Here is a 72,089-nt window from a genome sequence, read left to right on the forward strand (position 1 = left end):
TTTTTTCATGAGAGCCTGAAGCTCTTGCTGCACCTCGCCGACCTGAGCCCCAAGTTTCTCTCGCTCGGTGCACTCCGCGGCCGTTTTCCTTTCGGCCTCGGATAGCGCCTGCTTGAGGGTCGCCACCTCAGTCGTGGCCCCTACAATAAGCAGTACAATCATGTTATTTTTTGCAATCACGCCTCTCTATAGGCACTTTTTCTATAAGGTACTTCTTACCTTCTTTTTCCTCGAGCTGCCGCTTGGCCAGGCCGAGCTCTTGCTCGGTCCGCTCGAGGTCCTGTTTCAGGACACCCACCTCCGCCGTCAGTGCGGCAGTGGATAGCAGCGAAGCCTGCATACGCATATTGACTCTTTATTGTTAGACTCCTGCGAAATTTCATAGATCCTCTATTCGGCTTTTCTTTCTGAACGCCAAACAGAGCATCAGGGGCTACTGTCTATGCGGTAATATTTTTACATATTTTTACTTACCTCGAAGCCTGTTAGAAGGCTAGCACAAGCTTCAGTTAGTCCGCTCTTGGCGGACTGAACCTTCTGGATCACCGTACTCATAATAGTACGGTGCTCCTCGTCGATGGAGGCGCCTTCAAGCACCTCCAGCAGATTGTCCGGTGCCTCCGGTTGGACGGAGGCTGCCGGCTTAGAAGGCTTGCTCCTCTTGGAAGGAGTTCGCCTGCCGCGGTCCGGAATTGTTGAAGATTCCGGCACGGTATCCGGCTCAAAGACGGACTTGGAGCCCTGGGGGGTCTTGTCCCCTTTACTCCTGGAGTCCGGGGGGTTGCCTTGCGGCTCCTCCAGGACCACCTCCTCCTGCCCCGGAGCTTGTCGCGATGCCACTTCGGCGTCGTCCACAGTGTGGGGGGAGACAGCGAGCGGAACGGAGTTCACGTCCGATGAATCCAGGGATCCGCTCGACGACTCGTTGAGTTCGGCCCGGAGCAGGCTGCATAATTATGATCGACATTAGGGAAAGCTGCGCGACAAAGGAACATCATGAGTTACTCTGATATCCGAACTTACGATTTCGCTGGACGCTTGGCCCTGTCTGGCCACTCCTCTTCGTCCTCTTCGGCGTCGGGGAGTAGTCCAGCGAAGGGGTCTTCCTCTTCCTAGACCCCTCGGCCTCCCCCGTTGGGGCGGCCTTCCTCTTCTTTCCTCCCCCCGCTGGAGGGGGAGAGGTTTCTTCTTCCTCCTCCTCGTTTTCATGGGAAGAGGGCGTCTCGGACTCGTCGGATGACGAGTCCGACACCACCATATTACGGATACTCTTTCGAGTCCCCGTGGCCTTCTTCTTCTTGGCCTTCTTCTCCGGCACCACATAAGGCGCCGGAACCAGCAGCTTCACTAGGAGAGCAGGGGCTGGGTCTTCTGGCAAGGGAGCCGGACAGTGAATCGATCCGGACTGCGCCTGCCAAGCCTGTCAAAGGTGAGGGAGTTTAGATCCTGCATAGAGTCAAACTATGAAAAAACTTAACATCCTGTAAAAGGTGAAAATAGCTTACCTCGCTAGCGTGACGCCGCGAGCTGTATCCGCGGTCCTCGGAAGCGGATGTGGGAGCCTTGGCGCCTTTGGTTAGCACCTTCCAGATGTCTTCATACGTCTTGTCGAAGAGCCTGTTAAGGGTTTGGTGCTACGCCGGGTCGAACTCCCACAGATTAAAGTCCCGTTGTTGACACGGGAGGATCCGGCGGACGAGCATAACCTGGACTACATTGACGAGCTTGATCGGCTTGCTCACCAGGGACTAGACGCATTTCTGCAGTCCGGTCACCTCTTTTTCGTCGCCCCACGACAGGCCCGTCTCTTTCCAGGACATAAGCCGTGTGGGGGGTCCGGATCGGAACTCGGGGGCTGCGATCCATTTCGGATCGCGTGGCTCGGTGATGTAAAACCACCACGATTGCCACCCCTTCAGGGTCTCCACGAAGGAGCCCTCAAGCCATAGGACGTTGGCCATCTTGCCCGCCATGGTGCCTCCGCACTCCGCCTGGCTGCCGCACACCACCTTGGGCTTGACGTTGAAGGTCTTGAGCCAGAGGCCGAAATGGGGGCGGATGCGGAGGAAAGCCTCGCACACGAGATAAACGCCGAGATGTTGAGGACGAAGTTTGGGGCCAGATCGTGGAAATCCAGGCCATAGTAAAACATGAGCCCCCGGACAAATGGGTGGAGTGGAAAACCCAGTCCACGGAGGAAGTGGGGAAGGAATACTACCCTCTCATGGGGCCTTGGGGTGGGGAGAAGCTGCCCCTCCTCGGGAAGCCGGTGCGCGATGTCTTTGGACAAGTATCCGGCCTTCCTTAGCTTTTTGACATGGCCCTCCGTGACGGAGGAGACCATCCACTTGCCTCCCACTCCGGACATTGCTGGAGAAGGTTGAGGTGGGAAGTGCGGGCTTGGGCGCTGGAGCTCGAGTGCGCAGGAGATGAATAGGCAAAGGAGGAAGAAGGCGTAGGTAAAAAGGTGGATCCTTATCCCCTTATATGGGCGGATGCGGTTGTGCGTCCCCACCAGCCTAGTAAAACTCGCTTGCCTCCCAAGCGCCGTGATAAATGGCGCGGTTGGGTTACCCACGTCCGTATTGATGAGAATCCCGTAAAGGGGGTACACGATCTCTGCTTTGACAAGACGTGCCAAGGAAACCGCCTCGCAAAACATGCTGAGGTGGAAAAGTAAAAACGATTCGAGTAAAGGACTTGGCCGTAGTGTGATGACGCGCTGCGGAATACGTCAGCAGATTTGATTTGTGTTAATATTATTCTCTCTATGGCAATATGTGGAAGCTTATTTTGCAGAGCCGGACACTACCCTTGGTGTTTACAATCTTCTATGAAGGACTTGGAGGAGGAACCCGCCTTGCAATGCCGAAGACAATTTGCGCGCCGGACTCGTCGTCATTGAAGCCTGGTTCAGGGGCTACTGAGGGAGTCCTGGATAAGGGGGTGTTTGGGTAGCCGGACTATACCTTCAGCCGAACTCCTGGACTATGAAGATACAAGATTGAAGACTTTGTCCCGTGTCCGGATGGGACTTTCCTTGGCGTGGAAGGCAAGCTTGGCGATGCGGATATTCAAGATCTCCTACCACTGTAACCGACTCTGTGTAACCCTAACCCTATCCGGTGTCTATATAAACTGGAGGGTTGTAGTCCATAGGCAATCAACTCCATATACAACAATCATACCATAGGCTAGCTTCTAGGGTTTAGCCTCCTTGATCTCGTGGTAGATCTACTCTTGTACTACCCATATCATCAATATTAATCAAGAAGGACGTAGGTTTTTACCTCCATCAAGAGGGCCCGAACCTGGGTAAAACATCGTGTTCCCTGCCTCCTGTTACCATCCGGCCTAGACGCACAGTTCGGAACCCCCTGCCCAAGATCCGCCGGTTTTGACACCGACACGGTTCCTTGAGGACTGTCGTCATCTCTGGCAGGACTGCATGGTGCCTGGCCTCCTGAGCCGCTAAGACGCGGTGCATATTGCGTTGGTAGGCGGATGTCATGCTCGGTAGGCCGAATGGAATGCGAACGTAGTTGTGTGGTGGGCCCTCGCAGCATCCCACGCGCGAAGGCCAGAAGAGCTCCCGAGACGCGGCCTTGTTGAGCCCTGGGACGTCGATGTAGAGGCGCAGCCCGGCATCCTCGCCTGGATGGGGAGCTGCTCCAGGTGAGCGGCGATCGCCGCGCATGGCCCTCGCATCCTGCAGTTCCTGAGTGGTCTTGGTAATGAACTCCTGAGCACTGGGCGCTCCTCGCCCTGTGTCCTCCCGAGGGAAATGCGCCACGAAGCATGCCTCCAAATGGTGCCCGAGCGCCTCCCTCATAATGTTAGCAAGGTCTGGGGCCCTCCAGAAGAGAGCCCCCGAGCCTTGCCCGAGGAGCGTGTCGGGCGCGCTTTCCTATGCAACAGAGGGAGGCGCCCCATGTGCGGGCGCTGATCCTGACGTGGCGCCACTTGCGGCGCCGTTCTCCTGAGGCCCAGCACGGAGTAACTGCTTCTTCTTCTTAGGGATGGCCTCAGGAGGGTACTTGCCCTTGCTCTCAGGGTCTTCGATTGCTGCAGCTGGGAAGGCACGCTCGAGGGAGCACACTGCGTCTCTTTCTTCATAGGGGATTGTGATGATCCCGCCGCTTCCTGGCATCTTGAGGACATTGTAGCCGTGGTGGGTCACCGCCATGAACTTAGCCAGGGCTAGATACCCGAGGATGGCATTGTACGACAGACGGATGTGGGCGACGTCGAAATTGATGAGCTCGGTGTGGTAGTTGTCACGCTGTCCGAAGTTGACTGGGAGGCGGACCTGTCCTATCGGGGTGGTGGAGCCATCGGTCACTCCTGATAAAGGCTTGGTAGGCTGAAGTTGATCATAGGGCACTTAAAGGTTGTCGAACATCTCGACGGACAGGACGTTAAGCCCTGCGCCCCCATCGATGTGAGTCTTGGTGACTTGCACGTTGCTGATGATGGGTGAATAGAGCATCGGGAGAGCGCCAGCGGTGGCCACGCACTTGAGTTGGTCTGCTGAGCTGAAGGTAATAGCGCACTTGGACCACCTGAGCGGGCGTGTAGCCTCGAGCTTGGGGAGGACCGCGTTCACCTCGCGAGCAAACTGCTTGAAGATACGATGTGAGAATGGGGCTTGAGCTCCGCCCAAGATGCAGGCGATAGCACGCGGCTCCTGGAAGCCCCCAGCCCCCTCATCTTGGTGGTGGTCGTCGTTCCTTCTTGGTGGTGGCGGCAGTGGAGGAAGCCCAGCATTTCCCTGAGGACGGTCCTCATGAGGCTGATCCCTCCAGGCACCTTCGCGAGGCTGATCCTGCCATCGGTCCTCACGAGGCTGGTCACGCCACTCCTAGCATGGGCCGCGGTCATCCCAGCGTCCTGCGCCACGTCCTCCTCCTCAGCCATAGCCTCGGTCGTTGCGCTCGGGGCGTCGACCGAAGCGTCCGTCGCGAATGGCCCTAAACTCTTGACAATCGTTGGTGTTGTGGATGTGCACGTTGTGGAAGGCACAGAACGGTCGACTGCTCTTGGATGACTCAGGCTGGTCCCTGCCGCGCTTCGTGTCTGGCTCTGCCGCGAGTACGGCCGCTCCCTTGTGCTTCACGTCCTTGGCCTTGGCTTTCTTCTCCTCCGGGTCGGTAGCTGGGAGCTCAAGAAGGGAAAGGCGCCCTTCCTCAGCCCTTGCGCATTTGGTCGCCAGGTTGAACAGCTCCAGGGATGTGCACAGCTCCTCGTGGATGGCGAGCTCCTCCTTCATCTTGACGTCGCGGACGCCATCGTAGAACGTAGAGATGATGGCCTCGTCCGTCACCTTGGGGATCTTGAGATGAACGTTGTTGAAGCGCTAGATGTACTTCTGGAGGGTCTCCCCTGGTTATTGTTTGACGCGGCACAGGTCACCCGCGGCCAGACGGCGGTCGCGAGTGCCCTGTAAGTTGGCGACGAAACGGTCGCGCATCTCATTCCAGGAAGAGATGGAGCCTGGAGGCAGGTTCAGGAGCCACGAGTGTGCGCCATCCTCGAGAGCCATGAGGAACCAGTTCGCCATGACTTTCTCGTCGCCGTTGGCCGCCTCGATGCTCAGCTCGTAGAGCTGCAGGAACTCCACGGGGTTGGGGTGCCGTCGTAGCACGGAGGCAGGTCTGGCTTGAACTTGCCTGCCAGGCGACACTATGCAGTTCAGGGGTGAAAGCGCGGCAGCCCGCGGTGGCCACCGGGACCCTTTGCTGATGCGGAGCCTGGCCTTGCGCCCTCGCACTGCCATCACAGGCGGCACACGTCTTGTCTCCATAGTTCTCGAACCCGTAGTGTCCGCACGCTTAACGTTCGATGATGATATGTATTATGAGTTATGTGATTTGATGTACCGAAGATAGTTCGGAGTCCCACATGTGATCACGGACATGACGAGGAGTCTCGAAATGGTCGAGACATAAAGATTGATATATTGGAAGGCTATGTTTGGACACCGGAAAGGTTTCGGATAAGTTCGGGCATTTTCCGGAGTACCAGGGGGTTACCGGAACCCCCCGGGGAGTTAATGGGCCTTAATGGGCCATGGTGGGAGAGACGAGGAGGCGGCCAAGTGAGAGGCGCGCGCGGCCCAGGCCCAATCCGAATTGGGAGGGGGGCCGGCCCCCCTTTCCTTCTCTCCCTCTCCCTCTTCCTTCTTCTCCTACTCCAACTAGGGAAGGGGGGAAACCTACTCCTACTAGGAGTAGGAATCCCCCCCTTAGGGTGCGCCATAGGAGGTCGGCCCTTGCTATGTCTTCAGCTTGCGTTGGTTTTCCCCGAAGAGGAAGGGATGATGCAGCAGAGTAGCGTAAGTATTTCCCTCAGTTTTTGAGAACCAAGGTATCAATCCAGTAGGAGGCCACGCTCAAGTCCGTTGTACCTGCACAAAGCGATAGCTACTCGCAACCAACGCGATTAGGGGTTGTCAATCCCTTCACGGTCACTTACGAGAGTGAGATCTGATAGATATAATATTTTTGGTATTTTTGGTATAAAGATGCAAAGTAAAAAGTAAAAGCAAAGTAAAAAAGCAAAGCAAGATTAAAGTGATGGAGATTGATATGATGAGAATAGACCCGGGGGCCATAGGTTTCACTAGTGGCTTCTCTCAAGAGCATAAGTATTCTACGGTGGGTGAACAAATTATTGTTGAGCAATTGACAGAATTGAGCATAGTTATGAGAATATCTAGGCATGATCATGTATATAGGCATCACGTCCGTGACAAGTAGATCGAAACGGTTCTGCATCTACGACTATTACTCCACTCATCGACCGCTATCCAGCATGCATCTAGAGTATTAAGTTAAAAACAGAGTAACGCTTTAAGCAAGATGACATGATGTAGAGAGATAAATTCATGCAATATGAAATAAACCCCATCTTGTTATCCTCTATGGCAACGATACAATACGTGCCTTGCTGCCCCTTCTGTCACTGGGTAAGGACACCGCAAGATCGAACCCAAAGCTAAGCACTTCTCCCATGGCAAGAACTACCAATCTAGTTGGCCAAACCAAACGGATAATTCGAAGAGACTTGCAAAGATAACCAAGCATACATAAAAGAATTCAGAGAAGATTCAAATATTATTCATAGATAGACTTGATCATAAACCCACAATTCATCGGTCTCAACAAACACACCTCAAAAAGATGATTACATCGAATAGATCTCCACAAGAGAGGGGGAGAACTTTATATTGAGATTCAAAGAGAGAGAAGAAGCCATCTAGCTACTAACTATGGACCCGAAGGTCTGAGGTAAACTACTCACACTTCATCGGAGAGGCTAGGATGATGTAGAAGCCCTCCGTGATTACGGCCCTCTTCCGGTGGAGCTCCGGAACAGGCCCCAAGATGGGATATCATGGATACAGAAAGTTGTGGCGGTGGAATTAGGTTTTTGGCTCCTGTTCTGATCGTTTGGGGGTACATGTGTATATATAGGAGGAAGAAGTACGTCGGTGGAGCACCGAGGGGCCCACGAGGCAGGGGGCGCGCCCTAGGGGGGCGCCCCCCACCCTCGTAACCTCCTCTTTGATCCCCTGGAGTAGGATCCAAGTCTCCTGGATCACGTTCGGTGAGAAAATCACATTCCCGAAGATTTTATTCCGTTTGGACTCTGTTTGATATTCTATTTATCTGAAACACTGAAATAGGCAAAAACAGCAATTCTGGGCTGGGCCTCCGGTTAATAGGTTAGTCCCAAAAATAATATATAAGTGGAAAATAAAGCCCAATATAGTCCAAAACAGTAGAAAATATAGCATGGAGCAATCAAAAATTATAGATACGTTGGAGACGTATCAGGCATCCCCAAGCTTAATTCCTGCTCGTCCTCGAGTAGGTAAATGATAAAAAGAGAATTTTTGATGCAGAGTGCTACTTGGCATAATTTCAATGCAAATCTTCTTAGTTGTGGTATGAATATTCAGATTAGAAAGATTCAAGACAAAAGTTTATATTGACACAAAAATAATAATACTTCAAGCATACTAACAAAGCAATTATGTCTTCCCAAAATAACATGGCCAAAGGAAGTTATCCCTACAAAATCATATAGTCTGGCTATGCTCCATCTTCACCACACAAAGTATTTAAATCATGCACAACCCCGATGACAAGCCAAGCAAATGTTTCATACTCTAACTTTTTCAAAACTTTTTCAATCTTCATGCAATACATGAGCGTGAGCCATGGATATAGCACTATAGGTGGAATAGAAGGGTGGTTGTGGAGAAGGCAAAAAGGAGGAGAAGATAGTCTCACATCAACTAGGCGTATCAACGGGCTATGGAGATGCCCATCAATAGATATCAATGTGAGTGAGTAGGGATTTCCATGCAACGGATGCACTAGAGCTATAAATGTATGAAAGCTCAACAAAAGAAACTAAGTGGGTGTGCATCCAACTTGCTTGCTCACGAAGACCTAGGGCAATTTTGAGGAAGCCCATCATTGGAATATACAAGCCAAGGTCTATAATGAAAAATTCCCACTAGTATATGAAAGTGACAACATATGAGACTCTCTATATGAAGAACATGGTGCTACTTTGAAGCACAATATATGAGACTCGCTATATCATGGTGCTACTTTGAAGCACAAGTGTGGAAAAAAGGATAGTAGCATTGCCCCTTTTTATTTATTTTCTTTTTTTGGGCCTTCTTTTTTTCTTTGGCCTTTCTCTTTTTTATTTGGTACAATGCTCTATTGAATGATGATCATCACAGTTTTATTTATTTACAACTCGATTCTAAAACAAAGTATGACTCTATATGGATGCCTCTGGCGGTGTACCGGGATATGCAATGAATCAAGAGTGACAAGTATGAAAAAATTATGAACGGTGGCTTTGCCACAAATACTATGTCAACTACATCATCATGCTAAGCAATATGACAATGATGAATATGTCATGATGAACTAGATGGTGGAAAGTTGCATGGCAATATATCTCGGAATGGCTATTGAAATTCCATAATAGGTAGGTATGGTGGCTGTTTTGAGGAAGGTATATGGTAGGTGTATGATACCGGCGAAAGGTGCGCGGTATTAGAGAGGCTAGCAAAGGTGGAAGGGTGAGAGTGCGTACAATCCATGGACTCAAACATTAGTCATAAAGAACTCATATACTTATTGCAAAAATCTAGAAGTTATCAAAGCAAAGTATTACGTGCATGCTCCTAGGGGGATAGATTGGTAGGAAAAGACCATCGCTCGTCCCCGACCGCCACTCATAAGGAAGACAATCAATAAATAAATCATGCTCCGACTTCATCACATAATGGTTCATCATACGTGCATGCTACGGGAATCACAAACTTTAACACAAGTATTCTTTAAATTCACAACTACTCAACTAGCATGACTTTAATATTATCACCTCCATATCTCAAAACAATTATCATGCTTCAATCTTTTCTTAGTATTCAACACACTCAAAAGAAAGTTTCACAAATCTTGAATACCAAGCATATTATTATTAAGCAAATTACCATGCTATTAAGATATTCTCAAAATAATTTAAGTGAAGCATGAGATATCAATAGTTTCTTTAAAACAAATCCACCACCGTGCTCTAAAAGATCTAAGTGAAGCACATAGAGCAAAATTATAACACTCAAAAGATATAAGTGAAGCACATAGAGCAAAATTAACTAGCTGAAAAGATATAAGTGAAGCACATAGAGCAAAACTACTTAGCTCAGAATATATAAGTGAAGCACATAGAGCAAAATTATAACGCTCAAAAGATATAAGTGAAGCACATAGAGCAAAACTACTTAGCTCAAAAGATATAAGTGAAGCACATAGAGTATTCTATCAAATTTTAATTCATGTATGGCTCTCTAAAAAGGTGTGTACAGCAAGGATGATTGTGGCTACTAAGACACAAAGACACAAATAATACAAGACGCTCCAAGCAAAACACATATCATGTTGGTGAATAAAAATAGAGCTCCAAGTAAATTACCGATGGAAGTGGACGAAAGAAGGGGATGCCTTCCGGGCCATCCCCAAGCTTTGAATTTTTGGTGTACTTGGATTATCTTGGGGGTGCCATGGGCATCCCCAATCTTAGGCTCTTTCCACTCCTTGTTCCATCATCCATCAAAAGAATTCACCCAAAACTTGAAAACTTCACAACACAAAACTCAAAATAGAAAACTCGTGAGCTCCGTTAGCGAAAGAAAACAAAAGACCACTTCAAGGTACTGTAATGAACTCATTATTTATTTATATTGGTGTTAAACCTACTTTATTACAACTTCTCTATGGATTATAAACTATTTTACTAGCCATAGATTCATAAAAATAAGCAAACAACACACGAAAAACAGAATCTGTCAAAAACAGAACACTCTGTAGTAATCTGTAGCTAGCGCAAGATCTGGAACCCCAAAAATTCTAAAATAAATTGCTGGACGTGAGGAATTTATCTATTAATCATCTGAAAAAATAATTAACTAAATATCACTCTTCAAATCAAAATGACAGCAGTTCTCGTGAGCGCTAAAGTTTCTGTTTTTTACAGGAAGTTCAACAAGACTTTCCCCAAGTCTTCCCAATGGTTCTACTTGGCACAAACACTAATTAAACACAAAAAACACAACCAAAACAGAGGCTAAATAATTTATTTATTACTAAGCAGGAGTAAAAAGCAAGGAATAAAAATAAAATTGGGTTGCCTCCCAACAAGCGCTATCGTTTAACGCCCCTAGCTAGGCATAAAAGCGAGGATAGATCTGTTGGGGAACGTAGCAGAATTTTAAAATTTTCTACGCATCACCAAGATCAATCTATGAAGTCATCTAGAAACGAGGGTGAGGTGAGTGCATCTACATACCATTGTAGATCGCGAGCGGAAGCGTTCAAGAGAACAGTGTTGATGGAGTCGTACTCGTCGTGATCCAAATCACCGATGACCGAGCGCCGAACGGACGGCACCTCCGCGTTCAACACACGTACGGTTGGGAGAGACGTCTCCTCTTTCTTGATCCAGCAAGGGGAGAGGATAGGTTGATGGAGATCCAGCAGCACGACGGCGTGGTGGTGGAAGCAGCGGGATCTCGGCAGGGCTTCGCCAAACACCAACGAGAGGGAGAGGTGTCACGGGGGGAGAGGGAGGCGCCAGGGACTTGGGTGCGGCTGCCCTCCTTCCCCTCCACTATATATAGGGGCCAAGGGGGCGCCGGCCCCTCTAGATCCCATCTAGATGGGGGCAGCGGCTAAGGGGGGGACTTGCCCCCCAAGTTTGGTAGGGCGCCCCCCACCCCCAGGGTTTCCAACCCTAGGCGCAGGAGGAGGCCCATGGGGGGCGCACCAGCCCACCAAGGGCTGGTTCCCTTCCCATTTCAGCCCATGGGTCCCTCCGGGATAGGTGGCCCCACCCGGTGGACCCCCCGGGACCCTTCCGATGGTCCCGGTACAATATCGGTGACCCTGGAACTTTCCCGATGGCCGAAATAGCACTTCCTATATATAATTCTTTACCTCCGGACCATTCCGGAACTCCTCGTGACGTCCGGGATCTCATCCGGGACTCCGAACAACTTTCGGGTTACCGCATACTAATATCTCTACAACCCTAGAATCACCAAACCTTAAGTGTGTAGACCCTATGGGTTCGGGAACCATGCAGACATGACCGAGACAACTCTCCGGCCAATAGCCAACAGTGGGATCTGGATACCCATGTTGGCTCCCACATATTCCATGATGATCTCATTGGATGAACCACGATGTCGAGGATTCAATCAATCTTGTATTCAATTCCCTTTGTCAATCGGTGCGTTACTTGCCCGAGATTCGATCGTCGGTATTCCAATACCTCGTTCAATCTCGTTACCGGCAAGTCACTTTACTCGTTCCGTAACACATCATCCCGTGACCAACCCTTAGTCACATTGAGCTCATTACGATGATGTTTTACCGAGTCGGCCCAGAGATACCTCTCCGTCATGCGGAGTGACAAATCCCAGTCTCGATTCGTGCCAACCCAACAGACACTTTCGGAGATACCCGTAGTGCACCTTTATAGTTACTCAGTTACGTTGTGACGTTTGGCACACCCAAAGTATTCCTACAGTATCCGGGAGTTGCACAATCTCATGGTCTAAGGAAAAGATACTTGACATTAGAAAAGCTCTAGCAGACGAACTACACGATCTTGTTCTATGCTTAAGATTGGGTCTTGTCCATCACATCATTCTTCTAATGATGTGATCCCGTTATCAATGACATCTAATGTCCATAGTCAGGAAACCATGACTATATGTTGATCAACAAGCTAGTCAACTAGAGGCTTACTAGGGACATGTTGTGGTCTATATATTCACACATGTATTACGATTTCCGGATAACACAATTATAGCATGAACAATAGACAATTATCATGAACAAGGAAATATAATAATAACCATTTTATTATTGCCTCTAGGGCATATTTCCAATAGTCTCCCACTTGCACTAGAGTCAATAATCTAGTTACATTGTGATGAATCGAACACCCATAGAGTTCTGGTGTTGATCATGTTTTGCTCGAGGAAGAGGTTTAGTCAACGGATCTGCGACATTCAGGTCCGTATGCACTTTGCAAATATCTATGTCTCCATTTTGAACATTTTCACGAATGGAGTTGAAGTGACGCTTGATATGCCTGGTCTTCCTGTGAAACCTGGGCTCCTTGGCAAGGGCAATAGCTCCAGTGTTGTCATAGAAGAGAGTCATCGGGCCCGACGCATTGGGAATAACTCCTAGGTCGGTAATGAACCCCTTCACCCAGATTGCTTCTTGTGCTGCCTCTGAGGCTGCCATGTACTCCGCTTCACATGTAGATCCCGCCACGATGCTTTGCTTGCAACTGCACCAGCTGACTGCCCCACCATTCAAAATATACACGTATCCGGTTTGTGACTTAGAGTCATCCAGATCTGTGTCGAAGCTAGCATCGACGTAACCCTTTACAATGAGCTCTTCATCACCTCCATAGACGAGAAACATATCCTTAGTCCTTTTCAGGTACTTCAGGATATTCTTGACCACTGTCCAGTGTTCCATGCCAGGATTACTTTGGTACCTTCCTACCAAACTTACGGCAAGGTTTACATCAGGCCTGGTACACAGCATGGCATACATGATAGACCCTATGGCCGAGGCATAGGGGACGACACTCATCTTTTCTCTATCTTCTGCCATGGTCGGGCATTGAGCCGTGCTCAATCTCATACCTTGCAATACAGGCAAGAACCCCTTCTTGGACTGATCCATATTGAACTTCTTCAATATATTGTCAAGGTACGTACTTTCTGAAAGACCAATGAGGCGTCTCGATCTATCTCTATAGATCTTGATGCCTAATATATAAGCAGCTTCTCCAAGGTCCTTCATTGAAAAACACTTGTTCAAGTAGGCCTTTATGCTTTCCAAGAATTCTATATCATTTCCCATCAATAGTATGTCATCCACATACAATATGAGAAATGCTACAGAGCTCCCACTCACTTTCTTGTAAACGCAGGCTTCTCCATAAGTCTGCGTAAACCCAAACGCTTTGATCATCTCATCAAAAAGAATGTTCCAACTCCGAGATGCTTGCACCATCCCATAGATTGAGCGTTGGAGCTTGCACACCTTGTCAGCATTCTTAGGATCGACAAAACCTTCCGGCTGCATCATATACAATTCTTCCTTAAGGAAACCATTAAGGAATGCCGTTTTGACGTCCATTTTCCATATCTCATAATCATAGAATGCAGCAATTGCTAACATGATTCGAACAGACTTCAGCTTCGCTACGGGTGAGAAAGTCTCATCGTAGTCAACCCCTTGAACTTGTCGATAACCCTTAGCGACAAGCCGAGCCTTATAGATGGTCACATTACCATCCGCGTCTGTCTTCTTCTTAAAGATCCATTTATTTTCTATGGCTCGCCGATCATCGGGCAAGTCAGTCAAAGTCCATACTTCGTTTTCATACATGGATCCTATCTCAAATTTCATGGCTTCCAGCCATTTGTCGGAATCTAGGCCCGCCATCGCTTCTTCATAGTTCAAAGGTTCACCATTGTCTAACAACATGATTTCCAGGACAGGGTTGCCGTACCACTCTGGTGCGGAACGCGTCCTTGTGGACCTTCGAAGTTCAGTAGCAACTTGATCTGAAGTTTCATGATCATCATCATTAACTTCCTCCCTAGTCGGTGCAGACACCTCAGGAACAATTTCTTGAGCTGCGCCACTCTCCGGTTCAAGAGGCAATACTTCATCAAGTTCTACTTTCCTCCCACTTACTTCTTTCGAGAGAAACTCTTTCTCTAGAAAGGATCCATTCTTGGCAACAAAGGTCTTGCCTTCGGATCTAAGATAGAAGGTATACCCAATAGTTTCTTTAGGGTATCCTATGAAGACGCATTTTTCCGATTTGGGTTCGAGCTTTTCAGGTTGAAGTTTCTTGACATAAGCATCACATCCCCAAACTTTCAGAAACGACAGCTTAGGTTTCTTGCCAAACCACAATTCATACGGTGTCGTCTCAACGGATTTCGACGGAGCCCTATTTAAAGTGAATGCGGCAGTCTCTATAGCATAACCCCAAAATGATAGCGGTAGATCGGTAAGAGACATCATAGATCGTACCATATCCAATAGGGTGCGATTACGACGTTCGGACACACCATTAAGCTATGGTTTTCTAGGCGGAGTGAGTTGTGAAACTATTCCACATTTCCTTAAGTGTGTGCCAAATTCGTGACTCAAATATTCTCCCCCACGATCTGATCGTAAGAACTTGATTTTCCTGTCACGTTGATTCTCAACCTCACTCTAAAATTCCTTGAACTTTTCAAAGGTCTTAGACTTGTGTTTCATTAAGTAGACATACCCATATCTACTTAAGTCATCAGTGAGGGTGAGGACATAACGATAGCCACCGCGAGCCTCAACGCTCATTGGACTGCACACATCAGTATGTATGATTTCCAATAAGTTGGTTGCTCGCTCCATTGTTCCGGAGAATGGAGTCTTGGTCATTTTACCCATGAGGCATGGTTCGCATGTGTCAAATGATTCATAATCAAGAGAGTCCAAAAGTCCATCCGCATGGAGTTTCTTCATGCATTTGACACCAATGTGACCAAGGCGGCAGTGCCACAAGTATGTGGGACTATCATTATCAACCTTACATCTTTTGTCATTCACACTATGAATGTGTGTAAAATCACGTTCAAGATTAAATAAGAATAAACCATTGACCAGCGGGGCATGACCATAAAACATGTCTCTCATATAAATAGAACAACCATTATTCTCAGATTTAAATGAGTAGCCATCTCGCATTAAACGAGATCTAGATACAATGTTCATGCTCAAAGCTGGTACTAAATAACAATTATTGAGGTTTAAAACTAATCCCGTAGGTAAATGCAGAGGTAGCGTGCCGACGGCGATCACATCGACCTTGGAACCATTCCCGACGCGCATCGTCACCTCGTCCTTTGCCAGTCTCCGTTTATTCCGCAGTTCCTGTTTTGAGTTACAAATATGAGCAACTGCACCGGTATCAAATACCCAGGAGCTACTACAAGCGCTGGTAAGGTACACATCAATAACATGTATATCACATATACCTTTGGTATTGCCGGCCTTCTTTTCCGCTAAGTACTTGGGGCAGTTCCGCTTCCAATGACCGTTTCCCTTGCAATAAAAGCACTCAATCTCGGGCTTGGGTCCATTCTTCGACTTCTTCCCGGCAGCTTGCTTACCGGGCGCGGCAACTCCCTTGTCGTCCTTCTTGAAGTTCTTTTTACCCTTGCCTTTCTTGAACTTAGTGGTTTTATTCACCATCAACACTTGATGTTCCTTTTTGATTTCCACCTCCGCTGATTTCAGCTGATTTCAGCATTGAATATACCTCGGGAATGGTCTTTTCCATCCCCTGCATATTGAAGTTCATCACAAAGCTCTTGTAGCTAGGTGGGAGCGACTGAAGGATTCTGTCAACGACCGCATCATCCGGGAGATTAACTCCTAGCTGAGACAAGCGGTTATGCAGCCCAGACATTTTGAGTATGTGCTCGCTGACAGAACTGTTCTCCTCCATCTTACAACTGTAGAACTTGTCGGAGACTTCATATCTCTCGACCCGGGCGTGAGCTTGGAAAACCATTTTCAGCTCTTGGAACATCTCATATGCTCCGTGTTGCTCAAAACGCTTTTGGAGCCCCGGTTCTAAGCTGTAAAGCATGCCGCACTGAACCAGGGAGTAATCATCACTGCCCAAGCGTTCATAACGTCTTGTTGCAGGGAAAACAGGTGCTTCACCTAGCGGTGCATCAAGGACATATGCTTTCTTGGCAGCTATGAGGATAATCCTCAGGTTACGGACCCAGTCCGTGTAGTTGCTACCATCGTCTTTCAGCTTGTTTTCTCTAGGAACGCGTTGAAGTTGAGGGAAGTTGAGGGCAACATTAGCGTGGGCCATTTGATCTACAAGACATATTGCAAATATTTTAGACTATGTTCATGATAATTAAGTTCATCTAATCAAATTATTAATGAACTCCCACTCAGATAGACATCCCTCTAGTCATCTAAGTGATACATGATCCGAGTCAACTAGGCCGTGTCCGATCATCACGTGAGACGGACTAGTCATCATCGGTGAACATTTTCATGTTGATCGTATCTTCTATACGACTCATGTTCGACCTTTCGGTCTTCCGTGTTCCGAGGCCATGTCTGTACATGTTAGGCTCGTCAAGTCAACCTAAGTGTATTGCGTGTGTAAATCTGGCTTACACCCGTTGTATGCGAATGTTAGAACCTATCACACCCGATCATCACGTGGTGCTTCGGAACAACGGACCTTAGCAACGGTGCACAGTTAGGGGGAACACTTTCTTGAAATTATTGCGAGGAATCATCTTATTTATGCTGCCGTCGTTCTAAGCAAATAAGATGTAAAACATGATAAACATCACATGCAATCAAGTAGTGACATGATATGGCCAATATTATTTTGCTCCTTTTGATCTCCATCTTCGGGGCGCCATGATCATCGTCGTCACCGGCATGACACCATGATCTCCATCATCGTGTCTTCATGAAGTTGTCTCATCAACTATTACTTCTACTACTATGGCTAACGATAAAGTAAAGTAATTACATGACGTTTATGTTGACACGCGGGTCATAAATAAATTAAGACAACTCCTATGGCTCCTGCCGGTTGTCATACTCATCGACATGCAAGTCGTGACTCCTATTACAAGAACATGATCAATCTCATACATCACATATATCATTCATCACATCCTTTTGGCCATATCACATCACATGGCACATGCTGCAAAAACAAGTTAGACGTCCTCTAATTGTTGTTGCAAGTTTTTACGTGGCTGCTAAAGGTTTCTAGCAAGAACGTTTCTTACCTACACCAAAACCACAACGTGATATTCCAATTTCTATTTACCCTTCATAAGGACCCTTTTCATCGAATCCGATCCGACTAAAGTGGGAGAGACAGACACCCACTAGCCACCTTATGCAACTAGTGCATGTCAGTCGGTGGAACCAGTCTCACATAAGCGTACGTGTAAGGTCGGTCCGGGCCGCTTCATCCCACGATGCCGCCGAATCAAGATAAGACTAGTAACGGCAAGTAAATTGACAAAATCAACGCCCACAACAACTTGTGTTCTACTCGTGCATAGAAACTACGCATAGACCTAGCTCATGATGCCACTGTTGGGGAACGTAGCAGAATTTTAAAATTTTCTATGCATCACCAAGATCAATCTATGAAGTCATCTAGAAACGAGGGAGAGGGGGTGCATCTACATACCCTTGTAGATCGCGAGCGGAAGCGTTCAAGAGAACGGGGTTGATGGAGTAGTACTCGTCGTGATCCAAAACACCGATGACCGAGCGCCGAACGGACGACACCTCCGCGTTCAACACACGTATGGTTGGGAGAGATGTCTCCTCCTTCTTGATCCAGCAAGGGGAGAGGAGAGGTTGATGGAGATCCAGGAGCACGACGGCGTGGTGGTGGAAGCAGCGGGATCTCGGCAGGGCTTCGCCAAGCACCAACGAGAGGGAGAGGTGTCACGGGGGGAGAGGGAGGCACCAGGGACTTGGGTGCGGCTGCCCTCCCTCCCCTCCACTATATATAGGGGCCAGGGGGCGCCGGCCCCTCTAGATCCCATCTAGATGGGGGGCGGCGGCCAAGGGGGGGGGACTTGCCCCCCAAGTTTGGTGGGGCGCCCCCCACCCCCAGGGTTTCCAACCCTAGGCACAGGAGGAGGCCCATGGGGGCACACCATCCCACCAGGGGCTGGTTCCCTTCCCACTTCAGCCCATGGGGCCCTTCGGGATAGGTGGCCCCACCCGGTGGACCCCCCGGGACCCTTCCGGTGGTCCCGGTACAATACTGATGACCCCATAACTTTCTCGGTGGCCGAAACTGGACTTCCTATATACAAATCTTTACCTCCGGACCATTCCGGAACTCCTCGTGACGTCCAGGATCTCATCCGGGACTCTGAACAACTTTCGGGTTACCGCATACTAATATCTCTACAACCCTAGCGTCACCGAACCTTAAGTGTGTAGACCCTACGGGTTCGGGAACCATGTAGACATGACCGAGACAACTCTCCGGCCAATAGCCAACAGCGAGATCTGGATACCCATGTTGGCTCCCACATATTCCACGATGATCTCATCGGATGAACCACGATGTCGAGGATTCAATCAATCTCGTATTCAATTCCCTTTGTCAATCGGTACATTACTTGCCCGAGATTCGATCGTCGGTATTCCAATACCTCGTTCAATCTCGTTACCGGCAAGTCACTTTACTCGTTCCGTAACACATCATCCCGTGACCAACCCTTAGTCACATTGATCTCATTACGATGATGTTTTACCGAGTGGGCCCAGAGATACCTCTCCGTCATGCGCAGTGACAAATCCCAGTCTCGATTCATGCCAATCCAACAGACACTTTCGGAGATACCCGTAGTGCACCTTTATAGTCACCCAGTTACGTTGTGACGTTTGGCACACCCAAAGTATTCCTACATTATCCGGGAGTTGCACAATCTCATGGTCTAAGGAAAAGATACTTGACATTAGAAAAGCTCTAGCAGACGAACTACACGATCTTGCGCTATGCTTAAGATTGGGTCTTGTCCATCACATCATTCTTCTAATGATGTGATCCCGTTATCAATGACATCTAATGTCCATAGTCAGGAAACCATGACTATCTGTTGATCAACGAGCTAGTCAACTAGAGGCTTACTAGGGACATGTTGTGGTATATATATTCACACATGTATTACGATTTCTGGATAACACAATTATAGCATGAACAATAGACAATTATCATGAACAAGGAAATATAATAATAACCATTTTATTATTGCCTCTAGGGAATATTTCCAACAAGATCTAGGTATTGCCATCTTTGGTAGGCAATTCTTCGATGAGGCATCTATTTCCCTTAGGAATCTCTTTCTTTCTAGTGATTATCAAACTTTTAGGCACAAGATCGAAAAATTCATTTGTAGCAATCGGTTCCTTAATGATAGCAAAAAGATTAGGATGAATACTTATAGATTTAAGATCCGCAGTTTCCTTACTAGACGATTCACCCTTATTTTTAGGAACATACATAAGCTTGGCAATTTTAGTAGGAGGACTTGGAGTATTCTTTATGGAAGAAAAAGTGGTTCCCAAGTTTGTAATGATACCCTCAAGTTTATCAATTCTAGTAGAATCTAAGTTTATCTTCTCATTAACTATGGGTCCCTTTTCCTTAATATTTTTCAGAGTCATTCCTACCTTAGATCCATATTGAGTAATTTGATTGTGGATCTTTTTATCTAGATTTTCAATTGATTCAATAGTAGCAACTTTATTTTCAATAATATCAAGTCTTTGCATAACATGCTCCAAAGTTAACGTGGTTCCATTAACCAAAAGAGGTGGTGAGCCAAATAAATTTAGCATAGCATTATAAGAATCAAAAGTATGGCTACCCAAGAAGTTCCCTCCGGTAATGGTATCGAGGATATATCTATACCAAGGATTAACACCTACATAAAAATTGCGGAGAAGAACTAAGGTAGACTGCTTCCTGGTAGATCTATTTTGAGCATTGCAAATTCTATACCAAGCATCTTTTAGATTTTCTCCCTCCCTTTGTTTAAAATTTAGAACTTCACTCTCGGGAAACAATGGGGAAGATATGAGACTAGCCATGATGACAAGCAAACAAACTAGCACGCGAGCAAACAAGAGGCAAATAGAGAGGGAGGATAGAGAGGGAGAGGGAGAATAAAACGGCAAGGGTGAATTGGGGGAGAGGAAAACGAGAGGCAAATGGCAAATAATGTAATGCGAGAGATAGGGATTGTGATGGGTACTTGGTATGTTGACTTTTTGCGTAGACTCCCCGCCAACGGCGCCAGAAATCCTTCTTGCTATGTCTTGAGCTTGCGTTCGTTTTCCCCGAAGAGGAAGGGATGATGCAGCAGAGTAGCGTAAGTATTTCCCTCAGTTTTTGAGAACCAAGGTATCAATCCAGTAGGAGGCCACGCTCAAGTCCCTTGTACCTGCACAAAGCGATAGCTACTCGCAACCAACGCGATTAGGGGTTGTCAATCCCTTCACGGTCACTTACAAGAGTGAGATCTGATAGATATAATATTTTTGGTATTTTTGGTATAAAGATGCAAAGTAAAAAGTAAAAGCAAAGTAAAAAAGCAAAGCAAGATTAAAGTGATGGAGATTGATATGATGAGAATAGACCCGGGGGCCATAGGTTTCACTAGTGGCTTCTCTCAAGAGCATAAGTATTCTACGGTGGGTGAACAAATTACTGTTGAGCAATTGACAGAATTGAGCATAGTTATGAGAATATCTAGGCATGATCATGTATATAGGCATCACGTCCGTGACAAGTAGATCGAAACGATTCTGCATCTACTACTATTACTCCACTCATCGACCGCTATCCAGCATGCATCTAGAGTATTAAGTTAAAAACAGAGTAACGCCTTAAGCAAGATGACATGATGTAGAGAGATAAATTCATGCAATATGAAATAAACACCATCTTGTTATCATCGATGGCAACGATACAATACGTGCCTTGCTGCCCCTTCTGTCACTGGGTAAGGACACCGCAAGATCGAACCCAAAGCTAAGCACTTCTCCCATGGCAAGAACTACCAATCTAGTTGGCCAAACCAAACGGATAATTCGAAGAGACTTGCAAAGATAACCAATCATACATAAAAGAATTCAGAGAAGATTCAAATATTATTCATAGATAGACTTGATCATAAACCCACAATTCATCGGTCTCAACAAACACACCGCAAAAAGAAGATTACATCGAATAGATCTCCACAAGAGAGGGGGAGAACTTTGTATTGAGATTCAAAGAGAGAGAAGAAGCCATCTAGCTACTAACTATGGACCCGAAGGTCTGAGGTAAACTACTCACACTTCATCGGAGAGGCTAGGATGATGTAGAAGCCCTCCGTGATGACGGCCCTCTTCCGGCGGAGCTTCGGAACAGGCCCCAAGATGGGATCTCGTGGATACAGAAAGTTGCAGCGGTGGAATTAGGTTTTTGGCTCCTGTTCTGATCGTTTGGGGGTACGTGTGTATATATAGGAGGAAGAAGTACATCGGTGGAGCACCGAGGGGCCCACGAGGCAGGGGGGCGCGCCCTAGGGGGGCGCCCCCCACCCTCGTGACCTCCTCTTTGATCCCCTGGAGTAGGGTCCAAGTCTCCTGGATCACGTTCGGTGAGAAAATCATGTTCCCGAAGATTTTATTCCGTTTGGACTCCGTTCGATATTCTGTTTATCCGAAACACTAAAATAGGCAAAAAAACAGCAATTCTGGGCTGGGCCTCCAGTTAATAGGTTAGTCCCAAAAATAATATAAAAGTGAAAAATAAAGCCCAATATAGTCCAAAACTGTAGATAATATAGCATGGAGCAATCAAAAAATTATAGATACGTTGGAGACGTATCAGCCCTCCCCTCCTCCACTCCTTTATATACGAGGGAGGGGGCACCCCATAGACACACAAGTTGATCTCTTAGCTGTGTGCGGTGCCCCCTCCACAGATTTCCACCTCGGTCATATTGTCGTAGTGCTTAGGCGAAGCCCTGCGGCGGTAACTTCATCATCACCGTCAACATGCCGTCGTGCTGACGAAACTCTCCCTCGGCCTCAGCTGGATCTAGAGTTCGAGGGACATCACCGAGTTGAATGTGTGCAGTTCGCGGAGGTGTCGTGCTTTCGGTACTTGATCCGTTGGATCGCGAAGACGCTTGACTACATCAACCGCGTTACTTAACGCTTCCGCTTTCGGTCTACGAGGGTACGTAGACACACTCTTCTCTCTCGTTGATATGCATCTCCTAGATAGATCTTGCGTGATCGTAGGATTTTTTTTTAAATATTGCGTTCCCCAATAGTGGCATCCGAGCCAGGTCTATGCGTAGATGTTATATGCACGAGTAGAACACAAAGGAGTTGTGGGCGTGGGTATATACATATTGCTTGCCGTCACTAGTTGTTTCTTGATTCGGCGGTATTGTTGGATGAAGCGGCCCGGACCGACATTACATGACCGCGTTCATGGGACTAGTTCTACCGACGTGCTTTGCACACAGGTGGCTGGTGGGTGTCAGTTTCTCCAACTTTATTTGAATCGGATACAATGAACAGGGTTCTTTCTGAAGATCAAAAAGCAATCACTATACCGCGTTGTGGTTTTTGATGCGTAGGTAAGAACGGTTCTTGTTAAGCCCGTAGCAGCCACGTAAAACTTGCAACAACAAAGTATAGGATGTCTAACTTGTTTTTCCAGGGCATGTTGTGATGTGATATGGTCAAGACGTGATTATATAAATTATTGTATGAGATGATCATTTTTTGTAACACAGTTATCGGCAACTGGCAGGAGCCATATGGTTGTCGCTTTATTGTATGAAATGCAATCGCCATGTAATTGCTTTACTTTATCACTAAGCGGTAGCGATAGTCGTAGAAGCAATAGTTGGCAAGACGACAACAATGCTACGATGGAGATCAAGGTGTCAAGCCGGTGACAATGGTGATCCTGACAGTGCTTTGGAGATGGAGATCAAAGGCACAAGATGATGATGGTCATATCATATCACTTATATTGATTGCATGTGATGTTTATCCTTTATGCATCTTATTTTTCTTAGTACGGTGGTAGCATTATAAGATGATCTTTCACTAAATTTCAAGGTATAAGTGTTCTCCCTGAGTATGCACCGTTGCTACAGTTCATCGTGCCGAGACACCACGTAATGATCGGGTGTGATAAGCTCTACGTTCACATACAACAGGTGTAAGCCAGTTTTGCACAAGTAGAATACTCGGGTTAAACTTGACGAGCCTAGCATACGTAGATATGGCCTCGGAACACTGAGACCGAAAGGTCGAGCGTGAATCATATAGTAGATATGATCAACATGGTGATGTTCACCATTGAAAACTACTCCATCTCACGTGATGATCGGACATGGTTTAGTTGATATGGATCACGTGATCACTTAGATGATTAGAGGGATGTCTATCTAAGTGGTAGTTCTTAAGTAATATGATTAATTGAACATTAATTTATCATGAACTTATTACCTGATAGTATTTTGCATGTCTATGTTGTTGTAGATAAATGGCCCGTGTTGTTGTTCCGTTGAATTTTAATGCGTTCCTAGAGAAAGCTAAGTTGAAAGATGATGGTAGCAACTACACGGACTGGGTCCGTAACTTGAGGATTATCCTCATTGGTACACAGAAGAATTACGTCCTAGAAGCACTGCTAGGTGCTAGGCCTGTTGCAGATGCCACTGATGACGTTAAGAACATCTGGTAGAGCAAACATGATGACTACTTGATAGTTCAGTGTGCCATGCTTTATGGCTTAGAACCGGGACTTCAATGATGTTTTGAACGTCATGGAGCATATGAGATGTTCCAGGAGTTGAATTTAATATTTCAAGAAAATGCCCGGAATGAGAGATATGAAGTGTCCAGTAAGTTCTACACCTGCAAAATGGAGGAGAATAGTTCTGTCAGTGAACACATACTCAGAATGTCTGGGTACCATAATCACTTGACTCAGCTGGGAGTTAATCTTCCGGTTGATAGTGTCATTGACAGAGTTCTTCAATCACTGCCACCAAGCTACAAAAGCTTCATGATGAACTATAATATGCAAGGGATGGATAAGACAATTCCTGAGCTCTTCGCGATGCTAAAAGTTGCGGAGGTAGAAATCAAGAAGGAGCATCAAGTGTTGATGGTCAATAAGACCACCAGTTTCAAGAAGAAGGGCAAAGGGAAGAAGGGGAACTTCAAGAAGAATGGCAAGCAAGTTGTTGCTCAAGTGAAGAAGCCCAAGTCCGGACCTAAGCCTCGGACTAAGTGCTTCTACTGCAAATGGACTGGTCACTGGAAGCGGAACTGCGCCAAGTATTTGGCGGATAAGAAGGATGGCAAAGTGAAAGGTATATTTGATATACATGTTATTGATGTGTACCTTACGAATGCTCATAGTAGCGCCTGGGTATTTGATACTAGTTGTGTTGCTAATATTTGCAACTCGAAATAGGGGCTACGGATTAAGCAAAGATTGGCTAAGGACGAGGTGATGATGCGTGTGGGAAATGGTTCCAAAGTCGATGTCATTGCCGTCGGCACGCTACATCTACATCTACCTTCAGGGTTAGTTTTAGACCTGAATAATTGTTATTTGGTGCCAGCGTTAAGCATGAACATTATATCTGGATCTTGTTTGATGCGAGATGGTTATTCATTTAAATCGGAGAATAATGGTTGTTCTATTTATATGAGTAATATCTTTTATGGTCATGCACCCTTGATGAGTGGTCTGTTTTTACTAAATGTTGATAGTAGTGATACACATATTCATAGTATTGAAGCCAAAAGATATATGTTTAATAATGATAGTGCAACTTATTTGTGGCACTGCCGTTTAGGTCATATTGGTGTAAAGTGCATGAAGAAACTCCATGCTGATGGGCTTTTGGAATCACTTGATTATGAATCACTTTATGCTTGCGAACCATGCCTCATGGGCAAGATGACTAAAACTCCGTTCTCAGGAACAATAGAACGAGCAACAGACTTATTGGAATAATACATACTGATGTATGCGGTCCGATGGGTATTGATGCTCGTGGTGGGTATCGTTATTTTCTGACCTTCACATATGATTTGAGCAGATATGGGTATGTCTACTTGATGAAACATAAGTCTGAAACATTTGAATAGTTCAAAGAATTTCAGAGTGAAGTGGAAAATCATCATAACAAGAAAATAAAGTTTCTATGATCTGATCGTGGAGGAGAATATTTGAGTTACGAGTTTGTATTCATTTGAAACAATGCAGAATAGTTTCGCAACTCAGGCCACCTGGAACACCACAGCGTAATGGTGTGTCCGAACATCGTAACCGCACTTTATTAGATATGGTGCAATCTATGATGTCTCTTACTGATTTACCGCTATTGTTTTGGGGTTGTGCTTTAGAGACGGCTACATTCACATTAAATAGGGCACCATCGAAATCCATTGAGATGACACCATATGAAATGTGGTTTGGCAAGAAACCCAAGTTGTCGTTTCTTAAAGTTTGGGGCTGCGTTGCTTATGTGAAAAGACTTCTACCTGATAAGCTCGAACCCAAATCGGAGAAATGTGCCTTCATAGGATACCCAAAGGAGACTGTTGGGTACACCTTCTATCACAGATCCGAAGGCAAGATATTCGTTGCTAAGAATGGATCCTTTCTAGAGAAGGAGTTTCTCTCGAAAGAAGTGAGTGGGAGGAAAGTAGAACTTGATGAGGTAACTGTACCTGCTCCCATATTGGAAAGTAGTTCATCACAGAAATCAGTTCCAGTGATTCATACACCAATTAGTGAGGAAGCTAATGATGATGATCATGAAACTTCTGATCAAGTTACTACCGAACCTCGTAGGTCAACCAGAGTAAGATCCGCACCAGAGTGGTACAGTAATCCTGTTCTGGAGGTCATGTTACTTGACCATGACGAACCTACGATCTATGAGGAAGCGATGATGAGCCCAGATTCCGAGAAATGGCTTGAGGCCATGAAATCTGAGATGGGATCCATGTATGAGAACAAAGTGTGGACTTTGGTTGAGTTGCCCAATGATCGGCAAGCCATAGAGAATGGATCTTCAAGAAGAAGACTGACACTAACGGTAATGTTACTGTCTACAAAGCTTGACTTGTTGCAAAAGGTTTTCGTCAAGTTCAAGGAGTTGACTATGATGAGACCTTCTCACCTGTAGCGGTGCTTAAGTCCGTCTGAATCATGTTAGCAATTGCCGCATTTTATGATTATGAAATTTGGCAAATGGATGTCAAAACTGCATTCCTTGATGGATATCTTAAAGAATAGTTGTATATGATGCAACCAGAAGGTTTTTTCGATCCAAAAGGTGCTAACAAAGTGTGTAAGCTCCAGCTATCGATTTATGGACTGGTGGAAGCATCTCGGAGTTGGAATATACGCTTTGATAGTGTGATCAAAGCATATGGTTTTATACAGACTTTTGGAGAAGCATGTATTTACAAGAAAGTTTGTGGGAGCTCTGTAGCATTTCTGATATTATATGTGGATGACATATTGTTGATTGGAAATGATACTGAATTTCTGAATAGCATAAAAGGATACTTGAATAAGAATTTTTCAATGAAAGACCTCGGTGAAGATGCTTATATATTGGGCATCAAGATCTATAGAGATAGATCAAGACACTTAATTGGACTTTCACAAAACACATACCTTGATAAAGTTTTGAAGAAGTTCAAAATGGATCAAGCAAAGAAAGGGTTCTTGCATGTGTTACAAGGTGTGAAGTTGAGTCAGACTCACTGCCCGACCACTGCAGAAGATAGAGAGAAAATGAAAGTCATTCCCGATGCCTCAGCCATAGGTTCTATCATGTATGCAATGATGTGTACCAGACCTGATGTGTGCCTTGCTATTAGTTTAGCAGGGAGGTACCAAAGTAATCCAGGAGTGGATCACTAGACAACGGTCAAGAACATCCTGAAATACCTGAAAAGGACTAAGGATATGTTTCTCGTTTATGGAGGTGACAAAGAGCTCGTCGTAAACGGTTACGTTGATGCGAGCTTTGACACTGATCTAGATGAATCTAAGTCACAAACCGGATACATATTTTTATTGAATGCTGGAGCTGTCAGTTGGTGCAGTTCTAAGCAAAGCGTCGTGGCGAGATCTACGTGTGAAGCAGAATACATAGCTGCTTCAGAAGCAGCAAATGAAGGAGTCTGGATGAAGGAGTTCATATCCGATCTAGGTGTCATACCTAGTGCATCGGGTCTAATGAAAATCTTTTGTGACAATACTGGTGCAATTGCCTTGGCAAAGGAATCCAGATTTCACAAGAGAACCAAGCACATCAAGAGACGCTTCAATTCCATCCGCGATCAAGTCAAGGAGGGAGACATAGAGATTTGCAAGATACATACGGATTTGAATGTTGCAGACCCGTTGACTAAGCCTCTCTCACGACAAAACATGATCAGCACCAAGACTCCATGGGTGTTAGAATCATTACAATGTAATCTAGATTATTAACTCTAGTGCAAGTGGGAGATGAAGGAAATATGCCCTAGAGGCAATAATAAAGTTGTTATTTATATTTCCTTATATCATGATAAATGTTTATTATTCATGCTAGAATTGTATTAACCGGAAACTTAGTACATGTGTGAATACATAGACAAACAGAGTGTCACTAGTATGCCTCTACTTGACTAGCTCATTAATCAAAGATGGTTAAGTTTCCTAGCCATAGACATGAGTTGTCATTTGATGAACGGGATCACATCATTAGAGAATTATATGATTGACTTGACCCATCCGCTAGCTTAACACTATGATCGTTTAGTTTATTGCTATTGCTTTCTCCATGACTTATATATGTTCCTATGACTATGAGATTATGCAACTCCCGAATACCGGAGGAACACTTAGTGTGCTATCAAACGTCACAACGTAACAGGGTGACTATAAAGATGCTCTACAGGTGTCTCCGATGGTGTTTGTTGAGTTGGCATAGATCGAGATTAGGATTTGTCACTCCGACTATCGGAGAGTTATCTCTGGTCCCTCTCGGTAATGCACATCACTATAGGCCTTGCAAGCGATGTGACTAATGAGTTAGTTGTGGGACGTTGCATTACGGAACGAGTAAAGGGACTTCTCGGTAACGAGATTGAACTAGGTATAATCATACCGACAATCGAATCTCGGGCAAGTAACCGAAGGAAATATGCCCTAGAGGCAATAATAAAGCTGTTATTTATATTTCCTTATATCATGATAAATGTTTATTATTCATGCTAGAATTGTATTAACCGGAAACTTAGTACATGTGTGAATACATAGACAAACAGAGTGTCACTAGTATGCCTCTAGTTGACTAGGTCATTAATCAAAGATGGTTAAGTTTCCTAACCATAGACATGAGTGGTCATTTGATGAACGGGATCACATCATTAGAGAATGATGTGATTGACTTGACCCATCTGTTAGCTTAGCACTATGATCGTTTAGTTTATTGTTATTGCTTTCTCCATGACTTATACATGTTCCTATGACTATGAGATTATGCAACTCCCGAATATCGAAGGAACACTTAGTGTGCTATTAAACATCACAATGTAACTGGGTGACTATAAAGATGCTCTACAGGTGTCTCCGATGGTGTTTGTTGAGTTGGCATAGATCGAGATTAGGATTTGTCACTCCGATTGTCGGAGAGGTGTCTCTAGGCCCTCTCAGTAATGCACATCACTATAAGCCTTGAAAGCAATGTGACTAATGAGTTATTTGCGGGGTGTTGCATTACGGAACGATTAAAGAGACTTGCCAGTAACGAGATTGAACTAGGTATTGAGATACCGATGATCGAATCTCGGGCAAGTAACATACCGATGACAAAGGGAACAACGTATGTTGTTATGCGGTTTGATCGATAAAGATCTTCGTAGAATATGTAGGAACCAATATGAGCATCCAGGTTCCGCTATTGGTTATTGACCGGAAGTGAGTCTCGGTCATGTCTACATAGTTCTCGAACCCGTAGGGTCCGCACGGTTAACGTTCGATGACTATTGGTATCATGTGTTTATGTGTTTTGATGTACGAAGGTAGTTCGGAGTCCCGGATGTGATCAAGGACATGACGAGGAGTCTCAAAATGGTCGAGACATAAAGATCGATATATTGGAAGGCTATATTTGGACATCGGAATGGTTCCGGATGAGTTCGGGCATTTACCGGAGTTCCGAGGGGTTACCGGAACCCCCGGGGAGTCAATGGGCCTTATTGGGCCTTAGTGGGAGAGAGGAGGAGGCGGCCAGGTGGAGGACGCCCCCCCCCAAGCCCAATCCGAATTGGGTGGGGGCCGCCCCCCCCCCTTTCCTTCCCTCTCTCTCCCTCTTCCTTCTTCTCCTACTCCTACTAGCTAGGAACGGGGTAAACCTACTCCTACTGGGAGTAGGACTCCCCCCTTGGGCGCGCCCAATGAGGGCCGGCCCTCCCCTCCTCCGCTCATTTGTATACTAGGGAGGGGGCACCCCATAGATACACAAGTTGATTGTTTTGCCGTGTGCGGTGCCCCCCTCCATAGAATTCCACCTAGGTCATATCGTTGTAGTGCTTAGGCGAACCCCTGCGTCGGTAACTTCATCATCACCGTCATCACGCCATCGTGCTAACGAAACTCTCCCTCATTCTCAACTAGATCAATAGTATGAGGGACGTCACTCAGCTGAACGTGTGCAGATCGCGGAGATGTCATGTGTTCGGTACTTGATCGGTTGGATCGCGAAGACATTCGACTACATCAACTGCGTTTCATAACGCTTCCACTTTTGTTCTACGAGGGTACGTAGACATACTCTCCCCCTATCGTTGTTATACATCTCCTAGATAGATCTTGCATGATCGTAGGAATTTTTTTTAAATATTGTGTTCCCCAATAGTGGCATCCGAGCCAGGTCTATGCGTAGATGTTATATGCACGAGTAGAACACAAAGGAGTTGTGGGCGTGGGTATATACATATTGCTTGTCATCACTAGTTGATTCTTGATTCAGCAGTATTGTTGGATGAAGCGGCTCAGACCGACATTACGCGTCGCTTACGCGAGACTGGTTCTACCGACGTGCTTCGCACACAGGTGGCTAGTGGGTGTCTGTTTCTTCAACTTTAGTTGAATCGGATTCAATGAATAGGGTTCTTTCTAAAGATCAAAAAGCAATCACTATACCACGTTGTGGTTTTTGATGCGTAGGTAAGAACGGTTCTTGCTAAGCCCGTAGCAGCCACGTAAAACTTGCAACAACAAAGTAGAGGACGTCTAACTTGTTTTTGCAGGGCATGTTGTGATGTGATATGGTCAACGCGTGATTATATAAATTATTGTATGAGATGATCATGTTTTGGAACACAGTTATCGGCAACTGGCAGGAGCCATATGGTTGTCGCTTTTATTGTATGAAATGCAATCGCCATGTAATTGCTTTACTTTATCACTAAGCGGTAGCGATAGTCGTAGAAGCAATAGTTGGTGAGACGACAACGATGCTACGATGGAGATCAAGGTGTCAAGCCGGTGACGATGGTGATCCTGGCAGTGCTTTGGAGATGGAGATCAAAGGCACAAGATGATGATGGCCATATCATATCACTTATATTGATTGCATGTGATGTTTATCCTTTATGCATCTTATTTTGCTTAGTACGGCGGTAGCATTATAAGATGATCTCTCACTGAAATTTCAAGGTATAAGTGTTCTCCCTGAGTATGCACCGTTGCTACAGTTCATCGTGCCGAGACACCATGTAATGATCGGGTGTGATAAGCTCTACGTTCACATACAACAGGTGTAAGCCAGTTTTGCACAAGTAGAATACTCGGGTTAAACTTGACGAGCCTAGCATACGTAGATATGGCCTCGGAACACTGAGACCGAAAGGTCGAGCGTGAATCATATAGTAGATATGATCAACATAGTGATGTTCACTATTGAAAACTACTCCAGCTCACGTGATGATCGGACATGGTTTAGTTGATATGGATCACGTGATCACTTAGATGATTAGAGGGATGTCTATCTAAGTGGGAGTTCTTAAGTAATATGATTAAATTGAATTTTAATTTATCATGAACTTAGTACCTGATAGTATTTTTACATGTCTATGTTGTTGTAGATACTAGTTGACCCATTGCGCCAAATGGCGCAGAGACCTGCTAAAGACATGTTGTCGATGAAAATAGTTTCATGCTGCAAGAACCTTCAACTAAATCATGCTATTTTTAAACATGTTTATTACGTTGTTAAATAATAGTCTGGGAAAAGGGAAACTTTGCATAATATGAATATGTTCAGTTTGAAAATATGACCACTATGATGAGAGAGTAAAGTTGGCATGGTTGTATTTTTTTAGCAAGTTTGAAAACATGGTTATCATGATGAGAAACCTGACCGTGCATCTTTTTCCTGCAAAAAAAGAAGGAAAAAGATAAGAAACCTAAGAAAAAAACATGTCTTTGTTGTGCATATACGGAGATATAGGGATCAGGAGGTATTATGATAGTCCATACCTGAAAAAAAGAAGGAAAAAGATAAGAAACCTAAGGGAAAAAACATGTCTTTGTTGTGCACATACAGAGATATAGGGATCAGGAGGTATTAGGATAGCTCATATGTTATTTAGCCCAACCCACATAGAGCGATGCATGTGGACCGAGTTGAATATGAAGCGGCAGGGGACGGATCCAGCGGAGAATGTCTATCCCCTTCCTTTCTTTCTCAGTTCCTCAGCTGGGTGACAAAGGCGTTTCCTCAACCACGGACCAGTGCAATTTCTTATCCGTTGCGCCAAATGGTGCAGAGACCCGCTAAAGCCATGTTGTGGATGAAAATAGTTTCTTTTGCAAGGACATATTCAGTACTCGTTGTAGAAAGCCCATATATTAAACCATACTCTTTTGAAAATGTTTATCACATTGTGAAATCCAAGTTTGAAAAAAAGTGTATAACTGTTGCACCAAAAAAATATTTCTATAACACTGCCCATCGCGCTAAATGGCACCGAGTCCCATTTAAAACCATGTACTTGCTAAAAATATTTGAAATTTTTCAGTAATTGTGTTTGAGCAAATACATACGGTAAGAACTTAGTAAAAGTTTAATTGATTGTTTGCTTAAGCTCACATAAAATGCAAGATGGCAACAACAGAGCACAATTGTATCATGTGCACCAGCAGCCAAAATTAGTTAGCTAATAAATTGTCTGAAGGGAACCAACCATTTTAGAGTAGTTTATTCCACATCTCATTCTCCTCGAAAATGAGCCCAAGTGGCCATCAACAAAAATACAATTGTTTTGATACAACAACGGTAAGAGAAGTGAGTAACCACCAAAGAAACAAAACATTTAAATTAGTTTTTTCTAACCATGGAGGAGAGTTGCATGTGAACTTTATAAAAGAAGGCCAACATCAAGGAACATCATGTTGACATACTCATCTTGCTCTCCGTTCTTGTCATCAGTCCCGACAATCAGCTCCTGACCAACACCTTAAGCAACAACCACGACAATGCCCCTTCTTCTTTATCCTTGCATATACAGGAACTCAATCAGGTCAAGAAAAAAAAGATATGAATCAACTCTCAAGATCAAGTGAGATGGGTGCCTTCCCTGTCTACTACCGCCAGGCTCAACACCAACTCCACGTATCAAGCACATGTTGCCTTTCCACAACATGACAACACTCTTCAAAGCAACAAACAAAAAGATTGGGCCTACACTGACGCCTCATTACCTGAGAAGAATAAAAAAGGGAGCTCACCTTGATGAGTTGGAATCAGACACACTCGTTGTAGCTCGACCAATTGTAATAAAAACTAAAGATACGAGCACAACAATTTCTATCGCAATTGCAAACTATTAAAGATGCCTTCAAGGGCCAAAAGAAAAAATGCATACAAACATGAATTGCCCAAAACAATTCTAAAATGCCAGACCACCATCATATAGGGCATATTTTCAGTATATCTTAACATTTCATATGATATGATAATTTATCATATTTATGGAGAAAAAACCAACCAACAGTTCATCCAGAAAAATGTGCTTGCCATAAGAGTGCTCCATAAAGAAGTAAAATATTATCTTATCAGACAAACAATTGAATATCTCTGGACCAAATATATGCTGGTGTAAAACAAAAACACATCAGGAGAAGCAATTACGATACAATGACAATATAAAGATGCATTTTGAAATATTTAACATCTGGTTGGGTAAGTAGCAGAACTCAATGTTTTTGGATAAGTAAGGGACAGTCACCAACATGCTACAGTATCGATAAATACATAGAAGGACATAAAATATCTTACACTTTGAGCCGCATCCCCAAATCTTGTAGATAAGTGCAATATGATTTCCGAAGGTAAGTCTCTTTCTTTAAATCAATGGCATCCCTCTTAGATAGAGAATTCTCTTCTATTTCCTTTCTACTGAAATAACATGAAGCACTAAGTTTGCCAGCTTCCTTATTCTCGCTCTTTGTAATTCCGTAGGGGCTATTTTCTACAATTCTGTAAATTAATAGCTAGAGCTACATTTCACTACAACAACCAGTGGACAATGTATTTGACTAAAGTAGTACTAATATTGTAACATCCCAAAATCCTAAATTTTGGAATGTTATATAAATAGATAGATTTGATTAATTGTTTGAGTTGATTCTTTTTGCAAATCGAAGCTCCTGACCTAAACTTTCTGATAAGGCCAAATTCACTTAATTTTGGTACTGTTAGAAATTGTTTTATGTTGCAAGAGTGATTTGCTTGGTTTTGATGTTTTCCGAATTGTCTTCTTCGTTCTTTATGATCTTTTGAGTGATTGCTTATGTGTGGTTACTATTGCTTGCTTACGATAGATTGACCGGAGTGTGACAAGTAGAACCATCAGGAGTTTTGAGTGCGAATCATCTTCATCAACATTGCAGGCAAGTTCACACTTTGATCATATTCCTTTCATACCTAGTTTTTATGCATTAGTTTCAACCTCAAACATTGCATGAGTAGGATTGATAACATGTGGGTAGTGGGAAGTAGTTGATGAGGTAGGAACCTATTGCCCTGCATTCAAACCTTGGGAGTTACTATTACGTTATGCTTATACTGCTATGCTATGCTCATAAACGTGGATTGGGTTTGAGAGTATTCATGACAGATGTGAGATTGTTAATTAATGGTTTACTTAAGGTGACAACTTTAACACACATCTGGGTGGATTGAGGCACCTGGGTATTCCAGCGATTGCCTGTTTAGGCACCTGGGTATTCCAGCGATTGCCTGTTTTTTTATGAACCGCCACCCAGTCTCAAAGGGATCATGAGATTATTCATACTAGAAACTTCCGTGTGCATCCACAAGCTATTATGGGCTCTAGCATAGTTCATTAAGTCGTGTGAACTCTTACAGTGGTAGACTAGCAGATGTAGGGGTAGTAGGTGGTACGGTCTACCCATCGTAAGGTGCAAACGCTTCTGAAAGACTATGTCTTGGTCATCCGTTTCTCAAACACCATGTAGTGCGAGAAATCCAACGGAGGAGATCGAGTCTTGTGGGGAAAAGTGAGCAAACCTCTGCAGAGTGTATAAACTAATCATGATTAGTCGTGCCCCCGGTTATGGACGTCTTGAGTATCTAGTACTTGGATTATCATGTGAATCTCATCATGTGACTTTAATTAATCTTGTTGGGTTTTAATGATGATGCTTAATTGGGATTGAGAGGGTGTCTACACTCTCAATGTTAACAACAACCATGATATTTAAATAAAATTTATTCCTCTGCAGTAGGGAAAAATTGGCTTTTCGCAAAAACCTTATATCCATAGAGCTTTTCCACCAGCCATATATGCATGTAGTGATAGCCATTGTTCATCATTTCTCTATGGTGTGAATTTGCCAGTACATTCAATGTACTGACCCTTTGTGGCTGCAACGTCTCATGTTGCAGGACTTCTTACGACGAGTAAGTGATACGTTAGGGTTACTATTTCTACACTCAACTTTGCCGTTGGTGTTGATGGAAATCCACAACCTTGTTACTTCCGCTATTTGGATTGAGGTAATAGTATTTTATGTTACTTTATACATGTGATTTACCTCTATTATAAATCCTTGAGTACTCTGTGTGTCAGCATACCGATCCAGGGATGACACTTAAGCACAGAGACTTGACCGTCTAAGGTCGGGTCGCTACAAGATGGTATCAGAGCACATGTTGACTGTAGGACATGACCCTAGAAATTGGCAAGCCCATAGGAAAGATTTTCTCTACAACTTTCTTTTCAAAAGGATCTTTTACCTCTCTTCTCTTCTGAGCTTATTCAAATATTCCCTTTTAGTGAGACCATACCCTTTTCCCCTTTTTGACCACACCAAGAATCGGCTGATGAGACCACTCCAAGAAGTACAAGATATTGGACAACTAAGACCACTTTGGAATGAAGAGGACTTTTACCGTGTATTATAATAATGGAGACTACAACGGTTGAAGACTCCGAAGACTAGGAGAATTTGAAGGCCCTGTAGAATTTTCCAGATTTGTATGACCTAGGAAGGCACCCCTTATGGAACTTGGCAGACTAAGGAAGCTGTCAATACCCAAGATCAAGGTGTATCGGAGAAAGACTGGAACATTGAGAGTTAAAAACTCAAAGTTTTGTCAAGAAAACCCTAAGGCAGGAGATATCAATTATAGAAGATAGCTCATGGCAATGACAAGGGCAGAAACACGGCTATCCCTGATGATACCGCCCGTTGACGCTATTGTCACCGTGCTGAGTTAAGGATGCATGTCTTCAGAATGGATTGGATGGAAGAAGGCTGATGGAGCACCTATCAGCAAAAGATGAAGTTTTAACCTAGGCCGGTGTATCACCAGGATCTGGAGTAATACATCAAGAAGTTTAAGATGGACTTGCAGGAAGTCATATTTGACAAGGAAGCATTTCGTGAAGAACTCAGGACCCTAGAAGCTGAAAGTAGCCAAGCTGGAGGAGCTACAACCTCGAGATACCAGAGATTTGTCAGGAACTGAAGGACAGTAGGACCATGGTTCATGTCAGGGATGTGAAACCCAGAAGTTTGGAAATGCAACTCCAGAATATTAAAGGACGTCACAAGAGACTTCACGTCAACAGAGATGATCTGGCAAAAGAACTTAAGAAAAACAAGCATGATCGGAAAAAACCATTAGAGGCATGAACAAGACTTGAAGGGTTAGACAACCTTGAAGATTTATTGACCTTTAGAAGACCCAACCCCTGTTATATGCCTACGTTAGATGCGACGTTTGTGAGCTGTCATTTGTTTGATGTTTTTCGACAGCCACAATAAAATCTGTCTTTTCAAAACCATTGTTTGTATTGTGTGCGTCCCTCCCCCTCTCCCTTATCTTACCCCAAACCCACATGGACCCAATAGAGGATGAATGGAGATGAGCTTGTATTTTCTGGACCGATGAGTCAGTTGTTGACGGACCAATGGATTCAGAACATGGAGGATAACATGAAGAATAACCCTATAGTCGGAAAGGATATGACCCAGCATGCTCTTAAGTGCTTTGAAAGAGGTGCTGCTACTTGGTGGAGGATGTACCAAACCATCAATGGATGGCAAGGAGTAACCACTTGGAAAGAATTTAAGTTGACTCTGCCAAAGTCTCGGCTGGTGTCCCAGAAGTTGAAGCCTTATGGAAAGGATATGAAGAAACCTTGTGCATGCAAGATTTGTGGAGAAATAGGACACACCCATAAAGAACACAAGGATGAATGCCCTAATTGTGAAGAAAGTCACCCAGTTGAAAAATGCCCAACTAGGTAGATTACTTGTTTCTTGTGTGAAGGAACTACCCACTATCCTGCTCAGTGCCACATTTACCCCATGGTACAACGAACCATCCAGCAGAGGAAAGAAGTAATGAAAGGAGCCCTCATGGAAATTTTAGAAGAAACTGTGATGAAGGAAGAGATGGAGGACACATCTAAAGAAGATCCGAGTAAACCCTGCACTAAGTCTTGCTATTCATGTGGAGAAGAAGGACACATCTCCCAAAATTGTTTGAATGGGGATCTAGTAGAACTCCTGACAGAGGAAGTAGAATACGACCCATAGGAAATAGAAGCCCTGATTGGAATGGAAAAGTCCAGGAAGAGAAACCGATTGGAGCCCAAGAGGAACCTGAGTCATATCACCTGTTACAGGTGCAAGGAGTCAGGGCACTACCTCAGCAATTGCCCAAAAAGGAAACCTCGAGACTTTTCAGAGGTAATATGTTTTCGTTGTAATGGAGCAGGGCACTTTGCCAGAGAATGCCCCAAGGAGAAGGAAACTAGTGCTAGATAGTTGAGTTTGCAACAAAAGAAATGGAGTAGTAGAAGTGAGAACATTTTCTTTTATATTGAGGTGTTGAGTTGAGACATGTAATGGAAAAGCGAGAGATTGTAATCATTTGAGAATAAATAAAGTTAGCATCGTTGGTACTGATATGGATTTTATGAGTTTTTACTTTATGAAGAAGGATTTTGGCCATTTTAAGGATATGAGAAATATGGTCTATGGAAAATTTGTGCATTTTAAGGGTGGTAGTACCCTGTAAGAACCGTTGACCCCAGGAAAAGATAGGGATACTCCACTGAGTGGATTTCAGACAAAATGAATACGAATTTTGTCTCGATATGTGTGATACCCCCAAGAGTAGGTGGGGTGAAGTTGGAGACCGTCAGTTGTTTGGACCAAATGTGATCAAGGAGTCAGAAGAGAATGTTAAGTTGATTCGAGATAGACTGAAGGTAGCTCAGTCCAGGCAGAAGAGTTATGCAGACTCAAAAACGCAAGGAGGTAGTCTATGAGATTGGAGACAGAGCATGTCTTCGTGCGTCCCCTCTGCGAGGAGTTAAACGATTTGGACTTAAGGGAAAGTTATCCCCGAGATTTGTAGGACCATACCAAGTTTTGGAGCTTATGAGAGAAGTGGCCAGCAAGTTGGAGTCACCGGAAGGACTGTCAGGAGTTCATGATGTGTTTCACATTTCCCAGTTGAAGAAGTGCCATACAGAGATGGCCAATATTCCCCTATAAGGACGCTTGACCCTGGAAAGGATAATGATGTTCCACGAAGTGGAGTATGGACTTCATAAGTATAAGTTTTTTTATCTCGGTATGTGGGATAATCCACGAATATGAAGAGACGAATTACTATTGGATATAAAGGAGGTACGATGTTGGTATTATGGAACGATTTTAACTCCATGATAAGTCTGAGTGATCATGTCCTAGTTTGATGCCAATAGAAGGAAGGAAGACAGTACAATTGGATGAATTTAAGTATGCTAGGAAGTTGGAAGTTGGATGTTGGAATAATGATAAGTTGCCCAGAAGATAAGTTCAAGGTTTACAAATGATGAGATGGGCCATAACTCACAGGCCCCAGGACCTGCCAAGAAGCAAGCACATTCTTGCTGAAGGAAAACTCTGGAAGAAGTTACGATTTTATCGACAGACTATCTTATAGGAGTTACGCAAAACCTGAGAGTTGTGAAGAAACAATAGTTGTTTGTTTGGCTTGCAGAATCTATGGATCCATCCGAACTTTGGTTCGTCGACAACAGAAATTCTGCAATGCTTGTGAGGATGACCGAGTGTTAGAATGCGAGATTCACTAAACCGTATACAGGGTAATGATTTGGGTGCGAGATGGATTAATCACCATACCGACTTACTCTTATTATTCGCCTTGCTATATGTGATGGTAAATCTGAGAGACTTACCTATAGTAGAGAAACGACGATCAAACCTTGTTTAAACCCTAGAATGGTATAAGAATTTTCCCTTGTACACGGCAGCTTTTGTGAAAGTGCAACTATCTCTAGGTGGTTTTGGTAATTCATAACAACATATAGCTCATTGAGCTAATGCTATTTCAAGATGACTATTTCAGAAAAGCTCAATGATTGGCATGGCATGGATGTGAAAGTGAAACCCTCAAAATGCTAAGGACAAAGGATTGGCTCAAGCTCAAAAGCTCAAGACTCTTCATTTTATATTTTAGTGATCCAAGATTACATTGAGTCTTTAGGAAAAGCCAATACTATCAAGAAGGGATGAGATGTTGCTTAATGAGTCTTTTGCTTCATGTGCTTAGTGATATGCTCCAAAATCCTCGGCTACTTTCCCACTTCCACAAATGACCTAAACCCTAAGCCAAACTCGGTCATACCGATTCTTTATATCCGGCGCCACCGAGTTTCACTTGTCATAAGCCACTGCCAAACCCTAGCAATTCGATTCTACCGATAGGGATCTCGGTCTCACCGAGATGGGATTGCAAACTCTCTGTTTCCCTTTCGTAACTTTTCGTCTCACCGAAAGAGCAAATCGATCCCACCGAGATTGCAATGTAAACTCTTTGTTTCCCTTTTGTAACTTTTCGGTCTCACCGAAAGAGCAAATCGGTCCCACCGAGTTTGCCTGACCAACTCTCTGGTTAGCTTATTACCAAACTCGGTGTAATCGGTCTCACCGAGATTACGTTATGCCTAAACCCTAACCATATCGGTCCTACCGAGTTGCATGTCAGTCCCACCGAAAATCTCTAACGGTCACTAGGTTTACCTTTTCGGTCCGACCGAGTTTGTTGATTCGGTCCCACCGAGATTGGAAAACTATGTGTAACGATTGGATTTTGTGTGGAGGCTATATATACCCCTCCACCTCCTCTTCATTCGGGGAGAGAGCCATCAGAACACATACATAATTCCAACTCATATGTTCTGAGAGAGAACCACCTACTCATGTGTTGAGACCAAGATATTCTATTCCTACCATATGAATCTTGATCTCTAGCCTTCCCCAAGTTGCTTTCCACTCAAATCTTCTTTCCACAAAATCCAAATCCTATGAGAGAGAGTTGAGTGTTGGGGAGACTATCATTTGAAGCACAAGAGCAAGGAGTTCATCATCAACACACCATTTGTTACTTGGAGAGTGGTGTCTCCTAGATTGGCTAGGTGTCACTTGGGAGCCTCCGACAAGATTGTGGAGTTGAACCAAGGAGTTTGTAAGGGCAAGGAGATCGCCTACTTCGTGAAGATCTACCGCTAGTGAGGCAAGTCCTTCGTGGGCGATGGCCATGGTGGGATAGACAAGGTTGCTACTTCGTGGACCCTTCGTGGGTGGAGCCCTTCGTGGACTCGCGCGACTGTTACCCTTCGTGGGTTGAAGTCTCCATCAACGTGGATGTAGGATAGCACCACCTATCCGAACCACGGGAAAAACATCTGTGTCTCCAATTGCGTTTGAATTCTCCAAACCCTTCCCTTTACATTCTTGCAAGTTGCATGATTTACTTTCCGCTGCCAATATACTCTTTGCATGCTTGCTTGAATTGTGTGATGATTGCTTGACTTGTCCTACAATAGCTAAAATCTGCCAAGAACTAAAATTGAGAAAAGGTTAAGTTTTTATTTGGTCAAATAGTCTAATCACCCCTCCCCCCCTCTAGACATACTTTCGATCCTACAAGTGGTATCAGAGCTTTGGTCTCCATTTGCTTGATCTCCATAGCTTTTGGTGGTCATAGCCTTGGTTTCACAACCTAGGAGAGTATGGCGTCTAGCGAGGGAAATTATCACCGTAGAGGTCCTTACTTTGATGGTACTAATTTTGCTAGTTGGAAGCATAAAATGAAAATGCATATTCTTGGACATAACCCCGCTGTTTGGGCTATTGTGTGTGTTGGTTTGCAAGGTGACTTCTTTGATGGGAAAGAACCAAACCGTGAAGCTACCGCGGATGAGTTGAAGATGTTGCAATACAATGCTCAAGCTTGTGATATTCTCTTCAACGGATTATGCCCCGAAGAATTCAACAAAATCAGCCGTCTTGAGAATGCAAAGGAAATTTGGGACACTTTGATTGGTATGCACGAAGGTACCGACTCCATCAAGGAATCCAAGTTGGATGTGCTTCAAAGTCAACTTGACAAGTTCAAAATGAAGGATGGTGAAGGTGTCGCTGAAATGTACTCTAGGCTTGCTCTCATCACAAATGAGATTGCCGACTTAGGAAGTGAAGAGATGACCGATAGATTCATCATCAAGAAGATTCTAAGAGCCTTGGATGGAAAATATGATACCGTGTGTACATTGATCCAAATGATACCCAATTACAAAGATCTCAAGCTAACGGAGGTGATTGGAAGAATTGTTGCTCATGAGATGTCACTTAAGGATAAAGAGGAACTTCACAACAAATCAAGTGGTGCCTACAAAGCCTCATGTGAAGCCCCTACATCATCAAGTGAGAAACAAAACTTCAATGAAGAATTGAGCTTAATGATGAAGAACTTCAACAAGTTCTGCAAGAGTAAAAGCAAAGATAGAAGTTTCAAGTCAAGGTCCTACAATGACAAAAGATCTTCTAGTCGAGAGCGAAACTGCTATAGTTGTGAAAGACCCGAACACTATTCCAATGAGTGTACGGCTCCCTACAAGAGAAGAGAAGATTCTCCAAAAAGAAGAAGCAAAGAATCACCACCAAGAGAGAGAAGGAGTAGAGATGATCGTTATGAACGAAGATACTCACGGAGAAGTAAGGATTCGGAAAGGAAGGAAGAATCATCAAGGAGCTACACAAAACGAAGACATCAAGCTCATGTTGGTGAATGGGTATCCGGCTCCGACTCCGACAGCCACTCCGAGAGAAGTTATCACTCTGACTCCGAAGATACTCAAGATGAAGGTGTTGCCGGTCTAGCACTTGTGTCAACTAACTCCTACGACATATTTGACTCACCAAATGAAGGAATTGGAAGATGCTTCATGGCCAAAAGTCCTAAGGTAACACACCCCAAGTATGTTGATTTCAATAATGATGAAGATGACTTGTTAGGTGATGATTTGCTTGTTGACAACTCTAGTGATGAATACTATGCTGAAACGTCAATTAATCATGCTAATCAAGATAAAACGAATGACAATGATAAGGAGAAGATTGAGGTTCTAACTAAAGAACTAAACACTCTTAAGTTAGCTCATGAAACTATCTTCGAAAATCATCAAGAACTTTTAAGAGCTCATGAGAAATTACGCTTTGAAAAGCTCAATCTTGAGCAAGAGCATGAGTTCTTAAAAGCAATCAATAATAATCTCCGCAAAAAAAGTTCTTCTTACATTGCCAAGCGTTTACTCTTATCCACTTACATGCCTCAAGTCAAGTCTAGTAATAAGAACAAGAAAGATTCTTCCTCTAGTAGTAACAATGATCATGCTAAATCCAATATTGTTGCTTCCAGTAGTTCTCTTGATTCCACTAATGATTTTCTTAGCCAAGTTACACTTGAGCAAGAAAATAACTTATTGAAGGAAATTATAAAGAAAGGTGTTTACAAGAGCGTTGCCGGGAGAAAGCAATTCGAGGAAATTGTACACAAGCAAGGAAGGCACCGGAAGAATCAAGGTGTTGGTTTTGAACGAAAGTTCAATGCCAATGGAGTTGAGTGGGAAGAAGATCAATACCCCAAGACGAAGTTTGTTCCTCAACAAGAGAAGTATGATACTTCTTTCAAGGGGACACAAGCTCAAGATGATCTTCCACCATAATACTACAAGCAAAAAAGCAAGGACAAGCTTCAAGAGGAAATTGATGCATTTGAAGAACCTCCTAAGACCTTAGTCAAGTGAATTCCCAAGACTACTTCAAGTTCCACTTCATCAAGTACGACTACAACTCCAAAAATTCCCATCAAGATGGTGTGAATTCAAAAAAAGAAGAACTAGAGAGTTCTTGAAGGTGACTCCGCCAACATACTTCACTCTTATCATTTTGGCAAGAACAAATGCAATCAACTTCCACATCTTGCACTAGTTCAAGGAGTCACAAACCCTCTTGTTGGTAAGACAAGGGACAAGGTAACCTAAAAGTTTTCATGGACATCATCTTATGTGTGCATCACTCTATGTCTATGGATATCCTTGTTTGTTTCTTGTGGGACTAACCCATGTAGGTATTGAAAGTGCAATTCACTCAAATGGATAGCTCCAAGTGATCTGCATCAACATTGAGCATCCACATCTTCAACATCTACATGAAGTCATCATCGACAAAACCCGAGGTTAGTTCATCCCTCTAAGGGGGGATATCACATCTAGAGGGAGCTTTACTCTAAGACTTGAGCTAAAGCAACTCTAAAGATGTGAACACAACAATGCTTTATGTAAAAGTGGTAACCCCACTTGAGCTTAAACGATGAGTATGACCTATGATCAAGTGTTCTCACTTGACTCCTAAGTCAATATACTCATATATAGATGACCTTGTCATTGCAAATTGCTTGATAGATGCTAGAATTGGTTGTGCATGCCTTGTCACATATTTCATTTGCCATCTTATTGTGTGAGCATGCTGGTTGCATATTTTACTCATTCGAGGACATCCACTTGTTGTTTTGATTGTTTGGTTTTATTTCCTTTTGCCAAGTGGATGGACAAGAATGCCTAAGAACCTCCTCTAGCTATCTATGCTTTTCTCGTCTCAAACTCTATTCATGCTACATCACAAAATTTGATCAAGTCAGATTCGAACCACTCTGTGTGAGGAGCGCTCGGAATCCCCGATTCGTCATAGACTTAAACTTCCAAAACCTCTTTATGATTCTCGGTCTGACCGATACCCTACTTTCGGTCCTACCGAGATCATTAAGTTGATCTAGGTTTTCGATCTCGGTGCAACCGATTTGAACCATTCGGTCACACCGAGTTGCAACAACTATATACAGTTTTGCATCTCGGTGCCACCGAGTTATTCCACTCGGTCACACCGACAGGGTCGGGCTATATATAGTCACGGGCAAAAATTTGAAAATTTCTCCGAACCCCTTCGCCCGCGCGATAGCCTGCTCTGCCAACTTGGTCTCCGGATCGTCTCCTCGCCGCCAGCCGCCTCCAGTCGCTGGTCTCCGTCGCCGTCAACGGAAATTGAACCCCGCCATTGCCGCCGTAGCGAGTCTCCGCCGAACTAGGGTATGGACTCGATCTTTGTGCTATTCACCAATCCGATTCTTAGCACATTGTGATCATCATGATTTTTGCCACGTTTGTTAAACTTCTATCCAGTCAATGAACTCGTAGATTAGGTTTAATTCAAAAAATTTAGGTTTCCACCGAAACCATTTCGGACCCACCGAGTTGAAAAACTCGGTCCCACCGATTTGGCTTATGCCATTGCACAAGTGAGACTCGGTCTGACCGAGAATTACTTATCGGTGTGACCGATTTTGGAACTCTGTGAAACCCTAGCAGTCTCGGTGCCACCGAACTGTGACTCGGTCTGACCGAGTTCACTAGTTTAGGTGCCAAACTGCTTCGGTATCACCGAGTTTAGAAATCGGTAGATCCGAGATGCTTTCAGTGGGAAACTAAAACTAAGTTTTTGAATTATTTTTTTGCAAAAATCTCTGCATTTTGTGATGCTTATCCATTCTATCTCATCTATAACCTATTCACAGGGTCAGCAGTCAGAGTTTGCATCATGTCAGACCAAAGTGATAGCCAGAACTTGTCAGAGCAGCAAGTGCAGATGAGTGAGGGCACTAGTCCCTCAAGTTCCTCAGATGATGGCAGTAGGAGCACCCCTAGCAATCTGCCTAAAGCTGCCACAAGACAGAGAAAGAAGAGAACCTCAGACATGACAGATGTGAGATTGTTAATTAATGGTTTACTTAAGGTGACAACTTTAACACACATCTGGGTGGATTGAGGCATCTGGGTATTCCAGCGATTGCCTGTTTAGGCACCTGGGTATTCCAGCGATTGCCTGTTTTTTTATGAACCGCCACCCAGTCTCAAAGGGATCATGAGATTATTCATACTAGAAACTTCCGTGTGCATCCACAAGCTATTATGGGCTCTAGCATAGTTGATTAAGTCGTGTGAACTCTTATAGTGGTACACTAGCAGATGTAGGGGTAGTAGGTGATACGGTCTACCCATCATAAGATGCAAACGCTTCTGAAAGACTATGTCTCGGTCATCCATTTCTCAAACACCATGTAGTGCGAGAAATCCAACAAAGAAGATCGAGTCTTGTGGGGAAAAGTGCGCAAACCTCTGCAGAGTGTATAAACTAATCATGATTAGCCGTGTCCCCGGTTATGGACGTCTTGAGTATCTAGTACTTGAATTATCATGTGAATCTCATCATGTGACTTCAATTAATCTTGTTGCGTTTTAATGGTGATGCTTAATTGGGATTGATAGGGTGTCTACACTCTCAATGTTAACAACCACCATGATAGTTAAATAAAATTTATTCATTTGCAGTAGGAAAAAATTGGCTTTTCACAAAAACCTTATAACCATAGAGCTTTTCCACCAGCCATATATGCATATAGTAATAGCCATTGTTCATCATTTCTCTATGATGTGAATTTGCCAGTACATTCAATGTACTGATCCTTTGTGGCTGCAACGTCTCATGTTACAGGACTTCTTATGACGAGTAAGTGATACATTAGGGTTACAATTTCTACACTCAACTTTGCCGTTGGTGTTGATGGGAATCCACAACCATGTTACTTCCGCTATTTGGATTGAGGTAATAGTATTTTACGTTACTTTATACATGTGATTTACCTCTATTATAAATCCTCGAGTACCGTGTGTGTCAGCATACCGATCCAGGGATGACACTTAAGCACAGAGACTTGACCGTCTGAGGTCAGATCGCTACAAATATAGTGTCTCTATTGTATCTCAAGAATTAACTTGATGTTTGTACAACAAATACTACTCATGAGCGTGACTTTAGCTCTAATTCTTAACCAACTTATCAATGATTATTCTAAAAACTGAAGCGATAAATCTTGTTATTGTACATATGAGATAGCTTAAGTCCAAAGACTACCTTAGGCAGTGGTGTCTTTGGCATGTCATTGTCTAATGAAAGCGACATTTATATAAGTTCTACCAACTCGTCACCAACTTCCTGAAGATTATTCCAAAACCCCAAAGCGAATAGTTTCTTTTACTGGAAATATGAGATAACTGAATGAAATACAAATATAGACTATCCTAGGTGGCAAAGTGTTTGGCATGTCGTCATGTAATGCTAGATGGCGCAACCCATTTATTTTAACTAGGTTATTTGCATATCAAGGCGTTTTATGTATAGCTATAGGTTTTATATAGCATTAAGTAGCACCGGGCACAACATACCTTAAACACAGCAACGGCCGATCAACAGCAGAAACAAACCACACAGATACATGTTATTTCCTTGATCACGGTAGCTAACCTTGACATCACCTGCAAGAGAACCATTAAAATATGGGTCCAGAAATCAAACGGGTGGACGGCCTAAAGAAAGAAAAATACGCATGTAACTTTGCACAAGATATTGAATGAAAGATATGATAACATCAACCTACAAATACGGCTATGTATGGATTAACAACACTAACCACTATATGTTTGAGTGAAAAAACAAAACTGCAGTAATAAGATAAAAAAATGTTCTCAAGGTCACAGCAACACATATTTTAACCAACAAAGATCAACAAGAACCTGTATAGGAGAGCTACCTAGGCATGTCTCTGAAGCTGGTTGTATCTATAGCATACCTTTGGCAAGAAATTACTTGAGGACACATGTCGCTGCTAACTCTGTCTTCCCGACCATTTTCACATCCTTGGAGCCCCATTCCCATACCATTACCCATCTCGACGGTAATTGGTGTATGACACGACCACAAAAACCTAAATCAACATCACCCAGAAGAATCATTTTTAGAACAAGTAGGAAAAGAAGCACAAAGTGATCATCACCACCTTGGCCCTTGGGGAACCAATTTTAACATTATTACCTTTCATTGACATGTTTGAAACAACAACTAACATGCATGTGCCTAGTAAATCTTAAAATAGAGGAAGGATACAACACATGATAGAAGTGAACCCAAATGGTCAAATACTTCAGACTCTGACACACAAGGGAGAATTCCGAACCTGCATCTTACTCAATTGCAAGCTAAAATCAACAGGGAAAGTAACAGAATATGGGACAAGTGTGACCTGAAAAACTAAATCCCATATATGTTCCTCTAAATCCTGTATCATAGAACCATATACTATCCTAAATCAAGTAGCGGAATTATAATCTACCAACAAATTTATAGGGAAAGTATCACCACTATAAGCATTCAAACTAATCATTACATGGTAAATAAAGACTACACAGAACTAAAAGAAAGACAAAAATATAAGTAAAAATATATTCTGATCTCTGTTAGCTTTTGTTACCTCTATCGAGCACCTAATACAGAATCTGCATGATAAATAGGACACAGCCTAGCATACTGAATATAACAATCGTTTGTCGATACATGTCACTATAAAGCCAAATAAGCTGCAACACTTGTAACTTCTTTTGTGCCTCTCAAACTCAAACCCTTTGTAGGAAACATACATCTTCCCTAGAACTTGTGGTTACTGGAATCGAAATGCCTGAAGGAATCACTGCTGCTACCAAGCACCAGTCCCACGCCTGGTCTCTGCACGAGACAAAACCCATGAGCAACCGTTCAAACTATAACATCATGAAAGGAAAGTGGTGCATCAGCTAACACCAACATTTCCTTATTTTCACATATGGTAGGGACCTTAGTATGTTTACAGCAACCAAACCAGAAGCTTGCACTGGCTAGCTCTATGTATCCCTGTGTTATTGAGATCAACACGGTTGTTTTAAATAGCACAACAAAAGTCATTCTAGCATGAAAGTGAAAAAAATAAATGTCCTATAAATGAGAACGCTACGCTTGTTATTTCACATACAGGTGCTAAAAGGTTGTTCTAAGACACATGAGCAAACCAAATGTTTATAAGTTGATAAGTAGCGGCTGCAGTGGCCAGGAACATTTAAATATAGTACCATATGAAGGGAAGACACATGAATACATCAGCTGTGGCTGTGTTCTTCATAAGCAATGCACACATCAATAATGTATGAACCTAGGTCTAAAAAAATCACAGCGAAGAACCAATTTTATTTCAAAAAATGCATTACAAATAAGCATCACAAACAATTAACTTCAGAGCATCTTCTAAAAAAGCATAGAAATATCCATCTCCATCGCTCATCTATTTAGATTGACCATGCTGAATACAAACTTTTTTCCAGCAGTTGGTAACGATGCATTTACCTATATATTGGCCAAAAGACCAATAATATATATCCATGACGACATAAATCCGGTGCTGGAGAAATTATTTATTTCAGAGCATAAAAATTCAATCGGAACCATTTAAATAGTAGGGCTATATACTAATATGAAAATGGATCCCACCTATGGATGTCATCTGATGCCAAGAATGAGAGGAAACTAACTAAGCCTGAATGCCACCCATATTGAAAATATCCATACTATGATTGGGAGGCCAATTGAACATTATACATCACATAATGTACTATGTATGTACATTAAATTCTTTGCCAACTGTATACATTTTGTTTAGACAGTACCCTCAAGTCTCGACTAATACAATATTACATTACCTCTGCTCATTTTGCATAAAATGCCATGCCCGTTGGCTTGTTCTTGTCGCTTGAAAATGCCATGCCCATTGGCTTGTTCTTGTCGCTTGCTTATAATCATCCTTTCTATGGTGCTCACTTTCGTTTTGCTCCTGCTTCTTTTTTGCTTTTCGAAAAAGAGGGGAGAAGTCAAAGAAGGAAAGGTGTCTGCACGCGCCGATGAATCAGGGCCGAAGGGAGGAGGCGGCATGGGGAGAGAAAGAACGGGTGAATCTCACCTTGGTGTGTTGGCGTCGGATGTGCTCACCGTCGCTCGACCTGTGTGCAGAATAAGAACAAAGGTGAATCTATTTTGAACTCAAGGACACCAAAGTGTGACAAAATAAAGGGGAAGCACCAATCCTCCACAAGAAATGGTGCCGATAGGTAGAACATATTCCTTTTCATGTACTGTGGTGGAAGAATTGCAGAAGAAATCAGGCTCACCTATCTTGGAAGGGTCTGACTGCTCCAGGGACATCAAGCCACAATATCTCCAACCACTCATAACCAAAACAATATGCCCTGTCATCAGTTTCAGACTTCCAGTCACCGGAAACTGTATGGGCCAAAATTAATCTTCAGAGAACATAGGAAATACTAAATAAGCAAAAGGATAATCCCTGGAAATGCAATACATGTTGCAAAACAGCAAGATCATCTGTAAAAATATGAAAAAATACACATCTTACCCTTCTGCTTGCACTCCTCGACGACCTGCTCCTTCTCCCTGTCATTGGCCGCCTCCCCTCTCCTGCAGCCACACCCCAGATCCAGAACATTAAAATGATCAGCAGACGAAGTACCATGATAGCACCCCCATAAACGATAATACACGTGTACCTAGGAAATAGAGCAGCTAACCTTAACGAGAAGAAAAGATATGCAACAGATCGTAGAACCTGCAAAACAAATGGGAACGATCTGGTCAGAGCACAACCATGGTACGGTACATAGAAGCAAAAGAACACTACACAAATAAGAAGTTAGATTCTGGCACAAGAGAGGGATTTCATCGCCTCCAGCTTGAGCTTGCCTGCGGGCTCTCTTACATTGCGTCGGACTCAAAGGCAAGGTGAGGAGGCAGGGGAGGGGGAGCAAAAGGGATGGGAGGAGGACCTGCGAGGGCGACGACGTCGTCCTTGCCTGCCTTGTAGGAGAGGACGCTTCTGGAAACGCATGCTTGCACTCACCGGCGCTTGCTGTCGCCCAGCCGACGAGTCTTCCCCAACCTCTGACCCTTCCCACATCCGCCGCTCCTTCAACCCATGCTGCTTCCGCCCGCAGCCGCCATGCCCTTCATGGCCTGCGGCCCTGCCCCCTCTTCCTCGGCCAGCTCTCATGGCTTCCATGGCGTCGTCGATCTGGGATGTCTAATGCATCATGGTCGTCATCGCGCCGTCCTCCTCGATCTATGGCGGCAACGAAGTGGAGACGAGCGGCACAAGAGGGGTCGCGTGGGGCGAGGAGGAAGATAGGGAGAAGAGGAGGCGGTTGCGACAGGAGGAAGAGTGAGAAGAGAAGGGATGGTGGTGGAGGAGGAGGAGGCGGAGCCCGGGCACGCTCGGGGTGGAGCACGGGAGGATGGAGGCGGTCGTGGGATTGGGGAAAGGGGTCTAGGGTTCCACGACCCACTGGAAGCACGCTGCGCGCGAGGAGAGGATTGTCCAAAATCCTTTCGCACCTGCGCGACGTTTCACCCAGTCGATAGATGTCAGAAATGAACCCACCAGTCATACTCTAAAGAAACTTACCAACGGGTGAATATTAAATTTACAAGGTAAAGATCTGACGGCCCAGGCTCAGAACGAGGATGATCCGACGGTCGCGAATGCATGACATCGTGGGATCACCGTGGGAGCGAGTTGGCTAGCTCCTGATTTGTTTTAAATATGGCCCGTGCTGTTGTTCCGTTGAATTTTAATGCGTTCCTAGAGAAATCTAAGTTGAAAAATGATGGTAACAATTACACGGACTGGGTCCATAACTTAAGGATTATCCTCATTGCTATACAGAAGAATTACGTTCTGGAAGCACCGCTGGGTGACAAGCCTGCTGCAGATGCTGCTGACAACGTTAAGAACGTCTGACAGAGCAAAGCTGACGACTACTCGATAGTTCAGTGTGCCATGCTTTACGGTTTAGAACCGGGACTTCAATGATGTTTTGAACGTCATGGAGCATATGAGATGTTCTAGGAGTTGAAGCTAATATTTCAAGAAAATGCTCGGATTGAGAGATATGAAGTCTCCAATAAGTTCTACAACTGCAAAATGGAGGAGAGTAGTTCTGTCAGTTAACATATACTCAGAATGTCTGGGTACCACAACCACTTGACTCAGCTGGGAGTTAATCTTCCTGATGATAGTGCCATGGACAAAGTTTTTCAATCATTGCCACCAAGCTACAAGAGCTTCATGATAAACTATAATATGCAAGACATGGATAAGACAATTCCCGAGATCTTCGCAATGCTAAAGGCTGCGGAGGTAGAAATCAAGAAGGAGCATCAAGTGTTGATGGTCAACAAGACCACCAGTTTCAAGAAGAAGGGCAAAGGGAAGAAGGGTAACTTCAAAAAGAACAGCAAGCAAGTTGCTGCTCAAGTGAAGAAGCCCAAGTCTGGACCTAAGCCTGAGACTGAGTGCTTCTACTGTAAAGGGACTGGTCATTGGAAGCGGAACTGCCCCAAGTATTTGACGGATAAGAAGGATGGCAAAGTGAAAGGTATATTTGATATACATGTTATTGATGTGTACATTACTAATTCTCGCAGTAGCGCCTGGGTATTTGATACCAGTTCTGTTGCTAATATTTGCAACTCGAAACAGGGGTTGCGGATTAAGCGAAGATTGGCTAAGGACGAGGTGACAATGCGCGTGGGAAATAGTTCCAAAGTCGATGTGATCGCCGTCGGCATGCTACCTCTACATCTACCTTCGGGGTTAGTTTCAGACCTGAATAATTGTTATTTGGTGCCAGCATTGAGTATGAACATTATATCTGGATCTTGTTTGATGCGAGATGGCTATTCATTTAAATCGGAGAATAATGGTTGTTTTTATTTATATGAGTAATATCTTTTATGGTGATGCACCCTTGATGAGTGGTCTATTTTACCAAATCTTGATAGTAGTCATACACATATTCATAGTATTGAAACCAAAAGATATAAGTTTAATAATGATAGTGCAACTTATTTGTGACACTGCCGTTTAGGTTATATTGGTGTAAAGCGCATGAAGAAACTCCATGTTGATGGGCTTTTGGAATCACTTTATTATGAATCACTTTATGCTTGCGAACCATGCCTCATGGGCAAGATGACTAGGACTCTGTTCTCCGGAACAATGGAACGAGCAACAGACTTATTGGAAATTATACATACTGATGTATGCGGTCAGATGAGTGTTAATGCTCGTGGCGGGTATCGTTATTTTCTGACCTTCATAGATGATTTGAGCAGATATGGGTATATCTACTTGATGAAACATAAGTTTGAAATATTTGAAAAGTTCAAAGAATTTCAGAGTGAAGTGGAAAATCAACGTAATAAGAAAATTAAGTTTCTACGTTCTGATCATGGAGGAGAATATTTGAGATACAAGTTTGGTCTTCATTTGAAACAATGCGGAATAGTTTCGCAACTCACGCCACCTGGAATACCACAGCGTAATGGTGTGTCCAAACATCGTAACCGCACTTTATTAGATATGGTGCGATCTATGATGTCTCTTACTGATTTACCGCTATCGTTTTGGGGTTATGCTTTAGAGACGGCTGCATTCACGTTAAATAGGGCACCATCGAAATCCGTTGAGACGACACCTTGTGAACTGTGGTTTGGCAAGAAACCCAAGTTGTCGTTTCTTAAAGTTTGGGGCTGCGATACTTATGTGAAAAAGTTTCAACCTGATAAGCTCGAACTCAAATCGAAGAAATGTGTCTTCATAGGATACCCAAAAGAGACTGTTCGGTACACCTTCTATCACAAATCCGAAGGCAAGATATTTGTTGCTAAGAATGGATCCTTTCTAGAGAAGGAGTTTTTCTCGAAAGAAGTAAGTGGGAGGAAAGTATAACTTGATGAGGTAACTGTACCTGCTCCCTTATTGGAAAGTAGTTTATCACAAAAATCAGTTCCGGTGATCCCTACACAAGTAAGTGAGGAAGCTAATGATGATGATCATGAAAGTTTTGATCAAGTTACTACCGAACCTCGTAGGTCAACCAGAGTAAGATCCACACCAGAGTGGTACGTAATCATGTTCTGGAAGTCATGTTACTTGACCATGATGAACCTATGAACTATGAGGAAGCGATAATGAGCCCATATTCCGCAAAATGGCTTGAGGCCATGAAATCTGAGATGGGATCCATGTATGAGAACAAAGTGTCGGCTTTGGTTGACTTGCCCGATGATTGGCAAGCCATAGAGAATAAATGGACTTCGAGAAGAAGACTGACGCTGACAGTAATATTACTATCTACAAAGCTCGACTTGTTGCGAAAGGTTTTCGACAAGTTCAAGGAATTGACTACGATGAGACCTTCTCACCCGTAGCGATGCTTAAGTCCGTCCGAATCATGTTAGCAATTACCGCATTTTATGATTATGAAATTTGGCAAATGATGTCAAAACTGCATTCCTTAATGGATATCTTAAAGAAGAGTTGTATATGATGCAACCAGAAGGTTTTGTCGATCCAAAAGGTGCTAACAAAGTGTGCAAGCTCCAGCGATCCGTTTATGGACTGGTGCAAACCTCTCGGAGTTGAAATATACGCTTTGATAGTGTAATCAAATGTAGCGACCCGACCTCAAACGGTGAAGCCTCTGTGTATCTGTGCCATCCCTGGATCGGTATGCTGACACACACAGTACATCAATGTATATATCAAAGTGCAATCACATGTATAAATAACATAAAACTGATATATACCTCATAAGTCTCAGCGGAAACAAACAGGATGTGGAGTCCCATCAACGCCAACGGCAAGTTGAGTATAGACCGTAACCCTACAACGTAACTCTTGCTCGTCGAAGAAAATTCCTGCAACATAAGACGTTGCAGCCCTATAGGTCAGTACATTTAATGTACTGGCAAGTCACATCATAAGAATAATGAACCTATTTGTACATGCAATATGGCTGGTGGAAAGCTCTAAGTTTAGTTTTTGCATAAAGCTAGTTTTTTCGTAGAATAAAAAATATTATTCTACAACTACTGTATAGCATAGGATGAGTTGGCAAACCCAACTCAATCCATTCCCAACGTTTCATTTAAAACCCAACTGCTTAATTAAGAGTGATGAGATCTCCCAACATTTCCACTACTAGATGCTCAAGTTGTCCGTAACCGGGGACACGGCTAATCGATTAGGTTTTAACACTCTGCAAAGGTTTGCGCACTTTTCCCCACAAGACTCGATCGCCTCCCATGAAATTCTCGCACTGCCTGGTGTTTGAGAACAGGATGACCGAGACATAGTCTTTCGAAAGTATTCCCCCTTAACCCACGGATAGGCCGGTACACCTACTCATTCTACATCTGCTAGCCCATCCCGGAAGGGGTCACACTAACTACTCTACTAAGTCAGAGCCCATATTGGCTTGTGGCTGCACACGTAAGCTTCTAGACATGAGAATACGATTGATCTCTTTGAGCCTGGGCGGTCGACCACTAGTGGTGCACCACCATGGATTAACCATGCATGCTCCCACTGTACTTCGCCACCATTCAAACCAAATACCGCCCAGGTAGTTCATTTACAAGTCTTGGTCCTGATTACTAATTTGTCACTCATGTCTCACCATGTTCGCTTCCCAAACCACGTATACATTTAGCGAGGCAAAAATAAACTTACACGACGGTGACAAGGATGTATAGATCAGACCTACCTCAAATGAACTACTAGGTAACGGCACAACCATCTGGCAACAATAAATCCTACCATGCAATCCTACCACAAAAGGACTAAGTGCATAATATAAACATAGGTAATTGGAAGAATGGTCAAATGTGAACTTGCCTGGTAATAGTTGATGAAGATGATATCGCTCTGAGAAAATTACTTAATAGAACTATTCGTCACTCTCCGATGAAAATCTATAAAGTCAAACATTGCACTCGCATAAGAAATCATTTTAGAGAACCAAGAAGAACATGCAAAGCAAAAAGTCTTGGAAAAACCAAATGAACATTCAACACACTTAGCTAGCATGGAAATATCCTAAGTGCAAAACAACATGTGACATAGGGTGCAAAGATGTGATGTGTACTAAAGTGCATACATGGTATAATAGTAAAACTATCATAGATAGACCATTTTTGTGTGGAAAATGTGTGACAATGGTCCAAGTGGTAGGGTTTGGCTACGGTGACATGGTGCAAAAAGAATCACATCAATCGGAGCTACGGTTTAGGAGATATGGCCAGTTGAAGTTTGAATTCAAACTTGAATAAATTCAAATTTGAAATTGGCCAAAAGTTTTCAAAGCTGGTTCTTTGGATAATGCTATTCGAGACAAACATTTTGCCGCTGGTTTCGTCGAATTTGGAGTTACGGTTAAAAAGATACAACCATTCAAAGTTTAGGGGCTAAACTGAAAACTTAGGGACTTGACTGTGAAAGTTTTATTCAAGACCAGGTCCCTGGCTATGTGGCGGCTTCCGGGTGGCTGAGCAGCGTTCGCGGCTTAGGCTAAACGGCGAACATCCACTAAATAAGCAAAACAGAGGCAGTGGCTAACTACAAGAAAAACTGGCTTCGGTTTAAATAAAAACCGTTCGGTTTAACTACAACCAAGGTTAACCGGTCTAATACTAACAACACACGAAAAAATGTAACGAACGAGGCGGGCGAGCAACTCGGCTTACAGCGAGCGACGATGATGAACAGGGGGCGGCGGCTTTGGCGTCAGGCGGCGGACGGGCGGTGGCGACGGTGCTCCTCGGCGGCGGGGGAGATGACGGACGGGACGGGCGCGAGGTGGGCGGTCTGGTGGTGGAGGCAGCTCGCGTCGGGGACATCAGGGTCATGTTGTGCGGGGACGGCGACTCCGTGCTCCAGCGAGGACGCAGGTCGTCGGGGCAGCGTCTCCGGCGAAACCTAGGGGCAACAAACATGTCAAACGGATGTGTCTCGAGTACGGTAGTAGGTTGACGGAAGAAGACAGAGTCGAGGTCGTTTACGAGCGTCGGAGAGGACCGGCGAGGTAGCTCCGGTGGGCGAGATCCAAAGGACGAAGGCGGTGGCTGTGAGCGACGTGGGACGATGCGAAGTGGCAGAATGGAGAGAGGGGACGAGGGGCTTTTATAGGCGCGGGGAGGGGTGCTCGGGGCTACGGATATGCGTTATCCGGGCGCAAGGCGGGCGGCTGTTGCGGGCGGTGAGCTCGCAAGCTCTATCCGAGCAAAGCGAGCGGGAGGTTGGGGGTGACCTGGGTGGGCCCATCTGGCAGCGGGCGCTGCGTGCGAGCGAGGGGAAGGCAACGGGCGTGCGAGGCGGTGGCCTCCGGGCGCTGGGAGTAGGCCGCGATGCTGGCGCAGCTTGCTGTGGCCATGGGCCGGCTCTGGGCGCGGGCCTCCTGGCGCTTGTCTGGCTAGCTGGGCCGGTGGCCTAGCCGGCTAGAGTTTTTTTTAATAAAAGGTTTTTCTCTTTTTTTAACATTCAGAAAAACAAACAAACTGAGTAATAATAATAAAACTATATAAGCATATTATATACCAAAATGCTCAGAAAAATAGCAGCAATAAGATGAACTATTTTTCAAGTTCAACTAAATTCCATAAAAATTCCTAAAAGTCAAAGAGCGCTACTGTTGCATTTAAAATCAATAAAAACATTTTTTTAATAGCAAAATGATTTCAAATTTATTTTCTCCTAATTTTCTATTGAAGGGAATCATTTTAACCTTATTTCCATTTATTTATTTTTAGGAAAAAAATAATTTGAATATAAAACTAAATAACTCCCAAGAGGACTTGAATTTGAAATTTCAAACAACTTCGAATGGAAAATGAGTTTCAAATAACTTCAAATTGACTTCCAATTTATTTCTTTGAAACTCCCAACTCTCTTTCTTCAAATATGAAGAAGTCATTTTATCTTCCCTCATGAACTCATTGAGTTGCTTAAAATTTCTAAATTTGAAATATTTCAAATGGAATTCAAATCATTTTCGTACCCCTTTTCACTTCTTTAAATGGAAGAAGTCATATTATCTTCACTCTAGGGTTTTGTACTGAAATGAATTTGAACTCAAGGAGATCAAAATGCAAGATGAAAAGTTTTGGGGAAGTCCTTTTATTCCCTCTCATTCAACTTTCAAAAAGTTTTTCAATTTCCAATCATTTTCACACAATCAATCACACAACAATAAAACAAACAATCATAATAATTTATTTAATATAACATTCCAAAATTTAGAATTTTGGGATGTTACATCAAAGCATATGGTTTTATACAAACTTTTGGAGAAGCCTATATTTACAAGAAAGTGAGTGGGAGCTCTGTAGCATTTCTGATATTATATGTGGATGACATATTGCTGATCGGAAATGATACTGAATTTCTGAATAGCATAAAAGGATACTTGAATAAGAATTTTTCAATGAAAGACCTCGATGAAGCTGCTTATTTATTGGGCATCAAGATCTATAGAGATAGATCAATATGCTTAATTGGACTTTGACAAAGCACATACACTGATAACATTTTGAAGAAGTTCAAAATGGATCAAGTAAAGAAAGGGTTCTTGCATGTGTTACAAGGTGTGAAGTTGAGTCATACTCAATGCCGACCACTGCAGAAGATAGAGAGAAAATGAAAGTCATTCCCTATGCTTCAGCCATAGGCTCTATCATGTATGCAATGATGTGTACCAGACCTGATGTGTGCCTTGTTATTAGTTTAGTAGGGAGGTACCAAAGTAATCCAGGAGTGGATCACTAGACGACAGTCAAGAATATCCTGAAATACCTGAAAAGGACTAAGGATATGTTTCTCGTTTATGGAGGTGACAAAGAGCTCGTCGTAAATGGTTACGTCGATACAAGCTTTGACATTGATCCGGATGGCTCTAAGTCACAAACCGGGTACGTATTTGTATTGAATGGTGGAGTTGTCTGTTGGTGCAGTTCCAAACAGAGCATCGTGGCGGGATCTATGTGTGAAGCGGAGTACATAGCTGCTTCAGAAGCAGCAAATGAAGGAGTCTAGATGCAGGAGTTCATATCCGATCTAGGTGTCATACCTACTGCATCGGGTCCAATGAAAATCTTTTGTGACAATACTGGTGCAATTGCCTTGGCAAAGGAATCCAGATTTTACAAGAGAACCAAGCACATCAAGAGATGCTTCAATTCCATCCGCGATCAAGTCAAGGAGGGAGACATGGAGATTTGCAAGATACATACAGATCTAAATGTTCCAGACCCATTGACTAAGCCTCTCTCACGAGCAAAACATGATCAACACCAAGACTCCATGGGTGTTAGAATCATTACAATGTAATCTAGATTATTGACTCTAGTGCAAGTGGGAGACTGAAGGAAATATGCCCTAGAGGCAATAATAAAGTTGTTATTTATATTTCCTTATATCAAGATAAATGTTTATTATTCATGATAGAATTGTATTAACCGGAAACTTAGTACATGTGTGAATACATAGACAAATAGAGTGTCACTAGTATGCCTCTACTTGACTAGCTCGTTAATCAAAGATGGTTAAGTTTCCTAACCATAGACATGAGTTGTCATTTGGTGAATGGGATCACATCATTAGAGAATGATGTGATTTACTTGACCCATCGGTTAGCTTAGCACTATGATCGTTTAGTTTATTGCTATTGCTTTCTCCATGACTTATATATGTTCCTATGACTATGAGATTATGCAACTCCCGAATACCGGAGGAACACTTAGTGTGCTATCAAACGTCACAACGTAACTAGGTGACTATAAAGATGCTCTACAGGTGTCTCAGATGGTGTTTGTTGATTTGGCATAGATCGAGATTAGGATTTGTCACTCCGATTGTTGGAGAGGCATCTCTGGGCCCTCTCCGTAATGCACATCACTATAAGCCTTGCAAGCAATGTGAGTAATGAGTTAGTTGCGGGATGTTGCATTACAGAACGAGTAAAGAGACTTTCCAGTAACGAGATTGAACTAGGTATTGAGATACCGACGATCGAATCTCGGGCAAGTAACATCCGATGACAAAGGGAACAACTTATGTTGTTATGCGGTTTGACCGATAAAGATCTTCGTAGAATATGTAGGAACCAATATGAGCATCCAGGTTCCGCTATTAGTTATTGACCGGAAGTGAGTCTCGGTCATGTCTACATAGTTCTCGAACCCGTAGGGTCCGCACGGTTAACGTTCAATTACGATTGGTATTATGAGTTTATGTGTTTTGATGTACCGAAGGTAGTTCAGAGTCCCGAATGTGATCCCGGACATGACGAGGAGTCTCGAAATGGTCGAGACATAAAGATCGATATATTGTAAGGCTATGTTTGGACATCGAAATGGTTCCGGATGAGTTCGGGCATTTACTGGAGTACCGGGGGGTTACCGGAACCCCTGGGGAGTTAATGGGCCTTATTGGGCCTTAGTGGGAGAGAGGAGGAGGCGGCCAGGTGGAGGGCGCACCCCCTAAGCCCAATCCGAATTGGGTGGGGTCGGGCCCCCCTTTCCTTCCCTCTCTCTCGCTCTTCCTTCTTCTCCTACTCCTACTAGGAAGGGGGAAACCTACTCCTGCTGGGAGTAGGACTCCCCCCTTGGGCGCGCCCTATGAGGGCCGGCCCTTCCCTCCTCCACTCCTTTATATACGGGGGAGGGGGCACCCCATAGACACACAAGTTGATTGTTTAGCCGTGTGCGGTGCCCCCCTCCACAGAATTGCACCTCGGTCATATCGTTGTAGTGCTTAGGCGAAGCCCTACGTCAGTAACTTCATCATCACTGTCATCACGCCGTCATGCTGACGGAACTCTCCCTCGGCCTCAACCGGATCAAGAGTACGTGGGACGTCACCCAGCTGAAGGTGTGCAGATCGCGGAGGTGTCGTGCGTTCGGTACTTGATCGGTTGGATCGCGAAGACGTTCGACTACATCAACTGCGTTTCATAACGCTTCCGCTTTCGGTCTACGAGGGTACATAGACATACTCTCCCCCTCTTGTTTCTATGCATCTCCTAGATAGATCTTGCGTGATCGTAGGAATTTTTTTGAAATATTGTGTTCCCCAACAGTAACATACCGATGACAAAGGGAACAAACATATGTTGTTATGCGGTTTGACCGATAAAGATCTTTGTAGAATATGTAGGAACCAATATGAGCATCCAGGTTCCGCTATTGGTTATTGACCGGAGATGAGTCTCGGTCATGTCTACATAGTTCTCTGACCCGTAGGGTCTGCACGCTTTAATGTTCGATGATGATATGTATTATGAGTTATGTGATTTGATGTACCGAAGATAGTTCGGAGTCCCGGATGTGATCATGGACATGACGAGGAGTCTCGAAATGGTCGAGACATAAAGATTGATATATTGGAAGGCTATGTTTGGACACCGAAAAGGTTTCGGATAAGTTCGGGCATTTTCCGGAGTACTAGGGGTTACCGGACCCCCCCAGGGAGTAAATGGGCCTTAATGGGCCATGGTGGGAGAGAGGAGGAGGCAGCCAAGTGGGAGGCGTGCGCCCCCCAAGCCCAGTCCGAATTGGGAGGGGGGTCGGCCCCCCTTTCCTTCTCTCTCTCCCCTCTTCCTTCTTCTCCTACTCCAACTAGGGAAGGGGGGGAAACCTACTCCTACTAGGAGTAGGAATCCCCCCTTAGGGCGCGCCATAGGAGGCCAGCCCTCCCCTCCTCCACTCCTTTATATACGGGGGAGGGGGCACCCCATGGACATACAAGTTGATCTCTTAGCCGTGTGTGGTGCCCCCCTCCACAGATTCCCACCTCGGTCATATTGTCGTAGTGCTTAGGCGAAGCCCTACATCGGTAACTTCATCATCACCGTCAACACGCGATCGTGCTGACGAAACTCTCCCTCGGCCTCAGCTAGATCTAGAGTTCGAGGGACATCACCAAGCTGAATGTGTGCAGTTTGCGGAGGTGTCATGCGTTCAGTACTTGATCGGTTGGATCGCAGAGACGTTCGACTACATCAACCGCGTTACTTACCGCTTCCGCTTTCGGTCTACGAGGGTACGTAGACACACTCTTCCCTCTCATTGCTATGCATCTCCTAGATAGATCTTGCATGATCGTAGGAATTTTTTTGAAATACTACGCTCCCAACAGCCTATGCATGTTACATGTCTTTCCAAAGCTTTACTTGTTATTCTTCATATGTTTATCTAAAGCTTTGATGTATGTTGTCATCAATTACCAAAAGGGGGGAGATTTAAAGCACAAGTGCTCCATGGGTGATTTTGATAATTAATGTCAACATATCTCTTGTTGGACTAATACTTTTATCTAGTATATTTCAGAAAGTTCAACAAAGGTGTGGCATGGACAAGAGGATGTGGAACCCCTTCAAGAAGCTAAGGACAAGGATTGGCAAAAGTTCAAGACTCTACATTTTCATTTTAGTGATCCAAGATCACATTGAGTCCATAGGAAAGCCAATACTATTAAAAGGGGATGAGGTGTTGCTTAATAGCTTGCTTGCTCAAAGTGCTTAGTGATATGCTCCAAAGCCCTCAACCACTTTCTCATTTCCACATATGTCCCAAACCTAAAGTCAAACTCGGCCCCACCGGTTTGATCTATCCGGCGCCACCGAGTTCACTTGACATAGCCACCGCCAGAAACCCTAATCAATCTGGTCTCACCGATGGGATCTCGGTCTCACCGAGATGGGCTTGCAAACTCTCTGTTGCTTGTTGCAATCATCTCGGTCTCACCGAGATATACAATCGGTCCCACCGAGTTTGCTTGACCAACTCTCTGTTTTGCTTATTACCAAAATCGGTCTCACCAAGTTTGTGTAATTGGTCGAACCGAGTTGAGGTTTTACCCTAACCCTAGCACATCGGTCCCACCGAGTTGATCATATCGGTCCCACCAAAAACTCTAACGTTCACATTTTGAACCAGATCGGTCTGATCGAGTTTCTCGATTCGGTGCCACCAAATTTGGTGAATTGTGTGTAACGGCTAGATTTTGTGTGGAGGCTATATATATACCCCTCCACCCATCCTCTATTCATGGAGAGAGCCATCAGAACGTGCCTACACTTCCAGTACTCATTTTTTGAGAGAGAACCACATACTCATGTGTTGAGACCAAGACATTTCAATCCAACCACAAGAATCTTGATCTCTAGCCTTCCCCAAGTTGCTTTCCACTCAAATCATCTTTCCACCAAATCCAAATTTGTGAGAGAGAGTTGAGTGCTGGGGAGACTATCATTTGAAGCACAAGAGCAAGGAGTTCATCATTAACACACCATCTATTACCTTTTGGAGAGTGGTGTCTCCTAGCTAGATTGGTTAGGTGTCACTTGGGAGCCTCCGTCAAGATTTTGGAGTTGAACCAAGGAGTTTTTAAGGGCAAGGAGATCGCCTACTTCATGAAGATCTACCCAAGTGAGGCAAGTCCTTCGTGGGCGATGGCCATGGTGTGATAGACAAGGTTGCTTCTTCGTGGACCCTTCGTGGGTGGAGTCCTCCGTGGACTCACGCAACCGTTACCTGTTGGAGATATGCCCTAGAGGCAATCATGTGATGATGAAATTTCCATATGTATTCATGAGTCCTCTGTATTGTCCTCGAACATCATCAATGATATGTATCAATAAGTATGTGACTTGTTTGTGGAACTATGTATTGTATGATGATTGTTCTAATGGTCCCTAGTTGATAAGGTTGTGCGGACACATATCCTTGACTAGTATACGACTCGGTTGATGACTATGTTTCACAAGTCATGTGCATGGAGATGCTAAATCGATAGTATGGGCTCGGGGATGGAGATCACCGAGCCGGACAGACCCACTTTGAGACGCAGCGAGATATAGTCATGTGTTAGTCTCAAGTGCAATGTCTATGCCATGTCCTAGACCTGAGGTCCTCGCATGTTCCCGGGATGAGGATCGACTCACTTAGGGTCTATCAAACGCTACTCCGTAACTGGATAGTTATAAAGGTAGCTTTCGGGTGAGTCGTGAGACATGCCGCGAGACATGGTTGACCAAGATGAGATTTGCCCCTCCTATTTGGAGAGATATTCTCTCGGCCCTCTCGAGTGATCAGATTCGGAAAGCATGGCCGTGCGACTTGGGTTAAGTCTTAACCCAGTTCGGGAATCTGTATCGTGGTTTCGAGAAGAGAGGTCGAGCTATCACAAGGGTGACAAGTACTCGCCTTGAGCTCGACAACAAATATCGTGAGGCAAAAGGAATGTTGCATATGCCACATTGTTGAGGTTCGTCAAACGACTTTACGCCCACATGGGAGTTGGCACGTTCTTCTAGGAGTCGCTACCAACTATCAACTCTGGTCGTGTCCATGTGTACGTGAACCTATAGGGTCGCACACGTAAGGGGTTGCAGCCCATTCAGATTGGATCCGAGTGGAAAATGGATGTGGACTCCTAGTGGGCTCAAGTGTTGAGCCCATCTCGGAGGTCTATATGAAGGGGAGTGGGCACACCACTTAGGGTTGATCGATAGGGAACCCGGGTTAGCCACCGCCACTCCCCACGCCCATGCCGCGCGACCGGACCTAGCAGTCCGCCGCTCGACGCTGCTCCCCGTACGTGTGGATACCTTGGAGGCATCGCATCTGCGGTGCTTGGACGAACCGTTCGAGGGAACCACGAGGTGCCATTCGCGGGAGATCACCGTTCACGGGTCTTCGCTGTTCGCTGGAGATCAGCAACGCGAGGAGACGGCCCGGGAGATCGGCTACACACATCACCAACTCTACTTCCGCTGTGGTGACTGCGCGTCTAGTGGTAAACCCGATCCCGTGAAATATTTCCAGCAGCATGATCTTGGGTGCGCGATAGAAAATTTTATTTGGTGCTAGCGTAGCATACCGCGTGTTCCAACAGTGGTATCAGAGCCTCCGCTGTGTGGTGATAGATTCGATGATATGCATATGAGATATGTAGATCGGTTCAGGTGCGGGTCGATGAGATCGGTTGCGCATGTCAGTGTTGAAGATTGGTTTCGTGATCTTGTTTCCGTGATCGTGACGCAGAGGTCGTGACACGACTTACCCCTACCGGTCGGTTTCCTCCATCGGGGTAGACAGTGGAACGTAAATCCGAATGCAGCACGTTAAGATCAATGAGATTGGTCGAATCGAAACATAGATCAACACCTTGGAAATGTGATTTCCACGGTGCTGAAATCTGTTGGAGCGGTCTGGGTAAAACGGATGTAACTTTTGCATACGAACTCCGATTTTGCTCCACGACCTGTCAAACTGAAGCTAACGAAAAGTTGGATTAGCGGTGAAATCCTATGATTTCAGCACTTTTGGCTAGGCCAAAATCCGCTTGGAAGATAGAGTTTCAGGAGGTTTTATCTTCGGCGGTAGAACATCTGACTCGTTTTTGCAGGGAATGACTGTGATTTGGTATAGCCCATGTATGTTGCTTGTATATTATTGTTTCATGACCTGCGTGTCATGAATGCGCCAACCGGCAGGAGCCATATGGTTGTCCCATTATTATATTAATGACCTGCGTGTCAACATGAGAAGCCATGTAATGTAATTTCTTTCAGTAGCTATTAGTTTTTAATAGCATAGTACCTTACGTAACACTTGGCGGTTGACACCATGGCGTGGAGATGGAGATCACCATGAGGACAATCATGCATGGGCAGACCGCGCACGTGGAGATGGAGATCACCACGCGCTGTGAAAAGGGGCTATACCATATCACACATACATAAACTGCCTGTGAAAGTTTATCCCTTTTATGCACCCTTCTTTTTGCATGGTAGATGTTTTAAGTAGGGTGATCCCTCAAATAATGTCAAGTACAAATGCCTCTCCAATTGCTGCACCTTCACATGTCAAGTATATTTTGTGGCGGTCCTATACAATTAGGGTGCCACTAGATCTCCTTGAAGTGATGGGTTTGTGTCGGACACTTACAAGCGAAGCATTGGTTGACTTGTCGTGGCTATCAAAATAGTTTTGGGCTACAAGGCATAGGAGTTGGCGAGGCATGAGATGTCCCCAACAACAAGAGTCGTATGGAGATACGATTAGCAAGAGTTGCTTACTGAGTGATCTTGTCCTCTAGCGGTGATGCAAAAGCTCACTAGTTGACATGTTGATCTTGGATCTTGAATCACTAAGTATCAACCGAGGGATGTTGATTTTAGTGGGAGTAATGATCTTATTAAAATATTTAATATGAATTACCCTTCATGAATACATGTCTTAGTGTTTTGCATATTTCTGTTGTAGATTAATGGCACCACCTGCTCAAGTTATCCCTTTTTGTGTTGAAATCAATCTTGGAAAAAGATAAATTGAATGGAACAAACTTTACCACCTGGTATAGAAACCTGAGAATTGTTCTTAGGCATGAGAAAAAGGAACAAGTTGTAGAGAATCCGCTTCTAGAGGAACCTGCCGATAATGCTAATGCCACAGCCAGAAATGCCTACCAGAAACTTGTTGATGAATCAAACAAGATCAGCTGTCTCATGCTGGCTTCTATGAAGCCCGATCTGCAGCAGCAATTCGAAAATATTGAGGCTTTTGATATGATCGAGAACCTTAAGAGCATGTTTCAAATGCAGGCTAGGACCGAAAGGTTCAACGTCTGGCGATCCTTGATGGGTTGTAAGCTGAAAGAGGGTGATCCACTGAGCCCGCATGTGATCAAGATGATTGGGTACATGCAAGCTCTGGATAGGCTGGGCTTCCCACTTGGGGATGAGTTGTCCACAGATACAATTCTGGGTTCTCTTCCGGATAGCTATGGGCCGTTCATCTCGAACTACCATATGCATGGGATGAGAAAGAAGCTCACTGAATTGCATGGGATGCTCAAAGTGGCAGAGCATGATATCAAGAAAGGTACACATCGTCAAGTGTTGATGGTGCAGAACTCGGCTAAGTTCAAGAAGAGCTGGTCCAAGAAAAAGGCTAAGGCAAAGGGCAAAGAGAAGGAGGCAACTCCAACTGCAGCCGTTGCGCCTAAGTCAGGGACGGCTTCGGGGAGTATTTGCTTTCATTGCAAGGAACCCGGACACTGGAAAAGGAACTGCAACAAGTGGCTTGCCGAGAAGGGCAAAAAGACTGGAAGTATGACTTCTTCAGGTACACTTGTTGTATATGTTATGGACATTTATCTTGCTGATGTTTCTAGTAGCTCTTGGGTATATGATACCGGATCGGTTGTTCACATATGCAACTCGATGCAGGGGCTAAGCAGAACTAGGAATGTCGCAAGAGGAGAAGTTGACATTCGCATCGAGAATAAAGCAAGAGTTGCTGCATTGGCCGTCGGCACTATGCAACTTAATTTACCTTCAGGATTTGTAATGGAACTTGATAATTGTTATTATGTTCCTGCTTTGAGTCAAAACATTATTTCTGCCTCATGTTTGATGAGACAAGGTTATGAATTCAGTATTAAGAACAATGGTTGTTCAATTTACTTGAATAATATGTTTCATGGCTTTGCACCCGTTGTGAATGGGTTATTTATCCTAGATCTTGAAGGTGAATCAATCTATAACATAGATGTCAAGAGGCATAAGCCTAATGAGATAAATCTGACTTACATTTGGCATTGTCGACTAGGACACATTAGTCAAAAGCGCATGAAGAAGCTCCATGATGATGGAATCCTAACTTCATTTGATTTTGAATCATTTGAGACATGTGAGTCTTGCCTACTCGGCAAGATGACTAAGACTCCTTTTGCAAAGAGTTGCGAGAGGGCGTCCGAGCTGTTGGAACTTATACATCGTGATGTATGTGGACCAATGAGCACGACAGCCAGAGGTGGTTTCCAATACTTCGTGACTTTTACTGACGACTTGAGTAGATATGGATATGTCTACTTGATGAGGCACAAGGTGGAAACTTTTGAAAAGTTCAAGGAGTTTCAGAACGAAGTGGAAAATCAACTCGGCAAGAAAATCAAACTTCTACGATCTGATCATGGCGGTGAGTATATGAGCCAGGAGTTTGATGATCATCTTAAGAGTCGTGGAATAGTTCCACAGCTGACTCCCCCGGGTACGCCACAGAGAAATGGCGTGTCAGAACGGAGGAATCGGACTCTGTTGGACATGGTCCGATCAATGATGAGTCAGACAGATTTACCCTTGTCATTTTGGGGATACGCTCTAGAAACTGCAGCTTTCACACTAAACAGGGTACCATCTAAGTCTGTAGATAAGACACCATACGAGATATGGACTGTGAAGAGTCACAGTTTGTCTTTTCTAAAAATTTGGGGATGTGAAGCATATGTCAAACGACTCCAGTCGGACAAGTGCATATTCGTGGGATATCCAAGGGAAACCTTGGGGTATTACTTCTACAACCGTGAGGAGGGCAAAGTGTTTGTCGCTCGACATGGAGTTTTCCTTGAGAAAGAGTTTCTTAATCGGAAGGCTAGTGGGAGGACGGTCCGACTCGAAGAAATTTGAGAACCACACGGGGACGTTCCGGTAGGTGATTCTATCACAAAGGAATTAGTCAGGGAACCCGTGGTGGAGCCGACGCTGGTTCCACAGAGGTCGGAAAGGTTACGCAATTTGCATGGCTGCATTGTGTTGTTCTTGGAGAATAACGAGCCGACTACGTATGCGGAAGCAATGGAGAGCCCTGATTCCGAGTTATGGCTTGAGGCCATGAGATCCAAATTAAAGTCCATGGATGACAATCAAGTTTGGAACTTGGTTGATCTGCCAGATGGCGTACGAGCCATTGAGTGCAAGTGGATCTTTAAGAAGAAAACTGATATGGACGGAAATGTCACAGTCCATAAGGCTCTACTTGTTTCTAAAGGTTATCGACAAGTTCAAGGAGTTGACTACGATGAGACTTACTCACCGGTGGCGATGCCTAAATCAATTCGGATCATTCTTGCTATAGCGGCATATTTCGACTATGAAATATGGTAGATGGATGTCAAAACGGCTTTCCTTAATGGAAATTTAACCGAGGATGTGTATATGACACAACCCGAGGGTTTTGTCGATCCAAAGAAGTCTAGCATGGTATGCAAGCTTCAGAGATCCATTTATGGATTAAGGCAAGCATCTCGGAATTGGAACATTCATTTTAATGAAGCCGTCAAAGAGTTTGGCTTCATCAAGAATGATTGTGATCATTGTGTATTCAAGAAGGTCAGTGGGAGCTCAGTTGCATTTCTGATCTTATATGTGGATGACATATTATTGATTGGAAATGATGTTCAAATGTTTGAATCTGTCAAGGACTCATTGAAAAATAGTTTTTCTATGAAGAACTTGGGAGAAGCAGCTTACATTTTGGGAATCAAGATCTATAGAGATAGACCGAGAAGGCTTATTGGATTAAGCCAGAGTGCATATATTGACAAGGTGTTGAAGTGGTTCAACATGCAAGATGCCAAGAAAGGTTTCTTGCCCATGTCACATGGCATTAGTCTTAGCAAGACTCAGAGTCCTATGACTCCTGATGAGCAAAGACGCATGGATGGGATTCCGTATGCTTCGGCTGTTGGGTCCATCATGTATGCTATGGTATGTACTCGTCCCGATGTCAGTTTTGCTCTTAGCGTGGTGGGCAGATACGAGGCTGATCCAGGTGAGAGTCATTGGACAGCGGTTAAGAATATCCTTAAGTACTTGAGAAGGACTAAGGATATGTTCCTGGTTTATGGAGGTGAGGATGAGCTCGTTGTAAAGAGTTACATCGATGCTAGTTTCCAAACAGATAGGGATGATAGTCGATTGCAATCTGGGTTTGTGTTCATTCTGAACGGAGGAGCAATGAGTTGGAGGAGCTCCAAGCAAGATACTGTAGCTGATTCTACAACAGAGGTTGAGTACATTGCGGCTGTCGCAACTGCAAAAGAGGGTGTTTGGGTGAAGAATTTCATTTCTGGTTTTGGTGTGGTTGAGGGCGCGCCTAAGCCATTGGACCTCTATTGTGATAATAGTGGTGCCATTGCGCATGTCAAGGAACCATGAAACCATCATAAAACCCAGCACATACTCAGGCGTTTTAACCTTATTCGCGATATTGTCGAAAGAGGTGATGTAAACATATGCAAGGTACACACAGATGCAAATGTTGCCGATCCATTGACAAAGCCTCTCCCACGGCCGAAGCATGAAGCGCACATGAGCTCCATGCGCATACGATGCCTAAATGATTGACTCTAGTACAAGTGGGAGACTGTTGGAGATATGCCCTAGAGGCAATCATGTGATGATGACATTTCCATATGTATTCATGAGTCCTTTGCATTGTCCTCGAACATCATCAATGATATGTATCAATAAGTATGTGACTTGTTTGTGGAACTATGTATTGTATGATGATTGTTCTAATGGTCCCTAGTTGATAAGGTTGTGCGGACACATATCCTTGACTAGTATACGACTCGGTTGATGACTATGTTTCACAAGTCATGTGCATGGAGATGCTAAACCGATAGTATGGGCTCGGGGATGGAGATCACCGAGCCGGACAGACCCACTTTGAGACGCAGCGAGATATAGTCATGTGTTAGTCTCAAGTGCAATGTCTATGCCATGTCCTAGACCTGAGGTCCTCGCATGTTCCCGGGATGAGGATCGACTCACTTAGGGTCTATCAAACGCTACTCTGTAACTGGGTAGTTATAAAGGTAGCTTTCGGGTGAGTCGTGGGAGATATTCTCTGGGCCCTCTCGAGTGATCAGATTCGGAAAGCATGGCCATGCGACTTGGGTTAAGTCTTAACCCAGTTCGGGAATCTGTATCGTGGTTTCGAGAAGAGAGGTCGAGCTATCACAAGGGTGACAAGTACTCGCCTTGAGCTCGACAACAAATATCGTGAGGCAAAAGGAATGTTGCATATGCCACATTGTTGAGGTTCGTCAAACGACTTTACGCCCACATGGGAGTTGGCACGTTCTGCTAGGAGCCGCTACCAACTATCGACTCTGGTCGTGTCCATGTGTACGTGAACCTATAGGGTTGAACACTTAAGGGGTTGCAGCCCATTCAGATTGGATCCGAGTGGAAAATGGATGTGGACTCCTAGTGGGCTCAAGTGTTGAGCCCATCTCAGAGGTCTATATAAAGGGGAGTGGGCACACCACTTAGGGTTGATCGATAGGGAACCCGGGTTAGCCACCGCCACTCCCCACGCCCATGCCGCGCGACCGGACCTAGCAGTCCGCCGCTCGACGCTGCTCCCCGTACGTGTGGATACCTTGGAGGCATCGCATATGCGGTGCTTGGACGAACCGTTTGAGGGAACCGCGAGGTGCCGTTCGCAGGAGATCACCGTTCACAGGTCTTCGCTGTTCGCGGGAGATCGGCAATGCGAGGAGACGGCCCGGGAGATCGGCTACACGCATCACCAACTCTACTTCCACTGCGGTCACTGCGCGTCTAGTGGTAAACCTGATCCCGTGATCTAGTTCCAGCAGCATGATCTTGGGTGCGCGGTAGAAAATTTTATTTGGCGCTAGCGTAGCGTACCGCATGTTCCTACATTACCCGTTGTGGGTTGAAGTCTCCATCAACGTGGATGTACGATAGCACCACCTATCGGAACCATGCCAAAAATCTTTATTTCTCCAATTGCGTTTGCACACTCCAATCCCATCCCTTTCTTTCTTGCAACTTGCATGCTTTACTTTCCGCTACTCATATACTCTTGTCGTGCTTGCTTTAAATGTATTGTGAATGTTTAAACTTGTGCTAAAACTCCATCTTAACTCAAAGAAATTAAAAACTGCTACTTTTCCTTGTTCAGGGTCTAATCACCCCCTCTAGACACCTCTTCTCGATCCTTTCAGAGACTTCATATCTCTCAACTCGTGCATTTGCTTGAAATATTAACTTCAACTCCTAGAACATCTCATATGCTCCATGACGTCCAAAACATCTTTGAAGTCCCGATTCTAAGTCGTAAAGCATGGCACACTGAACTATTGAGTAGTCATCAGATCGAGCTTGCCAGACATTCAAAACATCAGCATCTGCTCCTGCAGCAGGCCTTTCACCTAGCGGTGCATCAAGGACATAATTCTTTTGTGCAGCAATGATGATAATCCTCAAGTTACGGACCCAGTCCATGTAGTTTCTACCATCATCTTTCAACTTAGCTTTCTCTAGGAACGCATTAAAATTCAGGGGAACGGTAGCATGGGCCATTAATCTACAACATAGACATGCAAATACTATCACGACTAAGTTCATTATAAATTAAGTTCAATTAATCAAATTACATAAGAACTCCCACTTAGATAGACATCCCTCAAGTCATCTAAATGATACGTGATCCAAATCAACTAACCCATGTCCGATCATCACGTGAGATGGGGTAGTCATCAATGGTGAATATCTCTATGTCGATAATATCTACTATATGATTCACGTTCGACCTTTCGGTCTCCAGTGTTCTGAGGCCATGTCTGTACATGCTAGGCTCGTCAAGTTTAACCCAAGTATTCCACATCTGTAAAAGTGTCTTGCACCCGTTGTATGTGAACACAGAGTCTATCACACCCAATCATCACATGGTGTGTCAACACGACGAACTGTAGCAACAGTGCATACTTAGGGAGAACACTTTTACCTTGAAATTTAGTTAAGGGATCATCTTATAATGCTACAGCCGTTGTCGGTGTCAAAACCGGCGGATCTCGGGTAGGGGGTCCCGAACTATGCGTCTAGGCCGGATGGTAACAGGAGGCAAGGGACACGAAGTTTTACCCAGGTTCGGGCCCTCTCGATGGAGGTAAAACCCTACGTCCTGCTTGATTAATATTGATGATATGGGTAGTACAAGAGTAGATCTACCACGAGATCGGAGAGGCCAAACCCTAGAAGCTAGCCTATGGTATGATTGTTGATGTGTATGTTGTCCTACGGACTAAAACCCTCCGGTTTATATAGACACCTAATAGGGTTAGGGTTACATAGAGTCGGTTACAATGGTAGGAGATCTAAATATCCGTAGCGCCAAGCTTGCCTTCCATGCCAAGGAAAGTCCCTTCCGGACACGGGACGAAGTCTTCAATCTTG

At 44.2% G+C, this 72,089-nt stretch overlaps 1 protein-coding gene across 10 annotated transcripts; it reads right to left on the minus strand.

The window, feature by feature from the left end:
- Positions 1 to 32,388: 32,388 nt before the first annotated feature.
- LOC125521344 lies at positions 32,389 to 50,516 on the minus strand. Of its 10 annotated transcripts, none has more exons than XM_048686402.1 (10): positions 50,036 to 50,514; positions 49,686 to 49,744; positions 49,535 to 49,596; positions 49,290 to 49,401; positions 49,082 to 49,121; positions 48,825 to 48,961; positions 47,736 to 47,820; positions 46,892 to 47,026; positions 46,488 to 46,577; positions 32,389 to 33,018 (listed from the first exon to the last, which is right to left on the minus strand). In XM_048686402.1, exons 1-8 carry the CDS (start codon positions 50,192 to 50,194, stop codon positions 46,982 to 46,984), a joined length of 699 nt encoding a protein of 232 aa, XP_048542359.1. In that variant the 5' UTR covers positions 50,195 to 50,514; the 3' UTR covers positions 32,389 to 33,018; positions 46,488 to 46,577; positions 46,892 to 46,981. The 10 variants fall into 10 exon arrangements, with proteins under 10 accessions (XP_048542359.1, XP_048542361.1, XP_048542360.1 ...); XM_048686404.1 differs by having other exon boundaries at positions 32,395 to 33,018; positions 49,707 to 49,744; positions 50,036 to 50,513; XM_048686403.1 differs by having other exon boundaries at positions 32,404 to 33,018; positions 47,570 to 47,820; positions 50,036 to 50,511.
- Between the last annotated feature and the right edge of the window lie 21,573 nt (positions 50,517 to 72,089).

This window comes from Triticum urartu, chromosome 7, assembly GCF_003073215.2.
Source record: "Triticum urartu cultivar G1812 chromosome 7, Tu2.1, whole genome shotgun sequence".
Taxonomy (NCBI): Eukaryota; Viridiplantae; Streptophyta; class Magnoliopsida; order Poales; family Poaceae; genus Triticum; species Triticum urartu.

Excerpts from the sequence above, each read along its gene's own strand:
- LOC125521344 (XM_048686402.1), bottom strand. The coding sequence starts at position 50,194 with ATGGAAGCCATGAGAGCTGGCCGAGGAAGAGGGGGCAGGGCCGCAGGC. Across the intron at positions 49,122-49,289 it reads GTCAGACCCTTCCAAGATAG|GTCGAGCGACGGTGAGCACA; the intron begins GTGAGCCTGATT and ends TTCTGCACACAG. Across the intron at positions 48,962-49,081 it reads TCCGACGCCAACACACCAAG|AAGCAGGAGCAAAACGAAAG; the intron begins GTGAGATTCACC and ends AAAGCAAAAAAG.